At 44.7% G+C, this 72,089-nt stretch overlaps 1 protein-coding gene across 2 annotated transcripts; it reads left to right on the forward strand.

Moving 5' to 3' along the window:
• Nucleotides 1-25,179: 25,179 nt before the first annotated feature.
• On the forward strand, nucleotides 25,180-57,058 carry MSANTD4 (Myb/SANT DNA binding domain containing 4 with coiled-coils). Of its 2 annotated transcripts, XM_066586305.1 has the most exons (4): nucleotides 25,180-25,295; nucleotides 45,196-45,795; nucleotides 50,833-50,934; nucleotides 55,603-57,058. In XM_066586305.1, the coding sequence occupies exons 2-4, from the start codon at nucleotides 45,316-45,318 to the stop codon at nucleotides 56,173-56,175; spliced, it is 1,155 nt and encodes a 384-aa protein (XP_066442402.1). In that variant the 5' UTR covers nucleotides 25,180-25,295; nucleotides 45,196-45,315; the 3' UTR covers nucleotides 56,176-57,058. The 2 variants fall into 2 exon arrangements, with proteins under 2 accessions (XP_066442402.1, XP_066442411.1); XM_066586314.1 differs by lacking the exon at nucleotides 50,833-50,934.
• Nucleotides 57,059-72,089: the final 15,031 nt, after the last annotated feature.

Raw genomic sequence — 72,089 nt, forward strand, 5'->3', positions numbered from 1 at the left:
ATTAGAGAATGAACTGTAGAGAAATGATGTAGTGATAAATTTGTTAAAAGCCCTTGATGAGCCTAAAAGTGTACCTCAAAGGTGAGGACAGTGCCAAATAAAAAACTAGAGTATAGTGCCTAGTGAAAACCAAGGCACCATAGTCCCAGAAATGGTCTAGGAAAAAATGCCTTTTGTCACCTTTTTTATTTGCATTGCTCTTGAACCCTTAGCATTATTAATTAGACAAGTTCCAGATTTTCAGGGTATAACAATTGGCTGTATGCTAACAACTAGAGATGAGCGAGTGTACTCTCTAAGGCAAACTACTCGAGCGAGAAGTGCCTTATGCAAATACTTGCCCGCTCGTCTCTAAAGATTCAGGTGCCGGCGGGGGGAGCGGTGAGTTTCGTGAGTGAGCAGGGAAAAGCGGGGGGGGAGGGGGGGGAGAGTGAGAGATCCCCCCCCCCCGTTCCTCCCCGCTCTCCCCCGCCGCTCCCCACCCCCTGCTGGCACCCGAATTTTTAGAGACGAGCGGGCAGGTACTCGCATAAGGCACTACTCACTCGAGGAGTTTGCCTTAGCGATTACGCTCGCTCATCTCTACTAAGTTTATTACTTCCCAACCCAAGATTCATTTTACCATATCAGTCATAGATAAAGTTGGAATCTTCTCAGGCCTACTTATTGATTGGCAAATATCTATGTTTATGCCTCTCAATGAAAAAGGAAGGATAAAGAGTGAAGAAATCTGCCACCTCAAAATTGTACCACAATTTAAATACCTAGAAATATATATCCCCAGAGACGGCCGATATACATATCATCTAAATATCATCTGCTATTTTCTTTTCTTAAAAATTCATTTAAAGTATTGAACTCACTTCACTTATTTCTTGCCAGCGGAGGACACCTTGTACTCATACGTGAATTAGCAATTCGAATACATGACATGGCCAAAAAAAGTGACAGGATATCAAGAACTTCCATCTGAAACTCCCTTATGGAATAACAAAGGTCTTTGTCACCTTTTTCAATTTCCTGACTGAATATGGAATAATGTCGCTATCACATTTATTTATTCAAGACACCCTCAGTATCCTTCGAACAGATGCAAGAAATTTATGATTTCAACAAGTTCTTTCAACTATGACATGCTATATGTATTCAATTTCCATAACCATGTCCAACCATCTCCTCATATCCTTTTAATAAGGATCTTACATACACAAGGTACTAAAGGTCTAATCTCCCATCTATACACTTATTTAATAAGATCTAAATTTTCATCCACATGGCTGAAGATAGAAGACAAATGGAGGTCCTTTATACCGAATCTTACGGATGAAGATTGGTCTAACTCTATGGAATCACATTTGATTGTCTATCCAGCTGCAAATAATAAACTAATTCAACTTTACATTTTACATCAATGCTATCAAAAGGTGCATTTACACCACAAAGATGATCGCTCAAAGGATGGCTTTTGAGCAATCATTTTGCATAAACTACTACTTGGTCCTAATGCCACTTAGTACCAAGTTGTAGCGTGTGAGCCGCTGGGAGCTGTAATCAGTAGAGATGAGCGAGCACCAAAATGCTCGGGTGCTCGTTACTCGAGACGAACTTTTCGCGATGCCCGAGGGTTCGTTTCGAGTAACAAACCCCATTGAAGTCAATGGGCGACCCGAGCATTTTTGTATATCGCCGATGCTCGCTAAGGTTTTCATTTGTGAAAATCTGGGCAATTCAAGAAAGTGATGGGAACGACACAGAAACGGATAGGGCAGGCGAGGGGCTACATGTTGGGCTGCATCTCAAGTTCACAGGTCCCACTATTAGGCCACAATAGCGGCAAGAGTGCCCCCCCCCAACAATTTTTACTTCTGAAAAACCCTCATTAGCAATGCATACCTTAGCTAAGCCCCACACTACCTCCAACAAAGCACAATCACTGCCTGCATGACACTCCGCTGCCACTTCTCCTGGGTTACATGCTGCCCAACCCCCCCCCCCCCCCTCGCACGACCCTGCGTCCGCAGCGCACACCAAAGTGTCCCTGCGCAGCCTTCAGCTGCCCTCATGCCACACGCTGGCCTCATAGCCACACCACCCTCATGTCTATTTATAAGTGCGTCTGCCATGAGGAGGAACCGCAGGCACACACTGCAGATGGTTGGCACAGCCAGGCAGCGACCCTCTTTAAAAGGAGCAGGGCGATAGCCCATAATGCTGTACAGAAGCAATGAAAAATCCAATCCTGTGCCACCTCCATCAGGAGCTGCACACGTGGGCATAGCAATGGGGAACCCATGTGCCACACACTATTCATTCTGTCAAGGTGTCTGCATGCCCCAGTCAGACCAGGGTTTTTTATAAAAAGTCACAGGCAGGTACAACTCCGCAATGCGAATTCCGTGTGCACCCACAGCATGGGTGGCTCCCTGGAACCCACCGGCTGTACATAAATGTATCCCATTGCAGTGCCCTGGACAGCAGAGCTAACGTCAGATTAAATGCAGGTGGGCTTCGGCCCACACTGCATGCCCCAGTCAGACCGGAGTTTTTTAGAAGTAGACACAGGCAGGTACAACTCCCTATTGTGAAGTCCGTGTGGACCCACAGCATGGGTGGCTCCCTGGAACCCACCGGCGGTACATAAATAAATCCCATTGCAGTGCCCAGCACAGCTGAGGTAACGTCAGGTTTAATGCAGGTGGGCTTCGGCCCACACTGCATGCCCCAACCTGACCGGGGTTTTTAATTCATAGACACAGGCAGGTACAACTCCCTATAGTGAAGTCCGTGTGGACCCACAGCATGGGTGGTTCCCTGGAACCCACCGGCGGTACATAAATAAATCCCATTGCAGTGCCCAGCAAAGCTGAGGTAACGTCAGGTTTAATGCAGGTGGGCTTCGGCCCACACTGCATGCCCCAGTCAGACTGGGGTTCTTTAGAAGTGGACACATGCAGTTACAACTCTGTGTGGACCGACAGCATGGGTGGGTCCCAGGAAGCCACCGGCGGTACATAAATATATCCCATTGCAGTGCCCTGGACAGCAAAGCTAACGTCAAATTACATGTAGGTGGGCTTCGGCCCACACTGCATGCCCCGGTCAGACTGGGGTTCTTTATAAGTAGACACATGCAGTTACAACTCCGTGTGGACCGACAGCATAGGTGGGTCCCAGAAGCCATCAGCGGTACATAAATATATCCCATTGCATTGCCCAGCACAGCTGAGGTAAAGTCCGTATAAATGCAGGTGGTCTTCGGCCCACACTGCATGCCCCAGTCAGAGTGGTAATATGTACCTTAACAGTAACCGCGTTGGTGGGAATGTGGTGGCGACTGCGGACCTAGTAGCGCGGTTTTATTTAGTTGGTTTTCGGAATGTGGCCAGGATTAAGTGGGCCGTGGCGGGGGGATGGTGGGGGGGCTCTCTTGTTGTGTCGGTAAAGGTGAAATTCTTGGACTGCCACCAGACGGACCAATGCAAAGGTATTTGCCAAGAATGTTTTCATTGTTGGAGGAGGAGGGGGATGTTTTTGAGGCACTACATGTCCTCTCCACGTGTCCATGGTTATATGCACCTTAACAGTAACCGCGTTGGTGGGAAATGGCCTCGCCACCATCATGTCTTTGGGAAGCCTCCGTTTCCACACCCCAGTGACATAGCATTAGCAGCGGTATAGGTAGAGCCCAGAATTAGTAACATTTCAGCGGTAGCATTAGGGACAGGCCCCAATAACATATCACTAGCAGCATTATAGGGGGAGCACAGTATTAGTTCCATTTCAGTAGTAGTAGCAGTCCAGACAGGCCCCAGTAACATATCACTAGCAGCAGTATAGGGGGAGCACAGTCTTAGTTCCATTTCAGTAATAGTTACAGTCAAGACAGGCCCCAGTAACAATTCCGAAGCAGCAGTATAGGGGGAGCACAGTATTAGTTCCATTTCAGTAGTAGCAGCAGTCAAGACAGGCCACAGTAACATTCCCGTTGCAGCAGTTTAGGGAGATAACAGTCTCTTTCACATTTCAGTAGTTGCAGTATAGACAAGGCCCCAGTTACATTTATGTAGCAAAAGTGTAGGCCAACCTTACACACCTTGCTGTACCATGAGTGCAGGCGAAGCCCATAAAAATTACTAGGATTACACTGTAGGCGAGGGCCCAAAAAAATTGGTGTACCAACAGTACTAATGTACCTCAGAAAAATTGCCCATGCCCAACCAAGAGGGCAGGTAAAACCCATTAATCACTTTGGTTAATGTGGCTTAATTTGTAACTAGGCCTGTAGGCAGCCCAGTTAAAATAAAAATTGGTTCAGGTGCAAGTTTCAACGCTTTAATGAGAATTGAAACGTATAAACATTGTTTACATAAGTAATATGACTGAGCCTTGTGGGCCTAAGAAAAATTGCCCGTTCGGCGTGATTACGTGAGGTTTCAGGAGGAGGAGCAGGAGGAGGAGGATGAATATTATACACAGATTGATGAAGCTAAAAGGTCCCTGTTTTTGATGGTGATAGAGAACGATGCTTCCATCCGCGAGTGCAGCCTACGTATTGTTTAGGTAGCGCTGCTGTCCGCTGGTGGAGAAGAGAAGTCTGGGGAAATCCAGGCTTTGTTCATCTTGATGAGTGTAAGCCTGTCAGCACTGTCGGTTGACAGGCGGGTACGCTTATCTGTGATGATTCCCCCAGCCGCACTAAACACCCTCTCTGACAAGACGCTAGCCGCAGGACAAGCAAGCACCTCCAGGGCATACAGCGCGAGTTCAGGCCACGTGTCCAGCTTCGACACCCAGTAGTTGTAGGGGGCAGAGGCGTCATGGAGGACGGTCGTGCGATCGGCTACGTACTCCCTCACCATCCTTTTACAGTGCTCCCGCCGACTCAGCCTTGACTGGCGAGCGATGACACAGTCTTGCTGGGGAGCCATAAAGCTATCAAAGGCCTTGGAGAGTGTTCCCCTGCCTGTGCTGTACATGCTGCCTGATCTCCGCGCCTCCCCTGCTACCTGGCCCTCGGAACTGCGCCTTCTGCCACTAGCGCTGTCGGATGGGAATTTTACCATCAGTTTGTCCGCCAGGGTCCTGTGGTATAGCATCACTCTCGAACCCCTTTCCTCTTCGGGTATGAGAGTGGAAAGGTTCTCCTTATACCGTGGGTCGAGCAGTGTGTACACCCAGTAATCCGTAGTGGCCAGAATGCGTGTAACGCGAGGGTCACGAGAAAGGCATCCTAACATGAAGTCCGCCATGTGTGCCAGGGTACCTGTGCACAACACATGGCTGTCCTCACTAGGAAGATCACTTTCAGGATCTTCCTCCTCCTTAGGCCATACACGCTGAAAGGATGACAGGCAAGCAGCATGGGTACCCTCAGCAGTGGGCCAAGCTGTCTTTTCCCCCCTCCTCCTCATGCTCCTCCCCCTCCTCCTCCTCCTCCTCAACGCGCTGAGATATAGACATGAGGGTGCTCTGACTATCCAGCAACATACTGTCTTCCCCCGCCTCCGTTTCCGAGCGCAAAGCGTCTGCCTTTATGTTTTGCAGGGAACTTCTCAAGAGGCATAGCAGAGGAATGGTGACGCTAATGATTGCAGCATCGCCGCTTACCATCTGGGTAGACTCCTCAAAGTTTCCAAGGACCTGGCAGATGTCTGCCAACCAGGCCCACTCTTCTGTAAAGAATTGAGGAAGCTGACTCCCACTACGCCACCCAAGTTGGAGTTGGTATTCCACTATAGCTCTATGCTGCTCATAGAGCCTGGCCAACATGTAGAGCGTAGAGTTCCACCGTGTGGGCACGTCGCACAGCAGTCGGTGCAGTGGCAGATTAAACCAATGTTGCGGGGTGCGCAGGGTGGCAGCGTCCGTCTTGGACTTGTGGAAATGTGCGCAGAGCCGGCGCACCTTTCCGAGCAGGTCTGACAAGCGTGGGTAGCTTTTCAGAAAGCGCTGAACCACCAAATTAAAGACGTGGGCCAGGCATGGCACGTGCGTGAAGCTGCCGAGCTGCAGAGCCGCCACCAGGTTACGGCCGTTGTCACACACGACCATGCCCGGTTGGAGGTTCAGCGGCGAAAGCCAGCGGTCGGTCTGCTTTGTCAGACCCTGCAGCAGTTCGTGGGCCGTGTGCCTCTTCTCTCCTAAGCTAAGTAGTTTCAGCACGGCCTGCTGACGCTTGCCCACCGCTGTGCTGCCACGCCGCGCGACACCGACTGCTGGCGACATGCTGCTGCTGACACATCTTGATTGCGAGACAGAGGTTGCGTAGGAGGAGGAGGAGGAGGAGGGTGGTTTAGTGGAGAAAACATACACCGCCGCAGATACCAGCACCGAGCTGGGGCCCGCAATTCTGGGGGTGGGTAGGACGCGAGCGCTCCCAGGCTCTGGCTCGGTCCCAGCCTCCACTAAATTCACCCAATGTGCCGTCAGGGAGATATAGTGGCCCTGCCCGCCTGTGCTTGTCCACGTGTCCGTTGTTAAGTGGACCTTGGCAGTAACCGCGTTGGTGACGGCGCGTACAATGTTGCGGGAGACGTGGTCGTGCAGGGCTGGGACGGCACATCGGGAAAAGTAGTGGCGACTGGGAACCGAGTAGCGCGGGGCCGCCGCCGCTGCCATCATGTTTTTGAAAGCCTCCGTTTCCACAAGCCTATACGGCAGCATCTCCAGGCTGATCAATTTGGCTATGTGCACGTTTAACGCTTGAGCGTGCGGGTGCGTGGCGGCGTACTTGCGCTTGCGCTCAAACAGTTGCGCTAGCGACGGCTGGAGGCTGCGCTGAGAGACATTGCTGGATGGGGCCGAGGACAGCGGAGATGAGGGTGTGGGTGCAGGCCAGGAGACGGTAGTGCCTGTGTCCTGAGAGGGGGGTTGGATCTCAGTGGCAGGTTGGGGCACAGGGGGAGAGGCAGTGGTGCAAACCAGAGGCGCTGAACGGCCTTCGTCCCACCTTGTGGGGTGCTTGGCCATCATATGTCTGCGCATGCTGGTGGTTGTGGCTCCACGGCTGATCTTGGCGCGACAAACCTTGCACACCACAGTTCGTTGGTCGTCTGCACTCTCAGTGAAAAACTGCCACACCTTTGAGCACCTCAGCCTCTGCAGGGTGGCATGGCGCGAGGGGACGCTTTGGGAAACAGTTGGTGGATTATTCGGTCTGGCCCTGCCTCTACCCCTGGCCATCGCACTGCCTCTTCCAACCTGCCCTGCTGCTGCACTTGCCTCCCCCTCTGAAGACCTGTCCTCAGTAGGCTTAGCAAACCAGGTGGGGTCAGTCACCTCATTGTCCAGCTGCTCTTCCTCCGAATCCTCTGTGCGCTCCTCCCTCGGACTTACTGCAATTACTACTACCTGAGTGATAGACAACTGTGTCTCATCGTCATCGTCCTCCTCACCCACTGAAAGCTCTTGAGACAGTTGCCGGAAGTCCCCAGCCTCATCCCCCGGACCCCAGGAACTTTCAAAAGGTTGGGCATCGGTCACGACAAACTCCTCCGGTGGGAGAGGAACCATTGCTGCCCATTCTGGGCAGGGGCCCGAGAACAGTTCCTGGGAGTCTGCCTGCTCCTCAGAATGTGTCATTGTAATGGAGTGAGGAGGCTGGGAGGAAGGAGGAGCAGCAGCCAGAGGATTCAGAGTTGCAGCAGTGGACGGCGTAGAACTCTGGGTGGTCGATAGATTACTGGATGCACTTTCTGCCATCCACGACAGGACCTGCTCACATTGCTCATTTTCTAATAAAGGTCTACTGCGTGGACCCATTAATTGTGAGATGAATCTGGGGACGCCAGAAACGTGCCTCTCTCCTAATCCTGCAGCAGTCGGCTGCGATACACCTGGATCAGGAGCTCGGCGTGTGCCCACACCCTGACTTGGGCCTCCGCGTCCTCGCCCGCGTCCACGTCCTCTAGGCCTACCCCTACCCCTCAGCATGGTGTATTACGAGTAGAGCAGAAACAGAACGCTGTAATTAAATGTGACGCTTATTGTCCGGTGGTTGGAGGCTGACTTCGCTTACGGAACGCACAGCAGAGCCAGGAAACAATTTTGCGCATGCCTGTAGTGAGACATAGGTGCGTATGACTCAGCTACTGGAATTCACAGCGCAGAAGCAGTCAAGTGGCCAAAGGGCAATGGTAGGCCTTAAGTATTTTGCTTCACTTTTTTTAAATGGTGAGCTGAAACACCAGACAGATAGTGTATGCAGCGTATATTATGTATACTGTTTCCCTCTGGCGCTATGACGGCGGTGATGTAACGGGCACAGCAGAGCCAGGAATCAATTTTGCGCAAGTCTGCTGTAACACTTAGCTGCGTATTAATTAGGACTACTACCCCCAGCAGACACGCAGTACACTGAAGATGGTCACAGGCAGCCCAAATATAGTATTTTTCCCAAATTTTTTTGAAAAAGCCCACTGCCTATATAGACAGTATATCTCTTTTACCTTTCCCACTATCCCTGCCTCGCCAGTACTGCCCCTATACTCTGCACAATGACTGCAGACTGAGGACGCAATGGTCTGCACGCCCGATATACAAAAAAAAATAAAATTGTGCAACACTGCTAAAAGCAGCCTCAACAGTACTGCACACGGTCAGATGTGGCCCTAAGAAGGACCGTTGGGGTTCTTGAGGCCTAAAATAACACCTAACGCTCTCCCTATAGCAGCATCAGCAGCACTTTCCCTGATCTATGTCAGAATGCATCTGTGGCGAGCCGCGGGCGGGGCAGATTTTAATACTCGGGTGTCACCTGATCTCCCCAGCCACTCACTGCAGGGGGGTGGGATAGGGCTGGAATGTCACAGGAGGAAGTTGTAATGCCTTCCATGTCTTTCTATTGGCCAGAAAAGCGCGCAAATGTCTCAGAGATGAAAGTGAAAGTAACTCGAACATCGCGTGGTGCTCGTCTCGAGTAACGAGCATCTCGAACACCCTAATACTCGAACGAGCATCAAGCTCGGGCGAGTACGCTCGCTCATCTCTAGTAATCAGGGAACACACCTCCCACTGTTACTTGATTACTTTTGCTTTGTTCTGCCGGCGGGGCTGACAGCTGAGACAAAGCAATCAGCTGTTATTAGCTCTTCTTCAGCAGAACACAGGGTTCGGTCCTCTTATCAGCTGTTCTGCTGAACCATAGTTTTCAGGCAGAACTAAACTTCATAGTTCGGTTGAACAGTGAAAAATGGGCACATTTATCGCTCAAAAGATGGCCTTTTTGTGAATTTTGAGTGATAATCGTGTCTAAATGGGCCTTAGCTCCTACTAAACTACATCACATGGGGAGATGATCAACATTTCAATACCATAGATGTTTAATACCCGATGCGGATTTTTTTTCACCTAATGTGGAATTGTATTGAGATTCAATCTTTCTGGATTGAAGTGACAGACTTAAAGGGGTTGTCCCGCGCCGAAACGGGTTTTTTTTTTTTTTTTTAACCCCCCCCCCCCCGTTCGGCGCGAGACAACCCCGATGCAGGGATTAAAAAAACAACCCGCACAGCGCTTACCTGAATCCCGGCGGTCCGGCGTCTTCACACTCACCTGCTGAAGATGGCCGCCGGGATCCTCTGTCTCCGTGGACCGCAGGGCTTCTGTGCGGTCCATTGCCGATTCCAGCCTCCTGATTGGCTGGAATCGGCACGTGACGGGGCGGAGCTACACGGAGCCGGCATTCTGCACGAGCGGCCCCATAGAAGACTGCAGAAGACCCGGACTGCGCAAGCGCGGCTAATTTGGCCATCGGAGGGCGAAAATTAGTCGGCTCCATGGGAACGAGGACGCTAGCAACGGAACAGGTAAGTAAAAAACTTTTTGTAACTTCTGTATGGCTCATAATTAATGCACAATGTACATTACAAAGTGCATTAATATGGCCATACAGAAGTGTATAGACCCACTTGCTGCCGCGGGACAACCCCTTTAAGGCCCATTTACACTGGATGACTGTCGGGCAAACGATGCCCGACACTCATCCCTGTGTGTACTCGCTCCCATGCTGCTGCACAAGGGCGAGTATCGCTGGCTCACACAGCAGGAGGGCCGGGCCGGCTGGAGGAGATTTCACTCCTCGCTCTCCTCCACTCCTCTCCATTCACTCAACACTCTGCATAAAATCCTGAACGATGATCGTTCAGTGTAAACAGCTGCATTCAGTACTGAACAGCCGCTTTATAAAGTGAACGGAGAAGGGCGGGGAAGAGCGGAAAGAGAAATATCCTCCAGCTGTCCCAGCCCCTCTGCTGAGTGAGCCAGCAATACTCACTCCTGTGCAGTAGCACGGGAGCGAGTACAAACAGGGACGAGTGTAGGGCATCGTTTGCCTGACAGTCATCCTGTGTAAATGGGCCTTTACGTAGCTAATTAGTTGGTATCCCTATTCCAGAAAGGCCCCAGGGCTGCCTTAGCAGACTGCCTATCAAGCCATCCCCGTGGGCTGGCTTGATAGACTGCCTGTGAAAAAGCAGTATGACGTAATGCTATAGCATTAAGTCATACTGCAGGAGCGATCAAAGCATTGCATGTTAAAGTCCCCCAGGGGGACTTCAAAGTAAAGTAAAAAAAAAATCAATAAAGTTTTTTTAATTGTAAAAAAAAAAAAGTTATAAAAATTTAAATCACCCCCCTTTTGCCATATCTATTATTAAAAAATCTAAAAAATAAAATAAAAATATGTATTTGGTATCGCCGCGTCCGCAAAAGTCCGATCTATGAAACTAATGCATTATTTTTCCTGCATGGTGAACGTCGTCCGAAAAAAAAAATAAAGAACGCCAGAAATACACTTTTTTTGTTACCCTGTCTCCCAGAAAAAACGCAATAAAAAGCGATCAAAAAATCGTATGTATTCCAAATTGATACTATCGGATACTACAGGACATCCCGCAAAAAATGAGCCCTTGCTCAACTACGTCGACAAAAAAATAAAAAAGTTATTGCGCGCAGAAGATGACCGCAGAAAATAATTGAAAAAAATTAAATATCTTTTAAAAAAAAGTACAAGTACTACAGCAAAAAAAATACTATATAAGTTTGTTATCGTAGTAATCGTACTGAACCATAGAATTAAAATATCAGGTCGTTTTGGTTGCAGTTTGTGCGCTGTAGAAACAGGACGCACCGAAAGATGGTGGAATGTTGTTTTTTTTCCATTTCTCTCTGCCATTGAAAAATACAACTCATCCCGCAAAAAACAAGCCCTCATACAGCGACGTCGATGGATAAATAAAGGAACTACTTTTTATAGACCATAAGACAATAGCAATGGACAGAAGACCCCCAACTCGAGCTCAATGGCATAACATGGTCATGATTATTTCTTATGAAAAAAGTGTTTTCATAAACAGGAAATGTCCTAAAAAATTCCACAAGATATGGGATATGTGGTGTAACTCTCTAAATACAGCTTTTACTCAAAATTCTTTCCAAGACTTATTAGAACATCTAGCAATGTAATATAAAACATCCTTCAGGCTTTTTGATGCACCACACTTTGACCCCTTTGCTTTACCTTAGGCTTCATTCCCACGAGCGCATATACGGCGCATTTTCACACCTGGGCGCATATACGGTACCCATGTGAAGCATTGGTTTCCAATGCAGCCGTTCACATGGGCGAATATACGCCGCGTAAATACACCGGCAGTGCAAAAAAAAGAACATATACATGGCCGGCGCATATGCGCTCAGCCAAAACATAGTTCTGGAACTATGTTTTGCCCAATATACGCCGGCCAGTCCTATAGAATCTGCAAAAAGCTTACAGGTGCCTCTATATACACAGTGGAAGGCATCCCGAGGATTTTGGCAGAGCGAGGCTTTTCCAGGGTGCGGCTTATTTTTTTAGCTAAAAACGACACTCGCGGTCGTGTGAATGGACAAGAAAACGCAGGCTGTGATCGCGGAAAAACGCCCATTCAGACGCTCATATGGAGCAGGCGTAAAAACGCAGTCTCCGTATATGCGTTTGTGGGAAAGAGCCCGTAGGTGGATGATTTTGGTGTCCTTAGATTTGTGGCACCCTCACTACTGTCGTAAAATCATCAAATTTGAGTTTAATATATTGGGTGACCTGTCAGGCGACTTGAAAGTTACAATATTAACTTAAGCGGCACTGCTGTTCTTCAGCGCTAGGCAGAGTGAAGCATTGCTAAGCGCCATTCATAGCAAGCCACGGACAGCGAATATTTGAAACAGAATCCTCCGTGAGCCACACCAGTCGGGGACTGCGAGTAGTAATGGTGCCTTATACTGCAGGTGGCAGGGATCGGGGGAGAGATGGGGACAGCAGGGTGGCTGCGAATAGTAGCAGTTCCTTCTACAGCAGGGATCAGGGGTGGGACGGAAGCCACTGCCTTAATCCCTGTGTAAGGGCTAACACTGTGGCCTTCGCCCCGACCCTGGTGTATTCTGGCGGGCGCTAACTGGAAACCCCTATATAAAAGGAGCTTAGCTGTGGAGGATGCAATGGTTATTTTAAATATCCCGCTAGAAGCAGGCGAATGGAGTGATTGGTTGGTACGGTGAATTAGCCTGATTGGGCAGGAGGGATAAGGGGCAGGGCCGGCAGAAAATTCAAACCTGTGTAGGCATGCAGAGTGATCAGCTGTGTCAGAGGCGGTTGGGAACAAAGTGGAGGGGAGCGATAATAATGGGAAGATGGATAGGAAGGAAAGACGATAAATGGTACGGGTCAGGGAAAGCATCAAAATATGTGTGCAAGTGTAGGTGGTGGAGAAGGGGCCAAATAGACGGAAAGAATGGCGGGGAGGGAGAGTGGGGAAGGTTATGAGCAGTAGGAAGTAGGGGGGGGGGGAAGGAGCCACATTTTTGATTGATGTAGTGAACATCGGGTCAATCTGGTTTCATGTCCTTCTTCTGTTCACATATATCCTGGACCTCTAATTTTCTCCATTTCTCTTTCCCCTTCCCTCCTAAGAACAATCGGCATCCTAATCAGAATTCTTTGTATCTTGAGATTGAAGTTTTCCTAATATACTCTATAAGTTTGAATCTGTTACACCTTTTATACTTATTGTAAATCCTAATACCTTGTAAATGCATTTATATTAGAGGACCAGGTTATTCTTCAAAAAACAAGTAAAAAATAATGATGCCAGAAATGTACATTTCCGTGAAGATGCATGGAGATGCTGGGAAATATCTAGAACATCAGGAAATGCCAGAGTTAGTAAATTCTCCCTATCGATTTTGTCTTGCATTCGGCATACTTCCCAACTTTTATTGAATGGAAAGGGGAACACATTAGATAACAAGGCACATTTTTTTGTTCAGCCATGCCTCTAACCTCCCCTGATCCCCACCCAATTACACCCTGCTCCCTCCTTCATATAATGACTTACTGTATATTCCCTAAGTCTTAAGTCCTGTATCACCTGTGAGTGTCACTGTGGTGAATGCAATCAGTAGATGGGCACCACACACCCGTTTAGAGTCAGCTAGGTGGCTCTACCCATAGATCCATGCCACCCATGCTTTACAGACTTACGGTGCATTTACATTATCGTTCGGATCTCCACGATTCAGCAGAATTTGAATGATTATTATCATTCAGTGTAAATGCATGCCCCGACTGAATGATGAACGAGGAGTGTTTCACTTTTCAAGTTTTTGCATGCAGAACCTATCACTTATGAATGACTGCCCGCTTACTGTGAATGGAGGCGGGGGACATGGAGGGGGGTGGGCAACGATCCAAGGCCTGCTCCGCCTCCATTCCCTACCGCACCACCATCAAGTCAGTGATGCTCGTTCCCTTGTAAAACCACACAAGAATAATTATCGCTTGGGCAGCCTGTTGGGTATCTGTTGCCCGACAGATCGTCCCGTGTAAAAGCACCCAAATGCTAGTCACATGCTATATGAAGTCTTGACACCTAGGGACATACAGTTGCTGACAGTGCAGTGATAGGGTGAGAGGAGTGTGACCACAAAAAGGAGAAGATGCTGAGCAACCCTCCTCCAGGCCTTCTGGGACAGCACCTGAAAAGCAGGAATGTCCCGCTGGAGCTGGGACGGTTGGGAGGTATGCCTTTGGACCCCCCCCAGACACCAGGACCCACCTGTGACTGCTACCTCATGGTACACATAGAGCAGGGGTGTCAAACTCATTTTCACGGAGAGCCACATCAGCCTTATGGTTGCCTTCAAAGGGCCGATTCTAATTGTAAGACTGTATAGTAAGGGCTTGTTCACAGTTTTAGTCCCCCTAATACGCAGTGAATAGAACCCATTGATTTCAATGCATTAGTTGACATGAGCATATTATGCACCGCAATACACCATTCAAGTGAATGGGCCGGTGTAAATATGCAGTGAATATGCAGGTAACCTGTGTATTTGTGCACCAACTCAATGGGCCAGTCTGTGTTCTTTTTTGCATGTGCTAATATGCAGTGTATTTACACAATAAAAACATCCTAGAGCTGCTCAGTAGTAATAGTGTTCCCACAGTGGCTGCCATAGTAACAGTGACCCCCATAGTGGCCCCAGTAGTAATAGTGCTCCATGGTGGCCCCAGTAGTAGTAGTGTCCCTTATATTGGCCCCAGTAGTAACAGAGTTCTCTATATTGGCTCTAGCAGTAACAGTGACCCCCATAGTGGCCTCAGTAGTCATAGTGTCCTCACAGTGGCTGCAGTAGTAACAGCACAGTGGCCTCAGTAGTAATAGTGACCCCCGTAGTGTCACCATTAGTGATAGTGTCTCCCATAGTGGCCCCAGTAGTAGTAGTGTCCCCTTTATTGGCCCCAGTAGTAAGTGTTCCCTATATTGGCTCTAGTACTAATAGTCACCCCCATTGTAGTCTCCATAGTAATACCCACCCCCTATTGGCCTGTGGCCAGGCAGCATCCCTACATGCATTTCACTCACCCAGTTTGCCGCTCCAATCCAGCGGCAGTGGCTGCTGAGTCTTTGACTGCTGACTTTTCACCTTGGCATGTGCGCTGCATACAGGACGGCATACGCAGACATCGGGGAAAGAGGTCAGTGGTCCCTGCTGCTGCACTATAGCTGCAGGCGGGGTGCATAAAATGGCTGTTAGGTGTGCTGCACAGCCAGCGGGCCACATAAAATGAGGTGGCGGGTCGGATTAGGAAGCATTAGATATGCCCACAGGCCATCTTGTGATGCATCTGATTGTATTACCCGTTGCTTTGATCAACATTACCGAGAGCTGAAATTTTCATCAGACAGCTTATATGTAACGTAGGATGAGAACTGGAGTCCTAAGTGTGTTGGATGTGTTGTATGTGTATGAGGTGTGTGATGAAAATGATCGTCACTAGAGATGAGCGAGCGTACTTGCCAAGGCAAACTACTCGAGCGAGTAGTGCCTTATGCGAGTACCTGCCTGCTCATCTCTAAAGATTCGGGTGCCGGCGGGGGTGAGCGGCGAGTTGTGGGAGTGAGCAGGGAGGAGCGGGGGGGAGAGAGTGAGGGAGAGATCTCCCCCCCCATTCCTCCCGAATCTTTAGAGACGAGCGGGCAGGTACTCGCATAAGGCACTACTCGCGCGAGTAGTTTGCCTTAGCGAGTACGCTTGCTCATCTCTAATCGTCACTCATCTTTCTGTGTCAATCTGCCACCTTTCTGTTCTGGGGAAAGTTAAGTTGATTTAGGCAGATGGTTAAGTGTATTTCCTGCCAAGCAGTATTCACTCCACTGCCTTGTATGCCTATACTGGAGGGGTCTTTGATGTTCCTTCCTTTAGGAACCAGCAAGGTAGCCCTTTGTTGGGGTAATAATGAAGTTACCAAGTTACAAGGGTATGTCCATTGTTCATATTCCTTCACCATTATCTCCCATTCAGTGTCCAACCCACAAACCCAGACCTTGTGGAATGGAGACCTAATACTGTTATTAATCATAGGAGGAACTAATAACGAGGATTATGGATTATCCAAAGTTATATTTTCAGAACCACAAGCAGACCACTGACGCAACCCATGGAATCACTCATCTGCAAAGCTAATCATCTGTCGCATATCATGTTTGGTATCCAAGAGTAGGTAAATTCATGATATGAAACATGGTGGCCATAGCTACCCTATTGGAGGGCTTTCTAGAGAAATATGGCCAAAATGTTGAGTAGATCCGGAAGATCTGTGGATCTACTCCCCCAGCCCATTGATGACATCAAAGTTGAGGACTGCAAAGGTGTGACTTAAAAGAGTCTTTTAACCCTTTCTAATCCATTGTCTGACATCTTCTAACATTGGAGTTGTTGAAGCTTCAATCAGAATGTAGGAAGATGTCTGACAGGTCACTCTTGCCATCTATTGCCAGCCACTCCGCTGTCAGAGCCTCTCTGGCGCACCCACACTGGCTTTAGCCAGCAGATGGCACCGTTGTATAACAGCAAAAAGAGAGAGCCTTTTAGGAAACCAGAATTCAAAATTGGATTGGAAAGGGTTAAACTAAGGGGACCCCTTCCCTAAATTGTCAGACGTAGGAGTGGCATCTAAATGCTGGCCTGTCTCTATTCCTCATGTTCCTCAGCCATTACATAGACTGGTATTTTCTATTATTTTATTCCTTTTTATTTGCATACGGTTTTGTCTGTATTTGCTCCTTACTAGAGATGAGCGAGTATACTCGCTAAAGGCAATTGCTCGAGCGAGCATTGCCTTTAGCGAGTATCTCCCCGCTCGAGACGGAAGGTTCGGGTGGCGGCAGCGGGCAGGGAGCTGCGGGGGAGAGCGGGCGGAACGAAGGGGAGATCTCTCTCTCCCTCTCTCTCCCCCGCTCCCTCCTGCTGACAGCCGCTACTCACCGCTCCACCGTGCCGGCACCCGAACCTTCCATCTCGAGCGGGGAGATACTCGCTAAAGGCAATGCTCGCTTGAGCAATTGCCTTTAGCGAGTATACTCGCTCATCTCTACTCCTTACCCTTCTGTAAATATCTCCTTTTGTATATTTTTATCTTTGCACTGCTAACCCTTTTTAAAATAAACTTTATTTTTGCCCTTGAATGCTTTAAGTGATCCATAACCCGGAAGTGTGATAATTGTGTATCGGCTGGTGGATACCAAGGTCGCTGACCTACTTGTGGTGGCAGTGAAGGGTGTTGGGGGTGCTAGGTCATGCACGGTGCGATATGGGCTCCATCTTGCACGTATGCAGGATCTGGGGAGCTGGAAATAAGTCAGTCCTGCGGTCTGCCCCTGGGTGCCGTAAGTCACAGGTCGGTGACTGTCAGACCCATAAACCCTGTCATCTGTAACACTGTGTTTTCGAGTCTATGAGGACTGCACTACAGATCTGCAGTATATACCTCAAGCAGGTGGATGTCTCGTGATGGCACAATGGGGACGTTTGATGTTTGAGCGATCATCTTTCAGTGTAAATAGGGCTTTACTCTGATGCTGCGTCACTCATTCACTCCAGTGACACAGTTTTTGGCCTTTTATGAACCATTCTTGGAGGTTCAGGGAGTGGGCAGGGCTTCAGTCCTCTCTATTCCCTATCATAAGGTAGTATTAGGGTGGTGAAAAGTTACTCTTGTCACTACTGATGTCACGGAAAGAGTAGACCCTCCTCGTGGCAGCACTCCACTTCCTGTCTCCTCGGATTAGTCACATAGCCAAAGGTGGCAGGGTCTTTTGCTATGTAAAAAGAAAAAATACATAAAAACTTTTCTCCCTGTGCAAAATACATAATCAGTATCTCTAAAACAGTAACGACCCATGATGTACAATTAATGCATTATTTATTTCACATGGTGGATGCATGTAGATGCCAAAAAAACAATGGCATAATTGCATTTATGTGTTCATTCTTCCTCAAAAACAAGCAGTTAATCCCTTAGTGACCAAGCCTGTTTGTGCCTTAGTGACGGAGCCAGATTTTGGAAATCTGACATGTGTCACTTTAACATACAATAACTCCGTAAAGGTTCTGCATATACAAGAGATGCTGACATTCTTTTTCGCCACATGTTGTACTTCATTTAGCTGGTAAAAATAGACCGATAGAATTTGTGTTTATTTATTAAAAGTGCCAAAATTGGGAAAATTTGGAAAAAATTTTCAACTGTAATATCTCAAACGTGTGCAAACATACTATACAAATTATTGATAACATATATATTTCCATCAGTTTACTTTATTTTGGACTCACATTTGAAAAACTTTAGGTTTTTTTAAGCATTTAGGGGACGTAAAAATTTAGTATTACTTTTCAACATTTTGAGGAACACTTTGTTTTTCTACACCAAGCCAAGACTGCTCATTTAATGTGGCCCGCAGCATGCCGATGGCCGCTCACCACTGAAGCAATTGCAGGCTGGGGTGCCGCAACTCCCGCTGGTAATCACGCTATTAGCGCTGATCCCGGCACACACTCTGACGTCAGTGTGCAGCCAGGATCCTCCTACCCTGAGTCCCTTGCTCCTCAGTTCCGTAGGAGAGGACTCAGGGAGTAAGCGCTCCAGGCTACACACTGACGTCAGTGTGCACCTGGACTCAGCGCAAGCAGAGGGGGAGCAGTGCTGACAGCAAGGAGGAGGTAAGTATATGGGTTGGTGGGAGGAACTATTTTTACTTAGGGGGGTTAATATTACTGAGGGGAGATTATTATTACTGAGGGGGGGTCAATATTGCTGAGGGGGATAATATTATTGCTGAGGGGGCTAATATTACTGTGGGGTTATAATTACTGAGGGGGTTAATATTATTACTGTGGGGGTCGCTACTACTACTGGGGCCACTATGGGGGTTGCTATTAATACTGGGGCCACTGTGGGGTACCCTGTTACTACTGGAGCCACTGTGGGGGTCGCTATTACTACTAGGGCCACTGTGGGGGTCTCTATTGGTACTGGGGTCATTGTTGGGGTCGCTATTAATACTGGGGCCACTATAGGATGTCACTACTTTTACTGGGGCCACTATGAGAGTAACTATAACTACTGGGGTCACTATTAGGGCTTGTTCACACGGGTGTAATCGTATTTCGGTCGCACAAATACGCTGCATATTTGCGCAATCAAAAATCGCTTATGCCTGCATATTTGTGCACACAAAAAAAGAACGCAGATGGGCCCACTGAAATGGTGCGCAAATATGTAATGAGTACACAGGTTTCCTGCGCATTCACCACGTATTTGCGCTGCCCATTCACTTCAATGGCCTATTGCGGTACGTAGTACACAACAAAATAGGTCATACTGTGTGAAAATATACATCATGTGAATGAACTCACTGCATATTATGTACAAAAATACGCTTGTGTGAACAGGCCCTTACTGTACAATCTTATAGTTACAATCGGCCCTTTGAAGGCAACCATAAGGCTGATGTGGCCCTCGGTGAAAATGAGTTTGACACCCCTGCCTTAATATATTCACTGAGGGGTGTCAGGTGTATTTTGGCCCCACAGTTTTTTTCAGGAGTTAATGCAATTTAGAGGAGAAAAAATAAAATTTCATACTTTTGCAAATATGTACTTTTAAAGACATACTTTTTATCTATATGGCACATGAAAATGAGGATTTAGGCCGGCTGTCCACGGGCATTGCGAAGTCCCGCGGCAGATCTCCGCCGCGGGAGCCGCCGCCGAATCTCCGCCGGTCAGCCCTATCTGATAGATAGGCTGGCCGTGGAGAATTGGGGCAATTCACAGCATGCTGTGAATTGCCCGCCGCGAGCGGAGAATCGCAATGATTCTCCACTCGTGGACAGGGGCCGGCGCTTTCCATAGCAATGCTGAAGTGTGGACACCATATTAACAAGACCCATCAAAGATGACAGGATAGCATTTTTTTTCCCATCTCACTTTACTTAGAATTTCTTAAACGTTTTCAGTACATTATATGGTACATTAAATAGTATCATTGAAAAATATAACTCATCCCATTAATGGATAAATAAAAGAGTTACGATTTTTCAATAGGATTCCAATGCATCAGATCACACAGGCGTATTCCCGCGGCGTGAAAGCGCCTGGCTGGGCGATTTTGCATCGGGCAGGATAGCCCTGGAACTAGCAGCGGACTGCTAAACTCCCTCCCCCTTCTCTCCTCCTCTCCAGCTGTTTGCACTGGGAGTGGGCGGAGCTCAGCTCCACCCCACCCCTCCCATTGAGAGCTGCAGACAAGGGGCAGGAGCTTAGGAGGGGAGAGAGGAGGTCGGCCATCAAAAGGGAGGGAAGGGGAAGACAGTTTAGCAGAGCTCAGCTGTCTCACTCCGCCCGACGGCATGTACGCCGAGCCCGTGCATCAGATGGTAGCGTATATCGGCCACCGGTGAAAACTACGGCCGATATACGCTCATGGTAATAAGCCTTAAGAATAAGTTATCAATAGCAGGGCTCCACCGCCTGGGACTGTCTCTGATCAGCTAATTAGAAGCAACTGTGGGCCAGCCAGAAGGCTCAAAACACCGACCCTAATGCAGTGGCCTGATCTAGCAGCTCTCTGCCACTGAACTGAATGGTAGAGCACCGCACAATGGGGAGAAGTTGCAGCATGCGGCAATTTGAATCCTGCAAGCGGAGAATCGCTATGGCTCTCCACTTGTGGACGTCGGGCTGCACTTTCCATAGTTATGTCTATGGGAAGCGTTCACTGCGTTACCCACAGACGGATTATCGCCACGGATAACGCAGTGACATATCGCCCGTGGACAGGAGGCCTATCTGTACTGCTGAAGGGCTGCAGCAAGCCGCTGTCGGACAAGAACAGTACAGATTTTTTTTTTATGTTTCTTTTTCCCGCGCCATCGCTAGGTCAATGTCAACTGTTGGTGGGCTGCGGGTTGGGCAGCTTCCATTAACTTCAATGGAAGCTGTCTGTGCGGAATCAGCACTAAAATATAACATGCTGCAATTTTTCCTCCACTTGCGGCAATCGCATTTGATTTCCGAGAGTATGTAGGAAGAAGCTCTTTTACATAGCATGTTACGAATGGTATTTGCTGTGGATCTGCAGTGTGCTGACGCTGACCGCGGATTCCGCAATGTAAATCTGTTCGTGTGCAGCCGGACTAATACAGATAAAGCAAGCCTTTCTAGGTAAAGGCCAATTTAGACGAGACGAATGTTGGGCAAACGATGCCCGACACTCGTCCCCACACATACTCTCTTGTGTGCTGTTGCACAGGAGCTAGTACTGCTGGCTCACAGCGGGGAGGCTGGAGGAGATTTCTCTCCTCGCTCTACCCCGACCCTCTCCATTGACTTAACACAGCGGCCGTTCAGTACTGAACGGCTGCTATTTACACTAAACGATCAGCATTCAGCTCATCGTCCATCATTTATGCTGCATCGTTCAGTGTAAACAGCAGCCGGTCAGTACTGAATGGCCGGTATGTTAAGTCAATGGAGAGGGGTTGGGGAGACGAGGAGTAAAGTCTCCTGCAGCCATCCTGCCTCCCTGCTGGCCGCTCTGTGAGTGAGCCAGCGATACTAGCCCCTGTGCAAGAGCACGGGAGCGAGGACACACAGGGATGAGCGTCGGGCATCGTTTGCCCAACATTCGTCCCGTCTAAATGGACCTTAACAGTCAGAAAGGACTTCTGGAAGATGTTAATCACTTTCTATAGAGAGGACAGGAACTTCGTCAGGGTCCTGTAAACAGTGTGCCAGAAAATAACATGGAGCCGTTCTCACCTGGGTCCAAAGGAGCCGCTCATCCTGGTACCGACAGAGCACAGTACAGAACATGTAGTACCACACTCTACTGTAGAGAGGTGCTATTAGACAACCTATTGGTGCATGCATTGCAGTAATGCAGGGGTTTTACCAGTGAAATGCCCATGCTGATTGGCTGGATTTTCCTGGCAATCTCATGTGCCGCAGATCCAGACTGTCTAGTTTCAAGTCACAACAGCCCAGGAAAGAGCATGTTATGTTCACAATATTGTACCCTGAGACAGTTGTAACTTGAGGGGGTTTTATACATTATATATATATATATATATATATATATATATATAGATATATATATATATATATATATATATATATATATATATTTTATATATATATATCAAAATCAAATCATGGTATTTGTATAGCGCCAACTTATTCCGCAGCGCTTTCAGGTAATTATTACTCCCCACCAAACTGGGTTCTCATTTTACCGACCTCGGAAGGATGGAAGGCTGAGTCAACCTTGAGCCGGCTACCTGATTCATGCGGGGATCGAACTTGCAACCTTCAGGTCGTAGGCGAGAGCTTACACTCTGCACGGCACGCACGCACACACACACACACACTCTTGTTTATAGAATTTTGGGCATTTGTGACATTTTTTGTTAGAATGCATTATGCTCTGTGTATTCCGTTTCTTCTCTGGCCTTTCTCCCATAGGCTTTGTCATACGACTTGAAAACCTGCTGAAGAAGATCGCATATTACAATACATAACAGAATAAAAGCCTCTTCCCCACTTGCACAGGCTTGGAAGTCATATATGTTCCTCTACTTCTTAGCCAGGTCTCATTGATCTTGTGATGCATTATTTGGTATGTTTGTGTGCATCACATTGTGTTTTGCACTTTATTTCAGACCGTCCATTTCATAAATGAGTGACTGTACATCTCTATATGTTCCTTATATTTACATCTTGGAGGGTTGATGTACTGTATTGTGGAGCATGTTTTGATATAGTCCCTAAGGCTGGATTCACCTGGCCATAGGTAAATCTGCCTTGTTACTGTATGTAGTAATTGTCAGATTTGAGGTTCAGGATTCTCACAAGTAATATATCTTCCAACTACGGGCAGGCTCAATGGCACTCACACTAGCATTTTTTTATTGCGCATAATACGTGCGGAAAAATGAACGCAGCATGTTCTATTTTACCGTGCATTACATGCGACAGGGCCCTACTGTCCTCTGTGGTCACGTAATAGCATTGTGTATGTGCGGCATTTATACACAGCATCACTAAGCGTCAGAGCGGAAAATTTAAAGAAGAACAAGTTAGACTGTGTCTGACAGCATGCGTGAGATACACTGTCATGTGCCCTGTGCAGCAATATGCCGGCTCTCACACCAGTAAAACACGTTATATACACAGCATTTAACGCATATGCTCGTGTGAGCCAACTCTAAAGATGTTGCACTAGGTTTTACCTACAGGCTTATAAAAAACTACAGAATAGGACTTTTTCACACTTGCGTTCTGCTGACCCATCGTGGGATCAGCAGAATAGAAAGAAAACGTTTCCGTTTTCAAGGACATAGAAATGTATTGAAATGGAAGGTCTCCGGTTTCAGTCCGTTTGTGTTTTCCGTCTCCATTCCGTTTTTTTACACTGGGTCAAACGCACAGACCGCTGCACTTCTGTTTCCAGTTCGAGAATACAGCTGGATCCTCTTTTGTTGCATTGTACTCAGCGGGAGGTGGATGGAACTTGAAGACAATCCGTTTTTCATTTTCAGTATTGTCTGTGTGGGTAAATGAATGTGGCTCAGTGGTTAGCGCTGCTGGGGTCCTGGGTTCAAATCTCATCACAGGCAACATCAACTTTAAAAGACTCCATACAGCCATCATGCTTGGTCCGGTTTGAACCTACAATTCCAGCTCTGCAAGGAAGTAGTGCAAATGACTGAGCACCATGCTTGTTCTTTTATTGCTAGAGAAATAGAAGAGCAAGAAGAATAAATGCAAAGAGAACACACAAACCAATATAAATACCCCGTTTGGTTAGATTTGTGCCTACAACTCCAGCACTGCAAGGCCGAAGTGCCAACGAATGAGATGAATAAATACATATATCATCCATGCAGATGTTGTCCATAGTCTGAAATGAACCTGGAACCCCAGTGCTACAAGGTGTGGTGGCTCAGCCATTAGCACTGTTGCCTTGCAGTGATGAAGTTGTAGGTTCAAATTTGACCAAGGGTGATGTCTGTATTGGCTTTTTATGCCCTCTTTGTACTTATTCTTCTTGCTCTTCTATTTACCTGGCAATGAAAGAGTGGTGCAGAATTTTCTGCGTTTTTACGTGCGTCTTCCAGAAATATTCCGCACTGGTGAAGAACCTTAAAATACTTTTTTTTTTTTTAAACCAGCATATAAAAACTGTGTGGAAACAGTATCTAAAGATGTCTACAGGCATGTGCCTACTTTACTAATATACTAAAGGCAATTCTGCCTTGTTACTTTATGTATCAATTGTGGTAACAAGCATTCAGTCATTGCTGCCTTGGAGTTATAGGTTCAAATCTGACAAAGGCGACCTACACACAGGTGAGCGCCATATCGGGCCGTAAAACTAAGCCTGATATCGCGCTCGTTAATGTGTGCCTCCCATCACTTCAGTAAAGTAGCGATCCTCCTGCGCGGTTTTCAGCTGTGTCGAAGGATTGCCAAGTGTTTCCCATTGTTTTCAATGGGAAGCCTCGCATCACGCTCGCCTGCATATCGCACACCGTGCAATGTTTTTTCCTGTCTCATTGAAAACAATGCATTTCGAGGAAAAAGAAAATATAGCACATGCTGCTCATGTATATGACTCTATTCCAAAGAGTGGGGTTCACATTTCTGCGTCTCGCAACGCACAATTCTTGCAAGATTTTTTCAGCTGTGCGAAATCAGCCCGAGAGTAATGGCTGTATAGACTTTCTCAAAGTTGATTAGATTCGGACCCCAGCATTGCAAGGCAACACATTCACTTCTACCACCTTCTAAATGCTGAAAACAATGTAAGTGGAAAGCTTTACAGATGGTTTCCATTTCACTTCCTTTTTCTAATTTCCATGTTGATCACCGGAAAAATCTCTAAAGTAGACATAGCCTAATGTTAGCATTTGTGAGGATGCAAACTGAGCTCTGCCAAATCAAGACATCTAGTAACCCCATGTGATGTCTGTGGTCCAGACTGCAGATGTTTCTCAGGATTTCCACAGCTGCACCTAAACAGATACATAGTATCCAGTAAATCTGTGCATGCAGATACAGCACATAGTATCCTGCATGTAGTGATACAGTTGCAGTTTGTTTTGGTTATTTGTTATTATTTTGCTCCTGCTGTTGCTATTTATAGTTTCCCCATCAGATCAGCCTCTTTGTGTCTGCTGTACCACAGCCTGCCCTCACCCTTCTCATCCTGTGCCTCCTTGTAGTAGCTGTGCCCTTCCTCCTCCTCCTCCTCCTCTGCAGCCTGTCTCCCTCCCCTCCTCCCCTCCTTCTCCCTGTGTCCGCCAGCTCTTGTGCCTGCCAGTAACCCCCCTCTGCTATTATTATCTGGGGCTGGGCATCCCTTGGTGTGTCTGTGCCCGGGGGGATTCATACTACTCGGTGCACTGCGTCTGCAGGTAAGAGCAACTTCCCTGTCTGCAGCCTGCAGACTCTCTCCTCTCCCTGCGGGATCTGCAGCTCTCTGCTCACTGCTTGGCCTCTTCTTGCTCTTTCCCTCTGCTCCACATCGCCATCTTGTCTGCTATGCTATGTAAAGTGGATCTTGTCGGTGATCTATGTACAGATCTAGCAGAGCTGAGTCTGTCATTTAACTCTTTGCAATGTAGTAGATTTACCTACAGTCCCAACTAAATGGCAAGCTCAGCCCTACTACATCCATGGGGTAGCTGGATTAAGGGACAATGACATATTTACTCATTTAACCTGCTCACAACCTGTATCCTATGGCAACTACTACAGATACTTTGCAAGGCTGTGCAAGACCTTTTTGGAGGGTGACTCTATATTTCCATTGCACCTGATACTACATTTACAAGGGGTTGTTGTGCTGCTCTTAGTAGATCACATAGGACTGCAGTGGTTGCAGATATTTACTCACAGCTCCTGCTCTGCATTCATCCTTCTGCATACTCTGATCATTGAATTTCTGGTTATCCCAGGTCTCCCAGGATGAATGATGTGTCTGTAGTAGGTGCCAGCGTAGCAAGATGTAGAGCTGCAATAGTTAAAAGTAATTAGAACTAGTCATTTTGTCACGTACAGGTTTTTATGGATCAGTATACTGACATGGTGTCATACATCCCCCTCCCCATTAAAAAGATCATACATCCCTCCATCTAATCAGAGTTTCGATATTTCACATCTGTCATCAGGACGCTCATCAAGGAAAGCTAAACATGTCACAATGAAAATGGTTACATATAGAATCCATGTGTAAATTCACTATTAGTATTAATGGTCACTTATTGATACAGATGAGAGTAAAGTATGTGAAAGCCATCACTTTGCTACCAGAGGCATAAGGATGCGAGGGCACGAGCGATAAGGATGCGGGTAACACATTATACTGCTACTTACCAGGCTACACCTGGACTTGGAACTTGAAACAACAAGAAGTCTAAGTACAATTACCTATGGGCTGGGACATGCCGTGTATGGGCTAGAATGCCGGGGTTCATACGTGTGTGGGCTAGAATGCCGGGGTTCATACGTGTGTGGGCTAGAAGGCTGGGTTCACACGAGGCGGTTTGCCGCGGAATTTCTGTGCAGACCCACTGCATGGAAATTCTGCGGCATTTACAGTAGCAACAAAGTGGATCTGATTTTGAAAATCTCGTTCACAAGTTGCGGAAATAATCCACACCAAACCCGTGCAGAAATTGACAATGGCTGCGGTATTCAATTCGGCGCCGTGTCAATTTAATCACAGTTTTCACTGAGGAATTCGCCTCTTCGCAACAAGATGAATTCTGCACAGGAATACGCACTAAAACACGTTCAAAATCCGAACCGAATAGTGCAGATTTTCAAACAGGCTTTCTGCTGTAAATCAGACCCCATCTAACCTCCATCCCCTTAGGCCCCCTGTCCACGGGCGTTGCGGTATCCCGCGGCGGATCTCTGCCGCGGGAGCCGGAGCCGGCAGACGAAGCTCCGCCGGTCAGCCTATCTGACAGATAGGCTGACCGCGGAGAATCGCGGCAATTCGCAGCATTCTGCAAATTGCCGGCTGCCAGCAGTGAATCGCAATGATTCGTTGCTCGTGGACACGGGGTCGGCGCTTTCCATAGCAATGCTATGGAAAGCTTCAGACGGCGTGATTCGCCGGCGATTTACCGCTGGCGAAATCAGGTCTGTGGACAGGGGGCCTTAGGTGCTACTAGAGTGCTTTCACACAGGCAGAACTATTTCTGACTGTGGATTTTGATGCTGAATTGCAGGCAGATTTAAGGGGTTTTTCCAGGGTTACCTTTAGGATAGGTCACCAGTAGTTGATCGCCCAGGGTCTGTCGCTCGGGACTCTGACCGATCAGCTGAGCGGGGTATGCTGTCAGCACTGCAAATACACAGAGGTCGGACCAGAAGTCTCCGTTCCAACCTCTGTGTAGTGGCTGGCCCTTTTAACTGCAGGCACGGCTCTCATTGAAATCAACGCGAGCTATGCTACAGTTACAAGCACCGGCCACTACACAGAAGTTGGCGTGAAGATTTCCGCTGCTTCCACTCTGACCTCTGTGTATTTGCTATGCTGACAGAATGCGCCTACTCAGCTGATCGGTCGGGGTCCCGAGCGACAGACCCCAGCCGATGACCTATTGGTGATCTATCCTAAGGACAAGTCATCAATAGTATTCTCCCTGGAAGACCCCTTTAGGTTATTTTCAATTCCGCAGCAAAATCTGCAGATAGCCCTACAGATTTTGGTGCAGAATTTACTGCATGTTGCTGTGTGAAGGCATCCGTAGGGCATGTTCGTATAGGTGGATTTGCTGCAGCAGACATTCCATAGCAGATCCTCAGCTGAAAGTTTGCATCAAAACCCATACCACATGTCGTGGATTTTGACTTGGTTTTTAACACAAATTTTGATGCAGAATTCACCTCCTGATTGAGAAAAGATGGATTTTGCAGCATATCCAGTGCTAAAATTGACATGCTGCAGATTTAAATTCCGCAGTAAATGTCAATTTCCGCTCAGGTTTTATGTGTATTTTTTCAGCAGCGCGTGAACAAGATTTTGAAAATCTCATCCACTTTGTTGCTACTACAAATCCTGCGGATTCTCAATGCGGAGGGCCTGCATGAAAACTCTGCTGCAAATCCACCCCATGTGAACCTACCTTTAGGGATTTTTCAAAAACGTGCTGCAAGTTGCAGTAAAGTCCACACCAAAATCGTCAGTCTACCTGCGGATTTTGATGCAGAATTGAAAATGACTTAAAACCTGTCTTCAATTCTGCATAAAAATGTGCAGTATTACCAAGAAATTTAGGTGTGAATTTCCACGACTGTGGATTTGGGTGTGTCCTGCGTCCTAATTCCGTCCCATGTGAAAGGTCCCTTATACAAGCCTTGGTGGTTGCTGCTTGCACTTATGTTTTACCGACAATTGCCTGGCTGAACCAGCAAGTGCAGGTGCAGCCCGGAAATTGCTGGGACAATGCTAGTGCTAGTGGTGTTCACTAGTACTTGTGTAATATCAGCCGTAACCCCTTAGTAGCCATCCATACGCTTTTTAACGGTGCTACTAATAGGCTTTATTTTGAAACTGTGCGTTTTACTGCAGTGCATTAGAATAATGACACGGCTCTCTTGTGCTGGTAGGAATTAAGGCCTGGCTGTCTGGTTATAACTCAGTACCTGCTCTAACAGCAGGAACCAGAGAAACCTCTGATCCCTGCTGTTTAACCCTATACAAGCCATGATCAATGCGACCATGGCATGTAAAAGGCTGACTGAGGGAAGGGACTCTCTCTGTCTCTGTCACCCAACAGAACAGATGTGATCAATGGATTGCACACATTTGCAAATCAAGTGTTTTCTCAAGCACACCTGATGTAACTTATGGCCCATTTACACGTAACAATTATTGCTCAAAATTCGTTCAAGCGAATAGATGTAAGCGATAATCATTCAGTGTAAATGTATCGCTGACTTTCTATTGCTGGATCGCTAGCTTCTCGTTATGAGTAAATGCTCCCTGTTCAGCACTTTACATAGAAGTTTCTCAGCCTAAACGCTCTGCATGAGTGCTGGCAACCTTAGCGGTGACATCAGGTTACATGGGCCGACAGTTTAAAAGACTGTCGGCCCATGTAAAAGGGCCATAATAAAGAGCTTCATTAGTTGCATCGGGTGTGCTTGAGATAAAACACATCAAATACCTGGACTAGCTAGGACTTTGTTGACTGTGACGTTTGATTGCATGTTGTGTGGAAGAATTTACATTGTTCTTGTTTGTTTGTTTGTTTGTTTTTTTTACACACAGCTGAAAGTTTGTAAATTTGGTAAAGGAACCTAAATTGTAAATGGGGTTGAATAATTTTGATTGTAACTGTACACAGCACTGACCTTGACTAAAATGCTATATGGAGAATGCACTCAAATAAGTCTTCATCTCCAGTGGGATACATTGTCATGACCATGCATCAGAACATGGACTCTCTAAGCTGCAGTCCATTTGATGCAAGCTAAACTAGGATGCATAGTGTAAGAAATCCCACGGTATTTCCCCTTAACTCTTGCAGGGAGGTGTAGACTTTGCTATAGAATGCCTAGGTCACGGCCCCCAGAAAAGTCAAATAATCGTGGAAGTGGTGTTGTTGAAATGTGGCATGGTCAGGAAAAGAGGCAAAGGTCACCACCAAGAGAGTGTTCAGGATGATACAAGAGCAAAGTATGAAGCAAGAGAGGAGTTAGGACCAGAAATAGCACTCCAAATACCAGGTGGAGTATCTACCAGGCTAGGCAGGCACATAATCAGATGACAGAACCAGACGTAGTACTACAAGTACCAGATTTTCAATGGGCAAGGCTGGAGCGTAGTCTTGAGTCATGGCTGAGATTAGGAACTGAAGCCGTACACACATTATGCAAATATGCAAATTTACACTGCTGGTCAAAAACTTTAAAAGACCTCAATTTTTCCAATTTTTATGGATATTTACACAGTGTCTCACGTGTAGTTTGAAATGAGCATATAACAAACACACTAGTTAAGATGAATACAAATAATGGATTAACTTTGTTCCACAATATTAAATCTAGATGTCATACTTTTCAAAGTAGCCTCCTCTAGCTGATATAACAGCTTTACACAATTGAGGAATTCTTTCTGCAACTGCATTCATATATTGTCCATAAATTTCTTTCCTGTATTGTTGTAGAAGTTCCCACAAATGTGCTGCGCTTGTAAGTTGCTGTGCTGTCGCTCTTCGATCCAGTTCATCCTAAATAAGCTCAATGGGGTTTGAAGCTTACCGGCTTCTTCTTGTCTTCTTAAGTAGTTCTAACATAATCTAGAAGTACGTTTTGGATCATTGTATTGCTTCAATATGAACCCCTGACCAACTAGGTGTACACCAGAGTATATTGTATGGTGTATCAAAATGCTGTGGTAGCAATTTTCATCCTGTCTGCTAGCCACCAGAGACCATCTAGCTTCCTCCTCCATGTTGGACAGTAGGTGTCACACACTCAGGAACCATCCTTTCACCTATTCAACGACGCACTAAAACCCTGTTGTACCAAAGATGTCACATTTTGATTAATTAGTCCATAAGACCTTCTTCCACTCTTCAGTAGTCCACTGGAGGTGCTGCTTTGCCCAGGCAAGGCTTCTTTAAGATTTTTTAATCTTAGCAGTGGCTTTCTTACTGATACTCTGCCTGTCAAACCTGCAGATAGAAGTCTTCTCTTCACAGTTGAAATGGAAACGTGTTTATTTTTGCTGCCTTAAGCTAAATGCTTGAAGAATTTGTGCTGTGAGGCGCTGATCATGTAAACTATGGATTCTCAAAAACGTCTCATCTGATTTTGTAGCGACCTTTGCTCTGCTAGATTTCTTCCTGTTAGTTTCCTCCAGTTTCTTAGTGCCTGTTGATGGTATAGGAAACTGTTCTTACTACCACCTCGGATTTCTTAGCAATTTTTCTGTATGACAGACCTACACTTTTAAGGGTTGTAATTGTCTGTCTGTCTTCTTTGCTTAATTGACTTTTACTTGCCATTATGACAGCAATGTGTTCTGTCCTGAGTAGCAAAGCAGTCCAAATCCTGCACTAGCGGATGTTGTAATGCAGTCTGTTCCAACACTGGTTATATAGAATCAGAGGGTTTGAAAGTAATCTACAAAAGTTGAGACAGCTGTAAGAATAGTTTGCATCCAATTTCAAACCATAATTTGCTTTCTGTGCTGCAGAGCAGCTGTCTTTGATGTGGTCCTTTGTTTTAAATCATAAATTCAGACTATTGTTGAGTATCAAGTTAAAATTTCATAATATTTTTTTGTTTTTAACTTACTTTTGAACCATAAATTGTTGGACTGTATTAAGGTAAAAATCAAGGTGTTCCAAAAATTTTGACCAGTAGTACACCTCACTTCCAAGTTGGTGCCAAACTTTCTGTCAGGCGGCTTGCTTCATGCCCATTGCCTTCCCATAAACCTCTCACAATAAGCAGCTCTCTCACAGTTCCACTTATTCTACTAGAGCTCAGTGGACAGCTATTCGTACAAAAGCTGTCTTGTAGCACTGGGAGAGTGCACTCCCCTCATGTCACCTGTCACTGTAGGGCGGCTAGGTCTCTAAGAATGCTGCTTTTATTTCCAGAAGTATGATGTCTCTTTAGAACAGCTGCTTCCATAACTGCCACAGTTAGTTATAGCTGCGGGATCTCACAATAACTAGTGAGAACTTTTTACACTCTGTGCCACTGAGGTTAATGGGAAGGTGTCAGGCATGATGGAACAGCCTCACGAGACGCTCAGTGCCAAATTCGGAGGTGAGTCGGCCTATTTGTGTAATGTGTGTGCAGCGTGTAAAGCATTTTTTTTTTTTAGTTATAATTAGAGAGTTATTTTTTGTGTTGGCTGACTATTTAGAAATTAATATAAATAATGATTCTTGAGTGATAATGCCTCTTTAAGTGGTGGGTCAATTATGGCTTCAGCAATTAGGCCCTAGTTGCTCCTCTGCCGAAAGTAGGGCTGCCACCCGCCAGCCCACCAAGTAATTTCCACTAAAGGTCACTAAAGTGGGGCCACTAAACAGAGGTCCATTATTACTGGTACCACTAGACAGGGTGCTATTATTACTAGGTGCACTAAACTAGTCACTATTATTACTGGGACCACTAAAAGGGGGCACAATGACTATTGAGGCCCTTATTATTATTGAGGTCACCCAGAAAAAGCAGTATTATTATTGGAACCAATGAGAGGGGACACTATTACTGTTGGGGCCACTAAAAAGGGGCACTATTACTAATAGGCACTATTATTGGCACCTTTGACAGTGGGCATTATAATTACTAAGGCAACTGAGAGGGGCACTATTATTATTGGGGCATTATTATTATTATTATTATATGGGCACTAAAAAAGGGCACTATAACTATTTGGGCCAGTGAGAGGGGGCACTATTGTTCCTAGGGCCACTGAGAGGGACACTATTAGTACTAGGGTCACTTTAATTATGGAGGTAAAAACATATGTTGTGACAAGCTAAACTCCAAAACTACGCACCCTCTACATTGGCCAGTAATTTTAGTGACAAAGGTGGCAACCCTAGCAGAAACTCATATATTGTAGTGCTTCAAAGAGTAGTGGGTTTTAAGGCAAGACAATGAAAAATCGGGTCTAGGAGACTCCTTATCTCTAACAATGAAGGTGTTCCAGGTCCTAAAGTAGTCAAAAGCGGGACTATAGAACAGATGTAATAGACTTAATAGTAGGCTTAGACCCCTGAGAAGATAGAAGTATTCACAAGTGATACCTAAGTGATCTGTAGTGGAACCTGCAATACATGGGTACAAGATTTAGCCTAATTACAAGTCTCAGTGAATACAATATAACCTTTACTAAGTAAAACTTCCATGTTCAGGCTTGCAGGATAAATATAAATCTGCATCTAGTTCGCTCAAGCCACTTCTATTCCTGGACAATAGATCTGCTGTGTCCTCATTAGATTTTAAAGGGAAACACCAGTAAAATTGCTCATTGAGAGATCATTCAGACTTCCTAGTGAATATTTTATTTTTTCTCTGAGGAGTGTTTGGGCCTCCAAGGGAGAGAATCACCATATAATGCATGTATGTGTGTGTGTGTTTATATATATATATATATAGCATTTATTCCATATATCGCACAGTTCATTACATCAGCAAAGTTCATTTGTCCATACCCCACCTGGGTGAGAGTCTTGGGGCGGCCTCCCTGTCAGACTCTTAGGGTGGGTTGACACAGAACAGATTTGCTACAGAAAGTCCGTCCAGGATTTCGCCGTGGCAGATTCGCCTGCGGACGCTAAATCTGTGATTAGCCAGCCATGTGGATGAGATTTCTCAGAAATCTCATCCACATAGGATGGCGAATCTGTCGTGGCAAAGTCAGCAGAAGCCAGTGCTGCGGCGTGGGAGCGCCGGCCGCAGCGGAAAAGCAAGCGGCCAGGCCACTTCAAAACCCGTGGCCAAGCACCGCTTTACCGGCAGAAATCTCACGGTTTTACGCTGCGACCAAACCGCGAGATTTCCGCTGGGAGTCCGGCGTGTGAGAACCCAACCTTACTGGTCCCCAATGGACCTCTGGCTTGCAGCTCTTTCAGCTGAGCTGAGCTTTCAACTTCCCCCTGAGTGTGGCAGGAACTGAGCCTTTTATATCGCTTGCTGCTACAACCACAGATGTTTTCTCTCACTTTTGATACAAGAATGCCTGTCCATAATCCCCTACAGGCCATTCTGTGTACTACAAAAAAAAATATTTTTGGGGGGGGCGAGATTGTGCAGAAAAAAATAATTTCATTTAATTTTTCCAGCATTCCTCGCGTTGAATAAATTATGTGACATAACATTTTTCTCCGTGGTAACATGATTCCTGTAATACAAAGTTTACACAGTTTTTTATGTTTTGCTATTTTTGTACACCAAGACATTTACAAAAAATATATACATTTGTTTTGTTTCACCGCATTCTAAGAGCCATAGCATTTTTATTTTTACATCGACTTGAATGTCATCACACTTGATCACTGTTATAATACACTGCAGTACTTCAGTACTGCAGTGCATTACATGGCCCTATGAGGCTTAGCCAGAGCTGTGGAGCTTTATCATCATCAATCACATTTTGGAGAATGACTGGTCATATGAAATCCTGGTTGAGGTTCAATGAAAATGGTTAAAGTGGGAAATTTTCAGGCACAATTACTACTATAAATAACGTGTACTCATGGACTTCCATTTGCCCTGAGGAAGATGTGTGTAACACAACTATACGCGTGGGGCTTGGGGTGCCACTACAGGCATATATTTTAGCGGCTATTTTAGCCTTGATTTATCTACATTCACTTTCTGGAGCATTGATGGTATTTAGGACTTTTTTGTTAATTTCCAATACCCTACCATGGCGCGGTATTCCATTTGGGACTTTCAATTTCTGATTATCTCATGCACTTGCACTATATTATACTTTCTTGTCCTATTCCATTGGACTGTATGTGCACTTTGGTTGTTCTACTATGCTGCTCTTGTTAGGAGGTTTATGTTTATCCTTCTAAGTTTCTTGTCATTACTGTTTGCCCTATTGTAGAATTAGGCCACCTGCACACGGCCATATTTGCATTGCAGAAACCGGATTTCGCAGCAAATACCGTCCATAGCATGCTATAGAAAATCGCTTTTTCCTGCCCACGAGCTCATGGGGGGAAAATTGCAGGATGCTCGATTTTTGTGCGGGCTACAAACGGACGGCTTCCATTGAAGTCAGTGGAAGCTGCCTGTCCTGCGGTCCTTCAGCAATCATCATTGCAGAAAGGTCACGAGACCAGCATCATCGCCTAGCGATGTATATCTGTGCTGCGCATGTGCGACTCCGTTACGGCCGGCACATCCACAGTACAGAAGAAAATGACAGGTAGACAGGGGTCGGATTCTGATGTGGAATCCCGCATCTGGAATCTGACCCAGTTGTGGGAGGGCAGCCTTAGGGCTAATTCCCACGGATGGATTTTTGCCACATTTAACGCGGCGGAAATCCACGGTGTTATTCTGTTGTTATTAGGTTCTATTGAACCTAATAGCTTTCTGCCTCCTCAATGTTCACACTGCAGAATTCTACCGCAGAATTCCGCAGCGTTAAAGAAGTCGTGGCATGTTCTAATTGCCGTGGAAAAACGTGCGGCCGGCTTCCATTCCGTCTGTCACACGATACGTCTGCTGTGAGCGTCATGTGCTGCACTGCGCATGCACGTCGTCTCGCCGGACAGGACTCGCGTGGCGGATCCGGAGAGGTGAGTATGGGGTCTTTTGGAGGGCGCCGTGTCGGACTCCGTTGCAATGTTCCACTGGCGGAGTCCGACACGGCCGTGGGCAGGAGGCCATAATGATATGTCTTTGAGTTTTTGAAGTGTATTTAATGAGTACATGTGTTTACTTTCTAAATAAAGGTTGTTGAATTTATTTTGGGTGTACAATAGTTTTTGGGGAAGTAACTTGTTGTGTCATCTTTATGTATTAAAGGGGTTGTCCCGCGGCAGCAAGTGGGTCTATACACTTCTGTATGGCCATATTAATGCACTTTGTAATGTACATTGTGCATTAATTATGAGCCATACAGAAGTTTTAAAAGTTATTCACTTACCTGTTCCGTTGCTGGCGTCCTCGTCTCCATGGTTGCCGTCTAATTTTCGCCGTCTAATGGCCAAATTAGACGCGCTTGCGCAGTCCGGGTCTTCTGCTGTCTTCAATGGGGCCGCTCGTGCAGAATGCCGGCTCTGTGTAGCTCCGCCCCGTCACGTGCCGATTCCAGCCAATCAGGAGGCTGGAATCGGCAATGGACCGCACAGAAGCCCTGCGGTCCACAGAGAGAGAGGATCCCGGCGGCCATCTTCAGCAGGTGAGTATGAAGACGCCGGACCGCCGGGATTCGGGTAAGTACTACCCGGTTTGTTTTTTTAACCCCTGCATCGGGGTTGTCTCGTGCCGAACGGGGGGGGGGGGGTTAAAAAAAAACAAAAAAAACGTTTCGGCGCGGGACAACCCCTTTAAGCACAACATCGCAAATGCCTGGCTTAGTACATTTTCCCGTAACAGGAAAATTGCCATGGACAACAAAACTAAGTTTTCTGGCAGTATGTTGTTGTTAGTCATTAGTCGTTCCTGACCCTCGGCGACCCTAAAAGTGAACTCCCTCCATGTTTTTCAGTTTTGCGCTGCTTCTTTCAGTTGTGTGATATTTATGCCAGTATCAGCTCTGACAGTATCAGCCATTGTGTTCTATATATTAGATAGCTATTGGCTAAGTGCGGCGCCAGCTTTACCAAGGGGAGCTTCAATTTTAAATTCTTTATGAACAGATAGACCTTAAATGGCTCCGACACAGTGGACCTTTTACAGCTACGTAGTTGAATACGACCACTTGCTTCCTCCAGGTTCTTGTGTATACCATTCCAGAGGTCCCGCAACTCACTAGTAACAACATCAACCGCGGGACAAACTGTGGGTACTGGAATGGAAGTCAGAAAGCTGACCGAACACACAAAAGAAAGGTGACAACCCCGTCGCGGAATTTATACGATTATTTATGGCAAATTCGGCAAAGGGTAAAAACTCTACCCATCGATTGACCCTCTCGCCCACAAAAAGATGCAAGTATTGTACTAGGTCTTGATTTTTACGTTCTGTTTGCCCATTTGTCTGTGGATGAAACGCTGATGTGAAAGACAGAGATTTTCCCAAGTTTTTACAGAAGGCCCTCCAAAATTGGCCCACAAATTGCACCCCCCCGATCCGAAACTATATTGACCGGCATTCTGTGCAACCTTATAATCTCTTTAATGAAAATCCTCACTAATTCAGTGGCAGATGTCTGACATGCGTGTCCCAATCTGACGAGTACACCAAAATGTCGTCCAAATAGAGAACCATAAAAACCCCTAGATAATCATGGAAGACCGCATTCATAAACCCCTCATCACCAGACTTAATATGTATGAGATTATAAGCCCCCCGAAGGTCAAGCTTAGAGAACCAACGTGCTCCCACCACCTGATTCAAGAGATCAGGGATCAGAGGGAGCAAGCACTGATTCTTTATGGTGATCTTGTTTAAAGCCCGATAGTCAACAGAAGGCCGCAAAGACCCATCTTTCTTTTCAACAAAAAATAGGCCTGCTACAGCTGGTGACTTTGATGGTCTGATATGTTCCTTGGCTAAAGCCTCTGAAATATAGGATTTAAGAGCCTCATGCTCCCGACCCGATGGGTTAAAAATGGCCCCCTTAGGGATGGGGCTACCAGGGACAAGGTCAATCCTACAATCCCATTTGCGGTGTGAGGGTAATACCTCCGAAAGCTTTTTAGAGAACACATCTTGAAAATTCAGTAAATAGTTCGGAATACTAATAGTATCGGTGGAGCACAATATAACAGCCATTAGATAATAATGACAGCATCCTCCCCACCGAACTAGCTCCAAAGTAGTCCAATCGAACTGAGGATTGTGCGTCCTTAGCCACGGCAATCCCAGAACGATATCCATGAACATATTCTCCATGACCAGGAACGAAATAACCTCCAAATGTAATGCGCCCACCATGAACCGAAGTTCTGGTGTCCTCCAACGCACTACTCCAGAAGCCAGAGGGGTTGCATCAATACTGGTAAAGCGGATCGGCAAACCTAATGCGGTAAAACTTGACACCAGTGGTCTTACGAACTGCAAATGGATAAGGTTCGCGGCTGACCCAGAATCTATAAATGCCTGTCCCACCCTGTGAAAAGCCTTGTAAGACACACTACAAGGCACCAGTAATATAGGGAGTACCTGACCTCCTAGATGACCCTCCCGACAGTCACCTAGGAGCTGAAATTTTCCTGCTTCTTCCGTAGCTGCCTTTCCTGGCAGGATGCGATGCGAGGACCAGCTTTGCTGCAGTAAAAGCAGAGTTGGTTAGAAAACCGGAGGCGTCTCCGCTCTCCAGGACTTAATTGGTCCACTTCCATATCATCAGCTCCGGAAGTTGACACTGGGTTACAGGCTGTAGTCGCTAGAGACTTGACACAACATTCTTGACGGGCACTAGCTTAGCATCCCTTCTAGACCTGAGTCTATGATCCGCTCTGACTGCCAATTCCATAGCCTGATTCAAGGTGGATGGTGACGGATGGGACAGCAATAGATCTTTTACTGCGTCAGACAGGCCTACCAAAAATAAATCTTTGAGTGCACAGTCGTTCCATGCAGATTCGCCAAAATACTGCCTGAAACTGGAGCAATCTTCTTCTGCCGACTGGCATCCCTGGCGTAGAACCAACCACTTACTCACTGCATAACCTGCACGATCGGCTTCATCAAAAATATTCCCAAGCTCAAGGAAAAAAAGAATCTACCGACTGCAGACAAGCGGAATCAGATGGTAAAGAATAGGCCCAGGACTGAGGCCCTTCTCTGAGCAACGTCATAACAATCCCCACCCGTTGGGACTCAGACCCAGAGGAACGAGGCCGCAAGCGGAAAAGCAATTTACAAGCCTCCCGGAAGACAAAGAATTTTTTCCGGTCCCCCAAAATTACCTCGGGTAATGGGCATTTAGGTTCAGGTACTGGATCAGAGGCCACAACCAACCGCTGCTCATGATGGCTGAGACGCCCCAACAGGTCCTTGAACCATCCCGGCTCGGCCATGAATCTGACCGGTAATCGCATTGTAGGACTCCATTCACACAGAGAATCCTACCAAAAAAACCCGCAGGAAACTGTTTTTTGGGCCAGTTAATATGTTACAGTACTAGTGGGGTGCATAGGTACGCACAGCGCGGGGCTCCCTGACTCTCACCGACGCCAATGTCCCTTCCTGGAGATAACCCTGAAGGAGGACACGTCCAGGCCACCAACTCTGACCCTACGCTGCCTAAGGCAGGAGAAGAAGGGATCGCTGAACCTATGCAGGTGACTACTCACTAGTACTGACAGGCTTGGCAGATGGAATGACCAACAGGAACGAAGCCACAGAACACAGGCAGAGCTGGATCGGGACAGGGTAACTTCCACTGGAGCAGGACCGAGGTCAAACACACAGGGGAGGAACCAATAACTGGCAACTGCTATCAGAAGCTTCCAGACTATATTCAGGAGTCACTGTCCTTAAGGCAGAGATCAATCAAGCCGGCTGACCAGAGCTCCCAGCCAGCCACTATAACTCACAGAGATACAGTGCACGCGCCTCTCACTTCAGGCACACACGTGCCACATGCCGCGCATGCACACCGGAGCATGGCACTGCCGCTCGCCGACCTGAACGCAGGCGCAACGTCATCACAGGACGCCACAGCGAACCGCGCCACTGCCACCCAGGGTCCCTGACTAGCTTCATGGTAAAAAAAATATATACCGTATATACCGGCGTATAAGGCGACGGGGCGTATAAGACGACCCCCCAACTGTCACCTTATACGCCGGTATTCAGTGGAGAAAAAAAAAAAAATTTTATTACTCACCTCCCACGGCGTTCTGTCGCGCTCCGGCAGGATGTCGCTCGCTCCGGCAGGCTGTCGCTCGCTCCTCGTCCCCGCCGCAGCATAGCTTTCTGAATGTGGGGCTTGAAATCCCCGCTTCCAGAAAGCTAATACACACGCCGGCAGCCATGACATCATTGAATGGCTGTGATTGGCTAAAGCACACGTGGCTTCAGCCAATCACACTATTCAATGACATCATTGAATGGGTGTGATTGCTAACACGTGCGCCTTCAGCCAATCACAGCCATTCAATGATGTCATTGAATAGTGTGATTGGCTGAAGCCACGTGTGTGGCGACAGAACGCCGTGGGAGGTGAGTAATAAAATTTTTTTTTTTTACACTTTTTTTTTTTTTTGTATTACCGGCGCATAAGACGACCCCCGACTGCAGAGCAGATTTTTCGGGGTTCAAAAGTCGTCTTATACGCCGGTATATACGGTATACTCACCTCTCCACTGCTGCCATGTGAATATTCCCCAGCAGGGAGTCCCCCTGTCACTGAACACTGTGACAGCACTATCACAATGTTCAGTGACAAGATAACTCCCCGAGGGGACTGAAGAAATTCCTGCCATAGCTGTGACAGCTGTGGCCGAGGATCTCGATGTTCTTCTATAGCTTTCAATGAGACCGGCGCTTCTGCAGCCCCTTTGAAAGCAATGGGCTGCTGGCAAGCCCTGCAGGGATTTTCGGGGAAGGGTTTGAAATATAAGCCCTTCCCTGAAAATCATCCCTAGAATGTGTTAAAAATAAAAAAATTTATATACTCACTTCTCCTCAGCTGCCGTGGCTCAGGAGTGTCCAGCTGTGTCTTCTCCACGCACTGCTCTGACTCTCTTTCAGCAGGCAGGGATTTAAAATCCCTGCCTGCTGAAAAGGCTATATCTGATTGGCTGAGCGCTCAGCCAATCACAGGCAGCACTCAGCCATTCATTGAATGACAGCTGAGTGCTGCCTGTGATTGGTCACAGCACTCAGCCAATCACAGGGATTTTCGGGGAAGGGTTTAAAATATAAGCCCTTCCCTGAAAATCATCCCTAGAATGTGTTAAAAATAAAAAAAATATATATACTCACTTCTCCTCAGCTGCCGTGGCTCAGGAGCGTCCAGCTGTGTCTTCTCCATGCACTGCTCTGAATCTCTTTCAGGAGGCGGGGATTTAAAATCCCTGCCTGCTGAAAAGGCTATATCTGATTGGCTGAGCGCTCAGCCAATCACAGGCAGAACTCAGCCATTCATTGAATGACAGCTGAGTGCTGTCTGTGATTGGTCACAGCACTTAGCCAATAACAGGCAGTGCTTGACCATTCATTACATTTCTAAGCTTGAAAAAGACTGTGGAGGTCGAAACATAGCTATTGTCTCACACATTATGGGAGAATAAAGAGTCTGCTGACTTGCATCTATTCATGCTGCCAAGTATTCATTGCTTAATACTGACATCACAGGCAGGATTACACTGAGAGGTAACACCTATGTGTAGATCACACAGGATCCTCCATTCACTATAGGTGATCAGCTGTGACTATCTACTCCCCTTCCTGCAAAATGACCTTTGTACAGATCACAGAGTATGCCATTTTTTATAATGCCTCAAGCTTTAATGCCTGACCTTAGAGCTGCTCCTCTTTCATGGCCAATTTGTACATTTTGGCTATTGAACCAGTATATGGGATGTATTCACATGGGATGTTTTCTGATAATTTTTGCCGATGCATTCCAAGTTAATACAAGGCATCCGTTATTTGGGACTTTCATTAAGTAGTTAGACTGGGAAACAACAACCAAGTGTCTCTTTGGAGAACCCAGCACATCCGCATTACATTGATGGCCCATTGATTCGAATGTACTCTCATTTTTACAGTTGATATTAAATTCTATTCATATTTTCCTCATCTCTGAACATTGTATGTTTTGGATTGTGCTGATAGAGAGAGGGAAATGTTTACAGAATTTACATACTTCTCATGAGTCAACTTTGCTCTACAGAAAAGATATGTGGAGAAAACTTTTTGGATGTATCCCTTGAATACAGCAGCCTTATGTCTTATACACTGGCATGCCTAAAGTCATGGGACATGAACTAATATCATGCAGCAACTCGATGTGGCATCAATTCCACAAATTGGACGGAAGGCTTCTAGAAGAATGTTGAGCCATGTTGTCTGGATAGCCAGAAACAGCTCAGGGGTATTTATAGGTGCAGGATTTTGGGTGCAAATGGACCTCTCCACCACATCCTATAAATGCTTGATTGGGCTCATGTTGGCGAGCCTGTAGGCCACACCATTGTTTAGTGCTTCTCAAAACAATTCTGAACATCTTAAATCTGATGACAAGGTGTGAGGCCTTCCGCATTCAATGTGGATGTGATGTCTGCTAGAGTTACTTGTCTGTTCACATGAACAGTTCTAGCCAGACATCGCTGGTCGCGATTATTAAGCACCCATGGGCAGATACTACATTGTTCACTATGATGTTTTTCTGGTTTACATATGACACCATGGATGGAAGAATGTTAAATGCCCACACAACTTCAGAAATTGAGTGGGCCATCCGTCTGACACCCACTATCATGCTTCATTCATACTCTGATTCACGTCACATTGCCATGAGCACGCTGGCCAATGGTCAACTACACTCAAGAGGTAACACCTCACAATTTATATAGGTGTGGCCATTCACCTGAGATAAAGTCATTTCATAATCAATTTACATACTGCCATCCCAGGACTTTTGGCATGTCAGCATATACACATTGACCCTCTTTTACTGCATCTCTAGTCTCCAAGATCAGCATTTAGGAACAGAATTTTGTAAAATAAGCAACAGAATCATATAGCCTCGAGGGTGACCAGGGAACAGTCAACAAACGCTGCCTCCAAGATCTGCATCTTTGACTAGGTTCATTTTGCAATGTTTGATTTCTTTAGGAGCTCATTCTATTAACCCATTATCAGTCCAACTGAACTGGATGTTACCCTTATAGGATATGTTATCATCATCTGTGCCATATTGTGACCCCCTCAACTACTAGAATGAAGCAGAATCTGCACTAGGAAAGTGCTGGGCATTTTTATCTCCTGTTGGCTCCATTTGGCAGGGATTGGTCATTGACTATAATGGGTTGATCATGGGAATGTTGAGAAGAGATGACAGGAGATAAAATGACTTGGTACTTTCCTAAAGCCTCTGACACTTTATTCTGGCCAACAGTAGGGGTCACGTCGCTCAGACCCCAACAATCAGACAACATAGGCTGGCATATCTTAGCAATATCACACAAGTAATTTGATGTTTTATTGCCCAAGGTTACATGATCATGACCATTCTTTAGTCCATAAAACTTGCTTTCATTCTTGCCAGTGCATGCATTTTAAAGGTAACCAGTCATCAGGTGTTAGCCCCTCTCCCAAACCACATGACAGGTGCACAATGATGATCTTATATCTGTTGGCTGATTCTACATAATGAAGAAAAACACTTTGACTGCTGCTTTCAGACTCCTTCAGTAAGGAGTCTGGTGGGCGGAGCTTCTTCCAGATGAATCCACGCTTGCCACCATCACAGGTCTTCACTAGTGGAAATTCGCATATGCATAAATGAAGGTGAGGCCAGTACAGTATATCTATGGTATGGAGTAGTTCAATAATGATGACTTCCCCCCTCCTGTTGCAACAATGCTTATATGCATTTGAAAGGTACAACCTATTATAAACTATGGGCTGAAACCGACTTTTTTGCAGCTTTTTCCCAGCCACACCTACTTTCTTTTTTCAGCAAAAAAAAAACATAGCTAGATCATACCTCCCAACTTTTTAACAATGAAGTGGGAAAAAACTTATATCCCTTTTATGATAAACCACATCCTTTTATCCCCTCATAGTAATAGTGCCAGTTAGTCAACCCCTCACAGTAATAGTGCCAGATAGTCAACCCCTCACAGTAATAGTGCCAGTTAGTCAACCTCCTCACAGTAATAGTGCCAGTTATTCAACCCCTCACAGTATTAGTGCCAGTTATTCAACCCCTCACAGTATTAGCGTCAGTTAGTCAACCTCTCACAGTATTTGTGCCAGTTAGTCAACCCCTCACAGTATTTGTGCCAGTTAGTCAACCCCTCACAGTATTTGTGCCAGTTAGTCAACCCCTCACAGTATTAGCGTCAGTTAGTCAACCTCTCACAGTATTTGTGCCAGTTAGTCAACCCCTCACAGTATTTGTGCCAGTTAGTTAACCCCTCACAGTAATAGTGCCAGTCAACCCCTCACAGTATTAGTGCCAGTTAGTCAACCCCTCACAGTATTAGTGCCAGTTAGTCAACCCCTCACAGTAATAGTGCCAGTTAGTCAACCCCTCACAGTATTAGTGCCAGTCAACCCCTCACAGTATTAGTGCCAGTTAGTCAACCCCTCACAGTATTAGTGCCAGTTAGTCAACCCCTCACAGTAATAGTGCCAGTTAGTCAACCCCTCACAGTATTAGTGCCAGTTAGTCAACCCCTCACAGTAATAGTGCCAGTTAGTCAACCCCTCACAGTAATAGTGCTCCTTAGAGCACAATGATAGTGATCACAGGTTATGTCTTCTCTGATTGGCGTCATTCTCTTTCCCTTTTCTTCCCTATCCAGCCGCAGACACCATAATGAATTCTCTTAGCCACAACTTGTCTCTGCAGAATTTGACACAAAGACATGTTTGGACCCTTGTTTTTCCAGCACCCCACTTTGGTTTTCAGAACTCTACACAATCTCCCTATCTATAGTGCCTCAGATAGTATATAAGCCCCACACAGTAAGTGCAGCTTTTAATGCCCTCCATACAGTAAAGGTGCGCTTTTTATACCTCCATTAGTAATAATGCCCCTTCATGATCAATTAGTAATAATACTCACTTATGTCTCCATCAGTAATAATTGCCCCTTTTCTGCCCCAAACACGAAAATAATGCCACCGTAAGTAATAATGCCACCTTTTCTGCTTCTATAATTTATAACGCCCCTATCAGTAATAATCTTCCTTTTCTAACACCATAAGTAATAATACTCCCTTTTTGGCTGGTAAAAAAATACTGTACACTTACCCGTTTCACTCCCCAAGCTGGTCCGGACTGCTCCTTCCTTCCAGGTTGTGTGGGTACATGCCAAGACATATGACTGCTGTTACCCATCCCTGGTCTCAGTGTTTGAGATTAGAGATTGCCCAGCATTCAGGTGTCTTAGCATGTACCTGCGCTACCCCAGAGGGAATAAGGAGCAGTCCAGACTGACTTGGGGAGCAAAAGATGTAAGTGCATAGCTTTTTTGCCAGAAGAAAAGGGTTGGGGGAGACCTTTTCTCACTGGTTCTGCGAAAGCAGTGAGAACTGGTGTTGGGGGCCTTGCAGAGAGTGGGTGGCTTGGAGCCCCTATGAATAATGAAGATCATTGGGCATGGAGCCAGTTCTCCAAGTGTTGCAATGTTATTCTGGCCCTGGACGTACCCTGCCTGTGGGACATCAATAAAACCAAGAAGGGGATTGGCCAGCGTGATTTCTCCGGTGAGTGACTCCACCCATGTGACTTTTTACTGGCACCTGAAAGCAACAGTCAAAGTTTCTTTTCTTCATAATGCAACATCAGCCAGCAGATATTATATCATCATTGTGAACATGACACCATAATGGATAACAGGTTGGCGGCGGTTTAGGGAGAGGAGCTGAATACTGATTACAGGTTCCATTTAAATGTTTTTTTCACTAAAGTCCAATTCTCAACACTAATTTGATTCTTTTTCTTTTTTTTCAGAATTCTCTAAGAAAAGCAACTACTTAATCATTAAAACTGGCCAAATTCAGCAGAAAGAAGCAGCTACCGCACATCTTTCCATCTCAGGCTCGCCTTGGTGTCTCTGCTGATGTGAAAAAAATGACCTTGCAGCCGTCTATGATAAAACAGTTAAAAAGAAAAAGGAAAAGTAATTTTAGTGTCCAAGAAACGCAGACGTTACTAACAGAAATAAAAAAGAGGAGAGATGTCATTTTTTCGAAACAGCTCAACACCACCATTAACGAAATGAAGCGCAAAGCCTGGGAAGAAATAGCGGAATGCGTGAATGCACTCGGAGAAGGGGAACAAAGGACGGGAACTGAAGTGAAACGAAGATATCTTGATTGGAGGTCCCTCATAAAAAGGAAAAGTCTGAATTCAGATCTTAAAATAGGAAATTCAGGTATGACCCTACCACTGTCGGATCTGGACTCTATAATTGATGACTCCGATGAGAAGCCAAGTGGGCTAATGAATGACTCTAGCTTGGAGTGGAAAAATGGTCCGGATGTCAGAGAAGCCAATGAGTCTATGACTGAAATCAAAGTTGAAGAAGAAGAAGAACCTCAGAGCTTTGAAGTAAGAATACTTTTGAACTTATGATATAAGATTAAGAGTGCTTTTAGATGGGCCAATAACTGACTCACTATAACGAGCACCGATGGACAAAGCATGTTGATCGGCACTCGTTCACTGCCTTTAATGCATGATAGAGGACCACCTGTATGGGGACAAATGATCCTTAGTAGAGCTCACAGCAGAAACATTCACGAGCAATTCCATGCAGATAAGCCTTCGGTTCACATTGTGTTTCTGCCCTAGCTTTAGTGTGTACACGGGGAAAGCTGCTGATTAGTGATGGGTAAAAGTTAGAAAAGTTCAGTTCGGCCAGTTCGCTGAACTTCTGGTTTGAAGTTTGGTTCAATCTGAACTGGACGTTTTGCTTCACCAAAACCCATAAAACTACTCTATAACAGTGTCCAAGATCCATAAAAGCCCTACGTAACAGTCGTGCCAAACCAAACTTTTAGAAGAGTTCAACTGGAAACAGTGTTCGATTGGTTTGGTTCGCTTGACTACTTTTGTCCTCTGCCTGGCTGGTATGTCAGTATATGCTAAAAACAGAAGAGCATAGCATAGTAGAATACACTGTTCCATCACATGGGGTTCTGTAAATAAAACACGTTTTAAAGCATGGCAGCCTATAGATGACCCGTAACAGACATTCCTGATGTATAGTGTACATGAAATGAATGCCATTATAGCCTATGGGTGACAGATGTGTTTGGTGGATGCCTAAGGCCGCCTGCACACGGGCGGAAATCCCGTGGCGGTATTTCCCGCGGGATTTCCGCCACTGACAGTTTGCATAGGAGTGCATTACAATACGCACTCCTATGCAGACGGCCGCGGTTTGGCCGCGCGAAATGTCGCGCGGCATACAAACCGCGGCATGTCCTATTTTTGTGCGGGGCACGCACTCACCCGGCCGCCGGCTCCGGTCTGCGCCGCAGCCGGCACATGCAAGAGCCGGGGCCACCAGGCGCGGGTGAGTACGCGCTCGTCCCTGCAGGCTCTCGGGTCGGGTCCCGCGGCGAGAATTCTCGCTGCCGGATCCGACCCGCTCGTCTGCAGGCGGCCTAACAGTGGCATTTATCACCCACAGGCTATAATGCTATCTGTTTAATGTCACGAAAAGTTATTGAAAAGCTCACGACAATAGGTTAAATGAATACTGTTACAGCCTATGGGTGATGGATGTTATAGTTAGGCAACCAACACAGTCTTCTTTTAATGTCAAAAGCTTTGCCTGGTGTATATGTTAAACTGAGGCCAAAAATGCAATGTGAACATAGCCTAAGACAACGTATTAAAATGAGCTATTGGTTCCTACAGCAAAAGCTTAAAGTAGTAAATTATCAATCATACCATAAATTTGCAATGAATTTTTTGCCAGAGGTCTTGAGACGCAACCTGGTAAAAGCTATTTTACTAGTTCTATAAGTCACATAAAACAGATGTTATTGTCTGTACTGATTGGACAGGAGCCAAATGTAAACTTTATAATTGCAATAGATAATTTTGCATCTGGTAAATTAGGTATTTCTAGAGCTGCAGCTCACATTTAGGCCTTGGAACATGTTAAGTAAAGGCCCTTTTACACACAAAAATGATCGCTCAAAAGATGGCTTTTGAGCGATCATTTTGCATAAACTACTAATTGGTACTAATGTCTATTAGTATCAGTTAGTATCATATGAGCCACCTGGAGCTGTATTCAGAGAACAGCGGGTGGTCTGTTCTCTGAATACATTCCTTTTGTTCTGCAGCAGGGCTGACAGCTGAGACAATGTAATCAGCACTCCCCAGGCAGAACACAGTATGCAGTCCTTCTTATCAGCTCTTCTGCAGAACAATGGATTTTATGCTGAACTGAAAATCATCGATCAGCAGAAAAGTGAAAGATGGGCACATTTACATGCAACGATTACAGCTCCAATGGATTAGAGTGATAACTGTTGTGTCTAAAAGAGCCTTAAGTAGTTCCAACTGAACTATATTCAATACCATTCTAGGAAACTACTTAAGTTGACCATACACATTAGATATCTATTGAATGAACTATACAACCCCCCACACACATGTATGCTTGTCTTGGGCAAGTGTACCTGTGTGCTCCATGGGGAAAGGTGAATAAGACCCCTATAGCAGCAAACAAATGTATCAAACAGGTTGAATTCCAGCTGCACATTCCTTTCATTCCCTGACATCTATAGAGAGCTGTAAGGCCGATATACATATTATATAGTTGTCCAGCATTAATCTAATGTGTATGGCCATCTTTAGTCTGAATGTTGAATCCCCTTTAAAGCCAGTTTGACATGAGTGTATTACGGATGCATTTTTGAGCCCGTACGAGATCCCACTGATGCTTTGAGTTTGGGTCAGTAGACCCACTATCGGGTCAGGATACTCACCTGTAATACGCTGGTGTAGAACTGGCTTAGAGAGGATTTGTCAGCTCTCCTGTTATGTCTATTCAGTAAATGTCTATTTCTGTGTCTTCTTTACGAAATATCAATTTTGGAGCTCTCTTCTTAAAACTCTACATTGCTCTGTTCCTGCTTTATTCCTCCTAGGATGAATAAATTAACAACTGAGTTTTACTAGTTGGTGGGCGTGTCTGTACACAGACGGACACTATCCAATCAGTGCTGACATTGCCAGTCTTTAGAATGACACACCCCTTTGACAAGCCAAATATATGAATAAACAGACAAAGCCTATTGTCAGTTTATTCATACTTATCCAGGAGGTAATAAGAGAGAAATGCCACTGAGCATAGTTGTAAGAAAAGATGTCCTAGAATTGTTATTTCAGGAGGAAGGCAAATATTTACAGGAGTGGCAGCAGGCCTTGGTATTGTTCAGTCTGTAGATCAGATGTAATTCCTACTCTACCATCACCTTGATAAACATTTTGTAAGTTTTGATATAACATAAAATGTCTTGAATATCATGTATGTTTTAATGTATATCACAAAAACTTTCACCAAGCTTACTACCATGACACCATCCATCCATTCCACTTTACTTGTGGAGTAAGAATTGGACCGTTTGAGTCCTCCATGTAGTGTTCTCCATTGCATCAAACTTTCACTGCTAAGTAACTTCTGACTTCAGTAAGTGACATAACTCGGCTCTTAGAAAACTGACCACTTTTGGCAACTTGGGCCGGAAGGGAAAGAAGAAGGAAGTTAGCTCACAACTTTCAATCCTACCCAGAGACTTTTTAGCATCTCAGTGATTTACAAGCTGCAAAGATCTGCTAATCTGAGGCAATGCCTAAAGCTCCTCCATATACACAATGCATTTTGAAAGTCTTCAAACCCCATCACTTTTTCAAAATGTTGTTATGTTTTCGCCTTGTGCAAATAGAAAAAAATCACGTTTTTCCCCAACATTCTGCGCTCAGTACCCCTTAATGACTAAGTGAGAACAGAATATTAGAAATCTTTGTAAGTTTAAAAAAAAACCAAAAACTACCATTTTGCATTGACATAAATATTAACACCCTGTACCCTGTTGAAGCATCTATCTTTGGCAGCGAGTACAGCCTTCAGTCTTCTTTGGTATGATGCCACAAGGTTTGTAGACCTGAATTTGATGATTTTCTGCAATTTTTCTCTGCAAGTCCTCTCAATCTCTGTAAGACTGGATGGAGGTCATCTGTGGACAACCATTTTCAGGTCTCTCCAGAGATATTTGATTGGGTTCAAATCAGGACTCTGGCTGGGCTACTCAAGGACATTCACAGGGTTGTACCTAAGCCCCTCCTGTGTGGTCTTGGCTGTGTGATTAGGGTCATTGGCTTGTTGGATGGTGACCCTTCTGCCCAGTCTGAGGTCCCTTGAGCTCTAGATCAGGTTTTCATTAAGAACATCTCTGTGATTTGCTCCATTCAGCTTTCCATCAACCCTGTCCGGTCTTCTTGTCCTAGCCATGATGCTGCCACCACCATGCTTCACTGTAGGGATGGTATTTGGCAGGTGTGGAGCAGTGCCTTGTTTCCCTTCAGATGTAATGCTTAAAATTGAGGCCAAAAAGTTCAGTCTTGGTTTCATCAGACCAGAGAATCTCGTTTCTCACAGTCTGAGAGTCCTTTAGATGTTTTTTGGCAACTGCAGGCTGGCTTTCTTGTGTCTTTTACTGAGGAGAGGCTTCTTTCTATTCACTCTGCCATAAATCCTAGATTGGTGGAGGCTGCGGTGATGCTTGACCTTTCGGAAGTTCCTCCAATCTGCATACAGGATCTCTAGAGTTTATCTAGAGTGACTATTGTGTTCATGGTTACCTCTCTTATCGAGGCTCTCCATCCTCTAGATTAAGAATTATGGAGGCCGCTGTGTTCTTAGGAACCCTTCAGTGCAGAAGAAATTTTTTGTATCGTTCTCCAGATCTGTGCCGCCGTACAATCCTGACTCCGATCTCTACAGGCAGTTCTTTCCTCCTCATGGCTTGGTTTTGGCTCTGACATGCATAGTGAGCATCTTATATAGACAGTGGTGTGTCTTTTAAAATGATGTTCAGTCAACTGAATTTACCACAGGTGGACTCCAATCAAGGTATAGAAGTATCTCAAAGGTGATCAAGCAAAATTGGAGGCCATCAGAGCTAAATTTCAAGTGTTATACCAAAGCGTACTTATGTCAATGTAAAATGTTAGTTTTTCATTTTTTGTTAAATTACAAAGATTTCTAACATTCTGTTTTCACTTTGCCATTATGGGGTATTAAGTGCAGAATGATGGGGAAAAACTTACATTTTTGTAAAAATTTACACGAGGTCACAACTTAACTAAAAGTATACAAAGTGAAAATAGTCTGAAGAATTTCCAAATGCAGTGTAGCTTAACTATTTAACCTATTCCAATGGCATGGTGAAAACTCCTCCTCTCTAACCAAGTTTCTAACTTTTGTAGGCTAAGACCAACCACAGTCCTCACTTATCGGACAGAGAGAATATCCAAGATGCAGCCACAATAAGTCTGTTACACTTACATATATAGCTCTACTGAGAGACAGGAAAATTATATTGACCTCTTCTGACATTACAGGGTCCTAGCTGGAAAAAGAGAATTTCACATCCTTGCTTTGGAATCCAGTTCAACTCCCGTCAAAATAGAATTGTGTATAATCAGACGTCTAGTGAAGAGAAGGTATGTGACCCTTAATGTTAGAAAGATCAATGCAATCTACCATAACGACAAGACTTTAATCTTGGACCAATTCTTCTAGGTCAAAATTGTGTAAACCATTGAACTAATACGACAAGTTCTTCCAACAATGTCATGTATTTGGACAGAGGGAGACCATTACTAGCTGGTGGGTTCCTTCTCAACCACTGTTGCAATGGTCAAGTGTGCAGCTAGAGGCTTATTAGCCCTAGTGCAAAAGTTCAGCTTGGGATTTCCTCCCTCCCACACAACTCTTTCCTCATGTCAGCTGCTTCCCCGGCTTTTCCTGTAAGCAGAGGCGTAACTATAGAGGGTGCAGGGGATGCGGTTGCACCTGGGCCCAGGAGCCTTAGGGGGCCCATAATGCCTCTCTTCTCCATATAGGGAGCCCAGTACTATGAATAAAGCATTATAGTTGGGGGCCTTGTTACAGGTTTTGCATTGAGGCCCAGAAGCTTCAAGTTATGCCTCTGTGCAGCATGGTTTAGGTATGGGTACGGGTACAGATACAGATAGAGGGGGGCCCCAGCTCACCTTTTGCATCCAGGCCCCTGAGCCTTTAGTTACGCCCTTGCCTGTAAGCATTTGTAGTTAATGAGTGAGGCAATTAGGAACCTGAGCACTGATCCATCTTAGCCTGGCAATACAGAACCGCATCAAATAAAGTATCTTAATAGTTAGTTATGAAACAGACAGATATACAGGGCCACATAGCATCAGTTAATGTAAGGAACAATGGTGATATAGGATAGTGAAGAGTATAAAGTCAGAAGCCCAGGTGGTCTGGTACAATGAAGGGATTAATTTAAGGGTCTTTGGTTTAGGGCAATGAGGGGGGTTAATGTCAGTATGCTTGGTGGTTTAACACAAGGAAGGTGCTTAAGGTAAAGATCCCTTGTGGTCTAGGACAGTGAAGGGGTTAATGTCACTGTTCCAGGTGATCAAGGGCAGTGAAGGTATTAATATAAGGATATTTGATTGTCTAGAGCATCGAAGGGGATAATGTTAATATCCCTTGTGGAGGATAGTGTAAATGTTAAAGGGGGTTTCTGTGACTAAAATATTGATTACCTATGCTCAGGGTTGGTTATTAATATCAGCTGATCAGCGGTTTAAAAAGGCCATAAAACTCAGGTGAGCACTGCGGCCTCTTAGGCCAGTGATGTAATGTTCAGTCTTCACATACCCAAGTGCAGCTTGGTCCTATTCAAATCAATTGGGATTGAGCTATTATACTAGATGGCGCTGTGCCTGGTATGCAGTGAAAAGAGGCGCCGCAAAGGTCCTGGGCAGCAAACCACAGTGATCTGATATTATCTATTCTCAGGATAGGTAATCAATATCCAAGTCTAGGAAAACTCATTAAATGGCTATAAATCTGGGTTTCAATGGTTACCCATCTCTTCTGGTTCCAGTGTTGTCCTGGCTATAACTTCCTGTTTCCTCCCTGCACTCATCCCTATTGTCAGTAGACAGTTGAAGACTGTTGCAAATTCAAGAGCGCTTTCTCCAATCATTAAAGAGGTTGTACTAAGATTTCAAACTATTCCCTATCCATAAGGGATATCCTGTGATCTTATGCTAAGGTGGAAGTGTAGGCCCTGGTTGCATCTTTGATCACCGAGACCCCTATTAGCTATGCGAAAGGCCATAATATGCATGATTTTAGTACATGAAATGAAATAATTGACCAACTGACCTTTGGTGAAGGGCCTCTGACACTACAATAGTGCCCGAATGATAAGTCTTCCTCCTTATGTGGGGCCATCAGAATGTCATCCACAACTTGAACTTAGGGGGAATATGTATTGACCACTTTATATTTTGTTTAACTATTGAATCTTACGCTCAGTTAAGTGGCACTAAAGGGACGGACATTCATTTTCTTCCACTACTTCCCATTTGGAAATTCCTTTATTGGTCCGATAGTTTAGAAGATCCAAAATGCCCAACACTGTATTTAACCCCATTTACAATATGTAGGGTAGCCTGCATATGGGATCCATGTTTATGACTGTTGGACTGTAGATTACTGGTGAAGCCTATAGTAGATGGAGATCACAACCTCCCTTAAATGGCATAATAACATTAGAATTGAATGTTACATTTATAGTAAGAAATTGTATTTTTATATAATTTATAGAGATGAGCGAACGTACTCGTTTAGGGCGATTTCGTAATCCAGCACCGCTTTTTCGAGTAACTGACTACTCGGGCGAAAAGATTCGGGGGGCGCCGGGGGTGAGCAGGGGGTTGCAGAGGGGAGGGGGGGGAGAGAGAGAGAGAGCTCCCCCCTGTTCCCCACTGCTACCCCTCGCTCCACCATGCCGCCCCCCGGCGTCCCCCAAATCTTTTCGTCCGAGTTGTCAGTTACTCGAAAAAAGCGGTGCTCGATTGCGAAATCGCCCTAAACGAGTACGTTCGCTCATCTCTAATAATAGACAAGAAGAAAAAAAATAAAAACACTGAAACATCTTAGAAAAGGAAGACTCTTGTGTCTTTAAGAATCCTCTCTAGCTCCTGATCCGCTCGGCAGGTGGTTTTTCTCACTGGAAGGATATTGAAAGACACCAGCAGGAAATGTTAGAAAAGCAAATGAAATAAACTCCATAAAGTCAGTAAGAAACAGCAGTGGTGCTTCATGTGTCATTTTTCCATTTTGAGCATTTGTCAAGATAAGAAGCGAGGATTATTCTTTTGTTGTAAATATAAGGCGAGACATACGGAAATGCGTAAGATGTAAAAGATGGAATGTGCAATGTGACAGTGCATAGAGAACTGTTAAAGGGATTTTTCCACTTTCTTGTACAAGTGGTGGTAAATCGCTAGGATACATTGTCACTTCTTGATCACTGGGGATTCGATTGCCGGAACCCCCATGATCCTCAGAATGAAAAGCTTGTGTAAGGCCACTTTCTGACGAGGGTGTTTTTACTTCCTATTTGGTCCATATTTTTTGCAGACTCTAATATGGAGCTAATGTAACTCTACGTATCTATTCACATGGCCATATTTGTCAGGGCTGTGTTTTAAAAATGCATCATATGCTAATTTTGTCAGTTTTTGCCTCCATATTTGCATATATTGCTATTATTTTCTATTGGGCAAATATGGATTCATACGTACCCAGTAGAAAATAAAACCACTGGCAGCAAATATGGAGGCAAATACCGATCAAATACTGATGAAATACTGACATATTGTTGCACTGTCCTCTGTAACACTTTTTTTCTCCCCTGCCCTCCTGCACACAGGACCTCCGACACATCCAATACATCTTTGGAGTCGTGTCACCCCCAGGCATCCTGTTGTCCTATCCAGCCGAACTGACAAAGGGGTTCTTCCCCGAAATGCGTATTCTATTGCTGGTTTTTAATTTGTGAAAAAATAATAAAAAAGAAGTGCTTTCACCATCACACATTGGACTTTGATCTACATCTTCTAGTTGCTTAGAGGGTTGCGCTTCCATACCAGTTCTTTTCACATCCTTTTTCGCTACACTCACGCCCACACTGGCGGAGCGTCATCTGGTTGGCAGCACCTCCACCATTCAAAATAGTCAATCATTGAAAACTCTTTGTACTCCATAAATATTCCACCACCCTCACTGGGTCTTGCTCCACCCTCCTTTTTCATTTCTTTTACTCACTGTTTTTGCTGTAGTCCCTCTCCTTTGTCCTTCTGCTACAACAAATATCCCTTCCTGGCCAGTAGCATGGAAAGAAGATATCATTAAGCAACTCTACTTGTAAAGCTGTGGGGTAATATATTTTATGTGATAAGCAGTAATGTTGAATGACTCGATAATTTAGCACATCTTGGTATGATTCCCCCTATATTGTAGAAGGAGCAAAACACAACAGTTATTAGATTAGTGCCTTTATTATATGTTGTACATCCTTCTCAAGTAGTGTTGAGTGAACTTTTGATAAATTGGGTTCGGCCATTTCAACGAACGTTGGCAAAAAGTTTGATTCAGTTTGAATTAGTTTGAACCGAACCAGAACTTCACAAACACCCCTAAAACTGGAGTACGTATAACACTGTCAAGGGGCCAAAAACAGTAGTTCTAAATTTACTCCTTCTCCACCTCCTTCTTAATAAATGCATGCGCTCTATGATTAAAGTTGATTATTATGAAGACGAAACTCACACAAACACATGGAAAATATGCAAACTCCATGCGGATATTGTCCTTGCTCTGTTTTGAGTCTAGGACTCCAGCAATGCAAGGCAACAATGCTAACCACTGAACCACCATTGTTCTTCTTCATCCTCCTTCTCATTCAAAGGTAGAAGAAGCGTAGTGGCTCAGTGGTTAGCATTGTTGTCAAATCTGACCAAAGACAACATCTGCATAGAGTTTTATGTTCTCCTTGTGTTTGTGTTAGTTTAAACATTTATTGAGGTGAAGAAGAAGGAGGAGAAGGAAAATAATTTTACTAGGTTCGGCTGAGACGAACTGACTGGGGTTCAGCCAAGACGAGCTGACTGAGGTTTGCGTCAAACCTAACTTTTAGCAAAGTTTCATCCGAAATTGGGTTTATTTCAGTTTGCTCAACACTATCCTCGAGGTGGTCCAAAGAGGACCTTGGATGGTATTTCTCCTTCAAAATTGATAATAAATCCTTTTTTGTCCTTTCTCTTTAGTTCGAAATGGAAGAAGATGAAATGTTATCAACAGTTTTACCCGACTCTAGAGAAGAAAACGACCTTCCAGAGGAATTCCCAAGAATTGAGGAGTTTGGCACCTTAAGTTCTATAGCTAGAATCCCATATAAAGATTCCCAGCTCCTTATTAGTCTAGAGAAGCAGAAGTTGGAGATGGAAAGACAACGCCTAAGCATCGAAGCTGAGAGACTACAAGTAGAAAAAGAAAGATTGCAAATTGAAAGAGAGCGATTGCGGCACTTAGACATGGAGCATGAAAGACTGCAGCTTGAAAAAGAGCGTTTGCAAATTGAGCGAGAGAAGCTCAGGCTACAAGTCATGCACGCGGAGAAGGCCAACCTAGAGAATGATTTTGTGCCGGCGGAAAAGACTATATTGCAGCCCTTGGACATAGAAGCTGAAAAATTAAAACTGGAAAGGGAACATCTTCAACTAGAAAAGGAGAGGCTACAGCTCTTAAAGTTCGAGTCTGAGAAGCTTCACATAGAGAAGGAACGTCTGCAAGTTGAAAAGGAACGTCTACGAATTCAAAGAGAAGGGCACTTACAATAAAGGTGCCAATGAAAATTAGTACAACTTACATTAGTTTTACAGTGACTTTGGTCTGGCATTGTCTATGTTGCTTTGTCTGTAGACTTTGATCTTTGTTCTGTCTACCAACAGGGCCTTATGCAGGTATGTTCCTCTGCTGTTTTTGGCAGATAGGTCAGCGTGCAACCAAATAGTGATTCTCTACATTTTGATGTGCCTGCATAACTGGAAGTATGTGAGATTTTGTGCACAAGTAAAATCCATGCTAGTATTTTAGTGCTAGTAAAACCCAAGACTTAGAACCATCAGCACTAAATACTTTTGAGGAACCTAGTATTTGTGATGCTCTACAGAGCTTTGCTTCTAATCTTATCTTCTTTCTTTTTCACTTGAACGTTATAGCTTTCCTGTCTGCTATTACATGGATGAAACTTGAGTGGCTAAAGTCACAGGTACAAATTGGGATATGTATCAGTCCCTTGTGGGCATGTGAGAACTTGATCATCAAATGGCATCAATGAACATCACTTGTGTTCTGTACAAGATTTTTATATTGGTATCATATACTTTTTAAAGTCCATTTTAGGTCATTATCGTTTGTTCTTTGGTGCTATAGCTTTCCTGTCTGCCACTACACGGATGAGACTTGAGTGACTAAAGTCATAGGTACAAATCACTGTTGGGAAATGTATCAGTCTATGGTATAGACTGGGCATGAGAGAACTTGGTCACCAAACTGCATTCAATGAGCATCACTTGTGTTCTATACAGGATTTTTATATTGTATCATATATTTTTTTATGTCCATTTTAAGTCATTATTGTTTGTCTTTTTGGTGCTTTTTGAACAAAAAATGAATGTGCTTCCCATTTACAAGCAAAACTGTAAAACTATCCCAAGAAAACTAACTAGAATTGCTAATTCTTGAATGGTTCTTTCGCTTACATAGCGTGAAGCAGGGTTGTGATATTGAGGATCTCAAGTACTACAAAATGACGGGGCTTCCATACTTGGTTGTGTGTTGTTTAGGCATTGTAATTATTGTTAGTTGCAGACAAGAGTCCGTATAAGACTAGGGTTACATGGTAATTTTGGTCACACAACACTGAATCTAATGATTGTACAGTGGGTCATAGAGAACCGGCGACCAAATGCAACAGTTAAACAAAAGTTTTGGCTACTCTAAAATGTCCTAAGGTAAAGTCCAATTTGCATAAAGCACATGCAGCTAAAAGTCTGTCTACCCACAGCAGCCAGTAAAAAGAAAGTATTACCAGCAATTCATCCATCCACTGGCTTCACATATGGGTGGGGGGTTCAGCCACATATGGTCTATGCAGTGCAAAAGCCTAGTCCAGTGTTGCCGAAATTACTACTAGGCACAGAAAAATAATGCAGTAGAATATAGTCAGGGGGTGCAGATAAAATACTAAAAGGTTTTTGGAGGATAAGACATCTGGTAAGAAGTAGACTTTGAAGAATAACCTCCTCAGCTGGTATATGGAGAATTGTAACTGCATCAAGAATGTTTTCCAAATGTTCTATAGCCAGAACTGTGATGGTTCAACACTAAAACTGTGAAAGAAATAGTTGCATAGTTAGTGCGGGTGAAAAATAACATACATCCCTTAAAGGGGTTTTCTGGGGACACAGTTTTTTACTTTTTTCCAAAACCCGCTCAGCCCGCTGTATTAACATAACAGAAGACATGCTCACCTTCCCAGATTCCCTACATCTTCGGTTTTGCTGGTGCCTGATCTCTGCTGGTCTTCACTTCTAGGTGTAGCGAGTCAACTATGACTTCAGGACCATGTAACTACTGCAGCCAATCACTGGTTGGCTTCAGCCGGCGATTAGCTGCTGCAATCACATGATCTAGGATCGTGTCATCAACACTCTTTCCTGAATGCGAATATCAGTGGGGTCCAGGCGCACGCCAACTGACACGTTCAGAAGAGCAGGAAAGGTGAGTATGTCTTTTGCTATGTTATTGGAGCAGACTGAGCCAGTTTGGGAAGAAAGTGTGTCCCTAGATAATCCCTTTAAGTTCAGGAAGAGATAATGTTTCATTGGATGTCTTTTTTAAAGGCTCTAAACAAGCTGTGTTTCTTAAAATTCAGTTCCCTGGATACATATATACTATGTGTTTAAGGTGGGATTGGAAACGTTTTATAGCTCTTACCCTATTATTTAATTATATAATATGTAACTGTGCTGGATCCCATAGCATACTATAGCTGAGGACTAGTGTTGAGCGAACCAAACCAGTAGAACCCTCAGTTGGGTCGAATTTTGTTACAAATTCAGTTTGCCATGAACTAAGCTTTTAGCAAAGTTCTAACCAGAATATGGTTCTACTTGTTCAGTTCGTTCGACACCAGTCCTGAAAACTGGCATATAACATTGTCTAAGAGCTATAAAAGCCCCTGTATAATACTTTCAGGGCTTTTATGGCTCGTATACAGTGTTTATACACCAGTTTTAGGGGTCTTGCTGAACTTCTAGTTCAGTTCAAACTAATTTAGACCAAACCAAACTTTTTTCAAAAGTTTGGCGAACTAGCCAAACCAAACCTTTCAAAGTTTTCTCATCACTACTGAGGATGTAAGCTAGGGCAATGCAGCAACCAAAGATCTTAGTGTCACGCTGGCTGCATCGCAACTAATGAAAATGAATATGGTTATGCAGAAATCCAGCAGGTTTGGATTGCTGAAGACTGTCATGTCAGGCCAAGGTAACTCGCACGTCTCAACGTGACCACATTGACTTTTATTACTTGCGATGTAAGAGTGTAACAGTGTGATTCTTGGCTCATGTTGTCCTAGCCTAATTTGTTCTTGTGACACACTTTGTGCCCATTGCAATCATTAAATGTTCTTCTGTTGTAATATTTTATGAATTGTTTTTTTTGACATGTGAAAAAATTCCTTCTGTGATGGTACGCAATTTGATACACTCACAAAGGACCTTAGTTGGGTTTTCTTAAGATACAGTGTTGCTATATCTGATAGGTGGTGGTTATTGTCTGATCAGTGGAGCTTGGATCCTCACTGATTGTGAGAATGGGGGTCCTATAGCACCTGGTGTTGGTGGGTCTGTGGCCAATCATGTGCACTGATTGCTGAATTCAATGGGACTGTGAAAGATGGCCGCCTACAGCTGCTCAGCAATGTCCAGCAAGTCACTTGAAGTGACTGGAATGACCGCACACATACTTAAACACAGCTCCATTTCCTCAAAGATACACAGGACCTCATTATCAGTGGGGGTCCTAGCAGTCAGATGTGGATAAGAGTAACTTTGAATCTTAAGAAAAAAACCCTTTAAAGTGAAAGTCTGGGGACATTTTCATAATTAGTTAAATTGACATACCAGGATCAAGTAACATAGCAGAGCTACTAATAAATTCACTCTGATACCTCAAATGCATGCATCAAAATGCTCTATATATTATAGTTCTTGAAGGGATTGTCTGAGATTTTACTATTGATGATCTATCCTCAGATTAGGTCATCAATAGTTGATTATCGGTGCCTGCTGCTCCTAGCCGATAGCTGTTCACTGGGCTGCTATAAGTGAGGACAGCATTGAGAGCAGATGGTGCTGGCAACTTTACAGCACCCCAGTTGGATACTGCCAGCACAGCTGTCATTACATTCAGTAGGAGCTGTGCCTACAGTACCAACTTAGGTCACTGCAACACAAATAACGCTATCTGCTTTCAGCTGATCGTTGGGCATCCTGCTCGTGGCGCCCCTGCCGATCAAATACTGATGACCTGAGAATAGGTCATCAATAGTTCCAGGCAATCCCTTTAACACTGCACTACTATGGCTTGTCACTGGTCTATGCAGCAAACGTTGCCTAAATAATGTCACCATGTGTGACTTAGAGTTCTGCAGCTATTGGCTACACAGACTTCCTGTCCTTCCCACCCCTTGCATGCACTCTGCACATGATAATGTGAGTTCTCTGCTCACTTTCCGATTCACGTGCAAAAAAACTGCTAAAATGGAGCAGACACCACTCAGCATTGACAACATTATATACAGAGCCCATCAAGGGGCGGGGAGTTCAGGAAGTCTGTAAGGTGCAACTTCAGCCAATCGCCACAGAGCAGGAAGTCATGGGCATGACCCTGAAAGCTCTATTTGACTAATTATTAAAATTTGCTGTGAGTTTCACTTTAAAAAGCCTCTTCGTAGACTAATCAGAGGCAATCGTTAACTCTTTAGTGGGGATAAAAGTCCCTAGACCCTATGACTTCTTGGAAAAATGAAAATCAAGGAACGCTTTTTAAAGTCCTTTGTGTCGGGACACGTTTTAGTATTATAGTTTCTTATAGAAATGTCGTAAACTTACAGGTACCTGTATGTACAATACTGGTGTGTGACTTCACCGAGCCGATGGCCTAATAATTTAATTTTAGTTTATATTAGAGTATTTTTGTTATTAACATAAAACTAATCGGAAAGCTAGATAGTTTAGCTTTGGCATTAGTGAATAACTTAACTGGCTAAAACAATATTAAACCGTGTGCTTTGTACTTTGCTCAATAGATCAGCATTTTAGCCAAAAACATAAAGTCATGTTAAGTGTTTTGCATTCAGTAATAATAAGCTGTTTAGGGTGCAGTACTCCATGTGGTCAATGAAATATATACAGTATTTATATATATTTGTCAATGAGAAACACTGAACCTTTCAAATTGTGATTTTGTAGGTATTCTACCTTTCCAAGCTGTGAATGTATGTGTAGAATCACATGCAGAGAAGCGTATACAAGCTAATAACATGGAATGTCCTGTATCAGTGTGCACCTTTCCTGTTTAGTAATAAAGGATACAACACACATGCCTGAACAGTACTGTCTGTGAATTTCAATGAAGACCAATAAAAGTATCATCCTCTCATGTGTCCATTGTGTGCGTCTATGTTTGCATACTGCTAAGGAGTTTCTGGTGGAGGTATCAACCAGGTTGGCCAACTTAGTTATAACTTTTTGGGGACAACTTATGAAAAAGTCATGAATTGCTAATATATTTCACGGACTAATTGGAAAATCATAATACATGTGAATCCACCCGTCACTTTCTTCTAATATCATTAAAGGGGTTGTTCCGCGAAAGCAAGTGGGGTTCAGCACTTCTGTATGGCCATATTAATGCACTTTGTAATATACATTGTGCATTAAATATGAGCCATACAGAAGTTATTCACTTACCTGCTCCGTTGCTGGCGTCCCCGTCTCCATGGTGCCGTCTAATTTCTGTGTCTTCTGGCTGATTTAGACACGCTTGCGCTGTAAGGATTCCTCTTCTTACTCCCTCCGGGTTCACGAGCGGCGTCCTGGCTCCTCCCTCTTCTCCGCGTCATGGTGGCTGTATCGGCAGTGGAACGCAAGGAAGCAGAAGACAATCCATGGTGCACCATGGGAGAAGACCCGCGGTGCACCATGGGAGAAAACCGCAGTGCATCATTGGGAAAGGACCGGCGGCCATCTTTAATAGAAGAAAAGAAGATGCTGCCCAAACGTGGATGCAGGTAAGCAATTTAAAAAAAAAAAAAAAAAAAATAGATTGTTTTAAACGGGGCACAATGAGGGGGTATCAAGAAAAAAAAAATTTTGGATTTCGCCGCGGGACAACCCCTTTAAAGTGCACCAATGAAGACCTTTAATGACTTAAGTGTCGTTAAAGGTCTTCATTGGCTGTTGCTTGTACCTACTTGGCATTAGCTCTATTAATTCAGTTTTTCATGTAGATTTCCCTATTTTCCTGCTGCCCTGTTCTTTGCACCACTTATAGATGAGGGGTGCTTGTTAAACCGGCCATTCTGTCAGTACTGCACTGGCCAGGACTTCCTATCTCCCAAACTTCCTATGATGGTTTGCATCATTCTGCTCCAATCAGCTGCAAGATAACATCTGGATACCTGCCCCTCAGTTTCATGTGGTAACTAGCAATGTCCCTACTAGAGCCAGATGCCTAACAACAGGCAGTGGATTTCAAAGGGAGACCCCTACTGGCAGACACTTCAAACTTGATTTTCAGTGGTAAAACACAAAAAATTAATGTAAGTATATTACAAGATACATACATAGGCTGTTAAATTAGCATAAATTGTGTGAAAAGTTAGTATCCATTTAAAAAGGGCTCTGTCATTAGAAAAAAAAATCCTATACTTACCTATTCCTCCCGACGCAGCCTTATTACTGAATCTTCTCCTCCCCGATCTTCTGGCTTCTGCAGTCTCCTGGGTCACCTCACCTCAATAGGTGAGTATTGATTTTTTTTAATGACTGAACCCCTTTAAGGATTCTAATTGAATGCATTATCACAATATTTCAGCAAAAGACTGCAACTCCCATCACAACCACTTCGATGGCCACACATAGACAAATATATCATAGAAATCTCCTGACAGAGTACTGCAAAATCATGTTTGTTTTTTTCAAATCTGGCCAATTAATTCCTATTTGCCAATTTGGTGGACATGTAGTAAGATATTTTCACTCTGGAAAAAAGTTTGCCATTATGCAGGGTGTTTACTAAGAGCACAAGCCACTAATTTTTCAATATTTATGCTCGGGACAATGACATCTCATAAGAGCATACTGATGACTACCTTGGCTTTTGGTGAGCTCAGAGTTGTCACAAAAATTGTTGAAAGCGGGCACTGCCAACCTTGAAGCATTTCTGATCCTGGTGCTCCATGTTCTTGAAAATGTGCTGCAGTATGCCCACATCGATTGCGTCGATTAGAGGGAAAGCTATTGGGATAGGTGTCGGGAAGAGAGTCGCAGGTTTGCTATAGGTATGGGACCCACCGTTGGTTGGTGGTGCGGCCTGAGCAGAGCGAGAAGTCACAGGCAATTGAGGAGATTGCGTCGGCAGCATCCAAAGTTCTTCGGGAGCATTTGGTGAGGTGCCAGATATAAAAGTAGTGGAATCGGATAGACTGGGATCGTATGTCACATTTTTTGTTGTCAGTTCAACAGGGGTCAGTGCAAAATCAGCACCCAATGCAAATTCTGGCATAAATACTCAGGTTGTGGAGGATATGTCTATGCAAGTGTTTCCAGAAAAATGTTAAAGGGGTTGTCTCGCGCCGAAACGGGTTTTTATTTTCCATAGGCCCCCCGTTCGGCGCAGGACAACCCCAAGGGATGTGTTAAAAAAAACCAAAAACATATTACTTACCCGAATCCCCGCTCTGCGACGTCTTCCTTCTTCCTTCTTCTTCCTTCACCAAGATGGCCGCCGGGATCTTCACCCACGATGCACCGCGGGTCCTTTCCCATGGTGCACCGTGGGCTCTGTGCGGTCCATTGCCGATTCCAGCCTCCTGATTGGCTGGAATCGGCACACGTGACGGGGCGGAGCTACGAAGACCAGCTCTCCGGCACGAGCGGCCCCATTCACCAGGAAGAAGACCGCACAGCGCAAGCGCGTCTAAAAAAGCAAGAAGACAGAATTAGACGGATCCATGGCGACAAGGACGCTAGCAACGGAGCAGGTAAGTGAATAACTTCTGTATGGCTCATATTTAATGCACGATGTATATTACAAAGTGCATTAATATGGCCATACAGAAGTGCTTAACACCACTTGCTGCCGCGAGACAACCCCTTTAAGTGAGTGTGGCAGGCAGCTTCCAAAGAGGAAGACTGCAGTGAAATTAAGCATGGTGTCCCCTTGGTTAAATTAGTCTACCAAAGCAGAGCGCGGAATTTTTAAGGTCAGGTTTTTTGTTAGTTTTGTATCTCTAGTGTGGGCATTTGAAATCCATGCAAGATCATCCAGAGGTGGCTGTGTAAGAATTGCATAAAGAATTGGATTTGAGGCAAGTTCCAGGACCATTTTTGTCCCCTCCCATCCCTGCATATCTGTTCGATGGGGAGTTGTGCCTAAAAAAGAAACCTTGAATTATTCAATGATACATCATTTATCATTCCCACAAGGGGATTTGGTAAATTATGGGATTTTGGAGGATTTGACATCGGTATCTTATACGTCTTTCAGCAAAGTGGTGGATTTAGATCCCATCAGCGGTATGGGTGCAAATATGGCAGATGTGGAGTCAGCCTTTCGGCTTCCTCCAATATATCAGGAAAGTCACTTTTTGTTGGGTTTTTCTTTTCAAGAGCATTTTTATGTGGGTTTATGCTTGCCCATGGTATGTTCAATTTTTTGTACATATTTTGAGGCTCTTAGTGGGTTTTTTGAGTGGGTAGTCAAATGTAAAGCAGGGATGAAATCCTTGATACATTATTTGGACGATTTTTTGTGTGAGCCCTGGGTATAGTGTGAGTGTGAGCTTCTACTGGGCACCTTTCTTAAGATGGTAGAGGTTTTAGCATACCCATGGCTAGACCGAAAAGTCAGTCCCCACTACAAGTCTCATATTTTGCGGTTGGAAATTGAACTCTGTGGTGGGAGTTACGTGGTTTCCCAAAGATAAAGTAGAGGATCTATGAGTTTGGTTCTTTTTGTGGTGGAGAAAAAAACGTTCACCTTCGTGTTTTTCAATCTCTTTTGGGGAAGCTGAATTTTGCTTGCAGGGTGATTACTGCAGGCTGGATTTTCTGTCATCGTTTGGCGACTGCTATTTCAGGAGTAATAGGAATCACTTTATGCACCTAATGACAGACATGAAATGTAATTTGGCAGTTTGGTGTTATCTTTTTTAGAAAAATATAATGGGGTCGTTTTTCTTCTTCCCTGGTAGTTAATTCTGTGAAATTAGGACTACAGCTGAAGACAGCAGCATCACTAGCTTTTGCGGCAGTCCTGGGGGACCAGTGCTGTGGGGAGATGTGGCATAATTCACACATTATATGGAACTTGACATGTTTAGAATTATTTCCTATTATTTTGGTGGTATGCTTAGGGGCAGGAATTTTGTAATCGTACGTTCTGTTCTTGACGGACAACATGGGGATGTTGAATGCCATCAGTTGCATGAAATTGGACTCAACAACAGTTTTGGCCTTGTTACGAGACTTGCTGTTATTCTGCCTATGGTAAAACTTACAGTTTATGGTTCAGCATGTAGTCGGTAAGCTCAATATGGGCGCAGGGTTGTGCATGGACATCATCCAGTTCCCAGTGGAATTATGGAACCTAGTGGAGGTGTGATTGATGGGCTCACACGGTCAACTTTATCGGACAAGACTTGGCAATTTCATAAGGGTGTAGGGGAAGAATTTGGTTGGCCTTTAAAACCTCAGCATGGAAGGCTTTTGGTTGTAGATAATGCGAGTAAAGTCATGGATTTTGTTTCACAGCTGATTGTTCAAGGAGTGCCGGCCTACAGTGTAGCCAAAAAGCTGTTGGCTGTCGCCTTTTACCTAAAATGGGTGGGCTCGTCTGATGCTATAAAGTTGTTTTGGGTGCTGCAAGCACTGAAAGGTTTAAGGAGAGCCGGTCTGAAAATTCTGGCCCAGCACCCCATCATTATGCAGGTCATCAGAAAATTGTTGTATGCATTACCAGATATTTGTTCATCTCGTTTAGAATGTATATTGTTCAGGGCCTATTAATCGGCATTCTTTGGTGATTTTTAAATCCGAGTTGGTTAGTTTGAGTGCAAGGCATCTGAGGGGCATAGCTCATGGAGGTGTGGTGATGGGTCAAAGATCAGTGTATATTTGGCTCATGAGATCCAAGACCGATCAGTTAAGTAAAAGTGTCAGGGAAATTCTGCGTACAGCACCAATCAGGCCCACCCCAATACCCCGTTGCCGGCGGTAAAGAAGAAACACCACACACGGAGGTCTAGTATAGTTCCTCACACGGGGAAATAACTGTGCACTTTATTACAGATTACGTGGGGCTTTATACCCCTTATCACGTCATTTGAAGTGTGTCTTATTGACTCAAATCCACCGCATAACCATATATGTGATGTCTGCAATTCCGCCTGAGGCAGTGATAGTTATATACGTAGTTAAACAGTCGTTATCTTGATACGGCACTTCTGGGAAAACAGCCAAGCACGCGGCCTTCATAGCCAGTTCTGTATCATCTCTGAATTTCTGGACACATCTCTCTCAGCCTTGCAAAGCCTTGGCATATCTGATATGATTTTTAAGGCTACATATTAAGTTTTTTGCATTTTAGCATTGCATAGAACTTGCATACAGGTATAAAAGCATAAAAAAGCATATAGTAATATATACATATACCCTCACAAACCCCCCTAAAAACTTAATATGGAGATAAAGCACCAGGCCTCACACTCTCCCTCGGTCGCCTCTCCCTTGCGTCAGGGTTTCCCCACTGCCCGTAAGGCCCTACTCCTAGGAGGGGGGATCCCTACCTCACCTCAGAAGGAGGCCATGGATTCCCTGGGCTCATTTTCCGGGCATCCATATCCTCTATCTGTACAAGTTAACACCCCGCAGAGTGCGCCCTCGCTGGAACCTATGGTTTTCTACACTATCCCTCGGCAAATGGGAATTGCACTGACAATCCATCTTAGGAGACCAAAGCAGGTGTAGTACTAGTCCATCTCTCCATTCTTTGGTAACGTACGGTAGTTGGCATTATCGGAACTGGCTTTTCATCTCCTTCAAACAAAGGAAATGTTGGTGTCTCATTGTCCAGTCCCTTACTTATACTCCTTTTGATCAAGGGGATAATACACGTACAGGAAATCAGCAGAACTAACAAAACAATGCCCAGGATTATACCCACTTGAATCAGGACTTTCTACAATCCCTTCAACCATGAAAAATACTGGTCCCAGGGATCTGTAACCCTGAATTTCTTTTAAGTTTTTCTTTTAAGTTCAGCCTGGCTAATCTTTTATTGGCGACAATCACTTTACCTGTAAGTCCGATGTTATCGGGAATGTAGGTGCAACAAGTTTTACCAATCATCTTACACACTCCACCTTTTTCTGCTAAAATCATATCCAGGGCCATTCTATTCTGAAACTTCATAGATGCAGTAGGCCCCAACGGGTCAGCTAACCCTTGCAAAGCATCCCTGGTGTAGTTTACAAACCTCTGCTAATTGTAATAGATATAATTTATCCAATCTACATTCTTATTAACAGTGACAATAGCAAATAAGGACTCAAAACCTGATTTAACCTGATCTCTGGCCATAAATTCATCTGGCACCCCCCTTGGAACTTCTATTGCATCTATGTATACATGTGGATCAAAGCTACCACCTGGAGCGTCAACTTCTCTCTTAGTACGATGCGGTGTTGGATTCTCAGTGTAGTCTTCATATTGCACATTTGATTGTATTAATTTGTTCTGATCCCTGAAACAGTGGGCTAGTGTACAGTAGTCAAAGGTGTGTGTTAGAGGAATTGTACCACAATGTCACTTTCCCTTCTTATTCCCTGGACCAGGGGTTCCAGTTTCCCTCCTTTCCTGCCCCTGAACGTGTGACAGCCACTTCCGCCCAGGTCCTCCACCCTGCCCATAGCATGTAAAGGATATGCAGGATCATGAGTTCTGTGCTCCAGGACCCAGGGCCTTTGTGAAGTGTGGATCAAAGTGGGCTTTCCTTCGGGCTTGACTGCAGTCGGGGTGGTGAGCAACACCTGGTAGGGACCTTCAAACCGGGTTTCTAGTCCTTCTCTCTCAAACTTTTTCACATACACCCGGTCACCTGGTTTCAGATCATGACCTTCGTCTGTGGGATCTGGGAGAGAAGCAGAGACTGCAGAATGCGTTACTGACAATTCCTTGGAGAGGCCTATGACAAAATTAGCAAGAGAACCATTCCCCAAGCTCAGCTACTGTGGCATGTACCCTCCTGAGAAAAAAAATAAATAATGGAAGGCACTCAATCCAAGATTTGCCCATTTCCTCCATTGCCTTTTGTATCTAAAATTTCAGGGTACCGTTTATGTTTTCTAATTTTCCACTACTCCGTGGATGGTAGGGTGTGTGAAAGGCCTAGGATATACCCAAAGCAGACATGATGTGTTGCATTATTTAACCTATGAAGTGTGTACCTTTGTTTGACTCAATCACTTCCGGTACCCCGCATCTGCAGATTACCTCATTATGAGCTTCTGTGTGGTTACCTGCTCCTTTACCTTGGTAACAGTGTAGGTCTCCAACCTGAAAAGACATCAACAACAACAAGCACATATTCATACTTCCCAACAAGTGGGAGCTGAATGTAGTCAATTTACAATCCCTGAAATGGGTAGAGTGGCCTCGGCAAGTGTTATGTGGCAAATTTACTTCTGCCCTGTTGCTTACGGCATAGCTCATGCAAGATTGGACAAATGATGCAGTAGCTGCAGAGAACCCAGGAGCCACCTGTCCTCGTTCAAGCGCCGACATCATTGCTGCTTTGATAGGTGCATCTTTCCGTGCATCAGCTGGGCCATCATGGGGCACACGGACCGTGGTAGGCAAGTTCTGTTGACTGTTCACCATACGCCGTCCTGTTATGTTGCTGCCATTTTTAGTCCATTTTTTCCTTTTCTTCTTTGCTGGCTTGTAACTGTAAAGTCCATAGCATATCAAAGTCCAAAGTTTTTATCAATGTTCAAAGTTTGTCAATATCCAAAATTTAGTCAATGTCCAAAGTTTTTGTCAATGTCTTCCTTTCTTCTTTTCTTCCATGGCTTGAGGGCTGCTGCTTTTGCTGTGTGGTCTGCGAGGGTGTTGCCTCTTGCTTCTCCAGTGTAGGAATTGGTATGAGCTCTCCACTTTGTCAAGTAGAAGTAGGGCCTCCATGAGACTCTGCACCACTGCACCATTCTTAATTGGCTGTCCTGCTGAGGTAACAAACTCTCTGGCCTTCCATGTTGGGCCGTAATCATGAGCTATGTCAAATGCATACCGGGAATCAGTGTAAATGTTTGCCGTCTTACCTTCTGCCACTCTACATGCCTCAGTGAGGGCCTTGAGTTCCGCTTCTTGTGCTGAGACATGCAGAGGCATTCTGCTTTTAGGACATGTTGTTGTGTGACCACTGCATATCCGGTGTGGAGTCGCCAATCTTCACCCTGGTACCATCTACAAAAAGCTCAAAATATGCATTGTTAACAGGGGGTTTCAGTAACTTTTTTTAAAACCTAAATTTTCTTGTTGCATCAATGCTAGACAATCATGCTGATATTCTATTTCTAATAGATCAGAATCTCGTTGCAAAAAAATTTAAAATAGCTGATCTGTAATACCTAGATCACCTACGCCTTCCCCACCCCCCTTTGAACCAGGATACTCAATTGGGAGAAGAGTAGCCGGGTTCAAAATGGTACAACATTGAAAAAAGATGCTATGAGGCATGAAGAGGGCTGGATCTGACAGGCCAGAGATTAGGTGCTTGGGTTGCACTTGTGTGCATATGCTCTGGATGTCATGAGGGGTGAGGACCACTAGCGGGTAGTCCAGAACCGTAACCTTGTTCCCCTCGCAGAAGTCATGGACCATGCGGTAAGTACCTCTTTGTGTCTTTTCTTGATGGGAAAAGAAAGGTGTTTGCTGGAGGACATATCTCGCGCTAAACCCCATTGGAACCAAGTCTCCCACTTGTCCCGCATCAACATTTCTTGTGGGAAACTAAAGGGTTACTGTTCGAGCCAGGGGTGTGTACCCTGGTTTTAAACACATCATAGGGGGTACATTCAATTTCCCTATGCCTGTCTTGGAGGTGGCCAACAATTTGTCAGGACCTGCAGAAAAGTGAGTTTCTGCAGCGGCTGTCAGGGCAAACACATGAGCCAGATCCACCAAGAGAACAGTAAGTTTACAAAATTCTTCTGAACTGGTTCCTGAAGTCTCAACCTGTACCAATCCATCTCTTGAAAATTTGATGGATGCAGATAAGGCCTGTAAGATGTCAGCGCCAATAACAGAGACATGAATTACATCAGGGCAGAATAATGTACAAACTTCTACCCATATTTGAAATGTGATATCCTTTAAGCAAATTCATTATTAATCTGATCCTGTCTGCAATTCGTCAAATTTGAGAAAAAAACCCAAACTTTTACTGGCTGCCCAAGATTCTCGCCCCCTACTTTGTGGACAAGAGAGGGATGACCCAGTGCATACTTTTACATCATCTAGCTCCACCCCTTCGATACTTGCCGTTTGCGTGTTTCTTCATACTTTCATTTAAACTTTACACTCTGCATATGCAGAGGGGGGAGGAAAACTTTTATCCCCAGTCAATATCTGCATCACACATTTTACATCCATCACAGTCTGAACACGGGTCATTAACTCTCATCCATCCATGCGATCATGTCTTCCCCGTCACCCCCCCCCCCCCCATTTGAAGGTGTACCAGTACATACAGATGGATAGAACAAAAGTGTGACAAACAAACATACATCAGTTGAAAAACATTGAGGTGAGTGCTATAATGTTATAAAGTACATGATTCTATTGAGATGAGATTGTGAATGAGCGCTATTTTTGACAATTTGTGTGAAAAAGTTTGCTGAGTGACTGAGATATTCTATCTTTCTTATTTTCTGAAGCTGTTATATTCTATATTAAACAATGATGTATTTTAGAATCCGTGAATATCTTTCAGCCCCCATCTTTGCAAAATAACTGTTATCTCTCTGTGAATATGAAACACACACTGAACAAAGTTGTTTTAGTTTAACTATTCCCTGTATTTAAACTCATAAATATTACATATGCTGGGACCTTCTGACAACGCAACATGTTCTGCATTTTCAACCCCTGTATTCTTAAAAGCCCCCACAGGATGTGAGTGGGGTATAACTTTCTTACACCTGTATGAAAGAGACCAAGATGTGTCCATTTGTGACCTCCGAACCCAGCAAGAATGTACCTTAAAATTCCTATCTTTCCTGCCTTCTAAGACAGTATAAATCATTAGATTCATTACAAGCTTCTATTCCAATAAAGCAAACAAAGCTACTTACCAAGGTTAGTACCACATTCTCTCTGCTCTTATCTCTTGGCCTTGGAGGAGAAGAAGAATACAGAAACAAGGAGAAGGGGGTCTGTCTCACCCTGCAGCTTCAAGTAAACAATCTTTCTCTCACAAAAAGTGAGCTCAGTTAACCATTTGTATATATATATATATATATATATATATATATATATATATATATATATACACACACGTGCATATACATCTATATCTATCTACCTAGTATTATGCACCTTTTTCTCTCTCTCTCTCTCTGCCACCAAATCACATGCCATGTAACCTTTCTCTAGACTATGCCTGTTCCTCATATTTCTCTCCCTACCTGACCACCAATGTAACATTCAGTAGACACTCTCCCGATGGCGGGCACAAAATATCACATACTGTACTTTCCAACATTTCCCTTACAGATACTTTCTTAGGCAAATAATACATGTACATACTTAACTTTCCCTGACTGTCCCTCTGCTCCTCATTTCAGCACTTTCTAGTAAACCTTTGTCTTTCAAGGCACCCTTCTTGGTCCTAAGGACCTCCTCCCAGTCACCATACTGTAATCTACCGTGCAGGTCCATGTCACACATCTTCAGAAGGGTTTTCTTACATTTTGCAAACTGGGACCCTTGTCTTTCCGCCACCAATTCATCCGCCCGACGACAGCCCTTCAGGGGCTCCATCCTTTTAAACACAGACTTAAACATATTAAAACAACACTAAAACTACACGTCTCACAGAGTACTTCCCTCTAGCCCAAATTATCTGCTCTCTGTGGCGAGATAATCGAAGGTACCTGCTTCTGTGGGACTAACAAGCTAAAACTACACGTCTCACAGAGTACTTTCTTCTAACCCAAATTATCTGCTCTCTGTGGCGAGATAACCGAAGGTCCCTGCTTCCGTGAGACAAAAACTTCTGCAGATACAACAAACAACCCCCACTACTGCTAAAACGCTACGGACTTCAGAGTACAAATAGACTATAGACTAGTCCCTGGGTGGGCGATTGGTTCACTTATCACGGTCAGTGGTCCGTGACG

This window comes from Eleutherodactylus coqui, chromosome 1 (assembly GCF_035609145.1).
Source record: "Eleutherodactylus coqui strain aEleCoq1 chromosome 1, aEleCoq1.hap1, whole genome shotgun sequence".
NCBI lineage: Eukaryota > Metazoa > Chordata > Amphibia > Anura > Eleutherodactylidae > Eleutherodactylus > Eleutherodactylus coqui.

Coding starts and splice junctions, on each gene's coding strand:
- MSANTD4 (XM_066586305.1), top strand. CDS start 45,316: ATGACCTTGCAGCCGTCTATGATAAAACAGTTAAAAAGAAAAAGGAAA. Junction 45,796..50,832: donor AAGAACCTCAGAGCTTTGAA/GTAAGAATACTT, acceptor CTGACATTACAG/GGTCCTAGCTGGAAAAAGAG. Junction 50,935..55,602: donor AGACGTCTAGTGAAGAGAAG/GTATGTGACCCT, acceptor CTTTCTCTTTAG/TTCGAAATGGAAGAAGATGA.